The sequence below is a fragment of the Lactuca virosa genome, chromosome 6, assembly GCF_052849685.1.
Source record: "Lactuca virosa cultivar CGN04683 chromosome 6, Lactuca_virosa_CGN04683_v6, whole genome shotgun sequence".
Taxonomy (NCBI): Eukaryota; Viridiplantae; Streptophyta; class Magnoliopsida; order Asterales; family Asteraceae; genus Lactuca; species Lactuca virosa.
In genome coordinates, this window is record NC_136431.1 from 169,495,494 (window position 1) to 169,567,582 (window position 72,089).

General features: G+C 36.1%; 1 long non-coding RNA gene across 1 annotated transcript; it reads left to right on the forward strand.

Moving 5' to 3' along the window:
- The first annotated feature begins 28,196 nt into the window (after positions 1 to 28,196).
- Positions 28,197 to 31,938, forward strand: LOC145120876 (uncharacterized). Its single transcript, XR_013714407.1, has 2 exons — positions 28,197 to 28,265; positions 31,731 to 31,938. It is a non-coding gene; the product is annotated as an uncharacterized LOC145120876 (long non-coding RNA).
- The last annotated feature ends 40,151 nt before the right edge of the window (positions 31,939 to 72,089 follow it).

Here is a 72,089-nt window from a genome sequence, read left to right on the forward strand (position 1 = left end):
ATCACATCTGATAGAAATGGTAGATATCGGTTTGTGCCATAATGGAATTTCATAAATCAAATTCCTTAACCACTCAGCTTCTTTACCAGCAGCAGACAATGCAACAAACTCAGACTCCATGGTTCAGTTAGTAATACAAGTCTGTTTCTTAGATGCCTAAGAAATGGCACCTCCTCCAAGAAGAAACACCCAACCACTTGTAGAGTAGTGATCCTCTAAGTTGTTAATCCAGCTGGCATCTGAATAACCTTCCAAAACAGAAGGATATACACTATAAGTTAAACCATAATTCATGGTCCCTTTCAAGTACTTGAATACTCTACTCACAGCTTGCTAATGATGTGAACTAGGATTACTAGTATATCTACTAAGCCTTCCCACAGCATATGCTATATCAGGCCTAGCACTAATCATGGCATACATTAGACAACCAATAGCCCTTGAGTATTCAAGTTGAGACACTAGAGATCCTTTATTAGGTAGAAGCTTAACACTAGGATCTATAGGAGTGCTAACAGGAGAATAATTCTCAAAGTTAAACTTTTTCAGTATCTTCTCAATATAATGAGATTAAGAAATTGAAATCCCATTGTTTCGTTTTCTAATTCTTATACCAAGAATTACCTCATCCCCCCCCCCCTATGTCTTTCATATCAAAACTAGATGATAAGAATTTCTTGGTTTTATCAACTTCTTGTAAATCAGTACCAAAAATCAACATATCATCTACATATAAGCAAATCATGACTCCTTTACCAGAAGTATCAAATTTGCTATATACACACTTGGCAGCTTGGTTTAATGCAAAACCATTAGACAAAACAACATCATCAAATTTTTGATGCCATTATTTTGGTGCTTGTTTCAAACCATATAATGATTTCTTCAACTTGCACACTTTGTATTCATTTCCAGGCATCACAAACCCTTCAGGTTGTTTCATGTATATTTCCTCATCCAAGTCACCATTCAAGAATGCAGTTCTCACATCCATTTGGTGAATCACAAGATTATGTATAGCTGCAAGAGCTAATAATAATCTAATAGTAGAAATTCTGGCAACAGGAGCATAATTATCAAAGAAATCAATGTCTTCCTTTTGTCTAAAGCCTTGGATAACCAATCTGGCTTTATACTTATCAATTGTTCCATCCACCTTCATTTTTCTTTTGAGGATCCATTTACATCCGAATGCCTTGCAACCAGGAGGTAAATCAGCCAATACCCAAGTATTGTTATGCATGATAGAATCAATCTCATCATGAATTGCCTCTTTCCAGAAATGAACATCCCTAGAAGCCATAGCTTCACTGAAAATCTTTGGATCCTCTTCAATATTAAAACAATATTGATGTTGAGAAATAGTCTCATTCCTTGTTTCTTCAACTAAATATAGTTGAAAATCATATCCAAAAGACTTAGCTTTTCTAGCTCTGGTGATTTTCCTAGGTTCAGGTATAGAACGTGCACCACCAGAAACATCTTCAACGTGAGTAGTACTCTTGCTGGAAGATTGATGAATCATGTCCCTTGGTCTAGGTATAGATGTAAATCTTTCTTCATCAAAGATAGCATCTCTTGACTCTATCACTGTGTTTACAGACACAGAGTCATTAGATTCTAAAACATAGAATCTATATGCTTTGGAATGCTCAGCATATCCAACAAAGATACAATCTATACCTCTCTCACCCAATGTTTTCCTTTTGGGTTCAGTGAGCCTTACAACTGCTCTACAACCCCAAACTGTGAGATAACTCAAATTTGGTACCTTTTTACACCAAAGTTCATAAGGAGTATTCTTACTCCTTTTATTTGGAGTTCTATTCAAGATGTAACATGCAGTTAACATTTCCTCACCCCAAAACCTCACTTAAACCAGAATATGACAACATGGAATTAACCATTTCTTTCAAAGTCCTATTCTTCCTTTCAGCTACACCATTTTGTTGTGGTGTATATGGAGCTGTGGTTTGATGTATTATTCCAGTTGATTCAAAATAAATTGGATCATAATACTCACCACCTCTATCAGTACGCACTACTTTTATTAATTCATTTTTATGAAGCTCAACTTTTTGTTTATAAATTTTAAATTTATCAAGTGCTTCATCCTTAGAATGTAGCAAATAGATATAACAATATCTAGATGCATCATCAATAAAAGTAACAACATAATTCTTGTTTCCAAGGGAAGGTGTTGCATGGAAATCACATAAATCACTATGTATAAGATCCAACACCTTGCTTTCCCTAACAACATCTTTGAAAGGTTGTTTAGTGATTTTAGTTAGCATGCATGTTTTACATTTTTCATTGTTTTGCATATCAAAAACAAGAATTAAACTCATTTTAGACATGTATTTTAATCTCTTGTAATGAATGTGTCCTAGTCTAGCATGCCATAAATCAGATTTGTGAAAATTATTGCTAGTACTACTAGAAGCCATGCAAACAGAATTATCACTAAAAGGATAATTAATACTAAGCCTAATCATTCCATTACATATATAGCCAAATCCTATAAAAGAACCATGTCTTGACAAGATATACTTGTCACTTTCTAACACTTGTTTGTAACCACAATTATTTAATACAATTTCAGACACGAGATTCTTACGAATCCCTGGAACATATAAAACATTTGTCAAACACAAACATTTCCCAGAAGTAAAAGTAAGTAGAATAGATCCTATGCCCTTGATTGGTTCAGTTGCAACATTTCCCATCTTCACAACAAATCCATCTTCAATTGGTTGAAAGTCCTTGAACCAATATAGATCTTTGCAAACATGACTTGTTGCTCCTGAATCAACCCACCATGCAACTTTATCATCCTGCACATAAAATGCTTCAGAAATCACAGAAATATAATTCTGAATATATTTAGAATTTTGCATGAAAACAGAAATCTGACCTTATTGCTTTTCTGGATCCTTGGATCCACTTGGTCCAGCATCATCCTTGTTCACTTTGAGAAGACGACAATCTTTCTCGAAGTGACCCGGTTTGTTACAATTCCAACAAACCAACTTAGCCTTCTTGTTGGAAGACTTGTCTTCCTTTCCTTTAAACTTCCTTTTTCCATTAGACTTCTTGGGATTCTTTGAACTTTCTCCTTCCACCATGTTCACAGAAGAGGAACCAACTTGGTTCTTGCCTTTAGGATTGTTATCAAGTTCTTGAGTCCTTATGGACTCTTCAATCCTTAAATGGCTTCCAAGTTGAGTTAAAGTCAATTCCTCTTTGTTATGTTTCAGAATGTGTTTAAAATTCTTCCAGTAAAGGGGCAGTTTGTCAATTATCACAGCTACAGAAATGGCTTCATCCATTTTTAAATTGTGTTGAGCAAACTATCCCAAAATCCTTAGCATTTCATGGAATTATTCCATAACAGGCCTTGAGTCAATCATCTTGTAACCCATAAAGTTACTAACAAGAAACTTCTTACTAGAAGCATCTTTAGCCATGTACTTGGATTCAAAAGAATCCCACAGTTCTTTTGCAGATTCGAAATTTTGATAAATATCAAAAAGAGAGTTAGACATACCATTGAGAATATGACCACGACATATATAATCATCATTTTCCCACAGTAATCTTCTTCTTGTTGGCTCCAAAGTCTCATCTTCAACAGATTCTGGTAAGACTGGCATGGGTGGACTCAGAACATACACCACTTTCAGAGTGGTAAGGAGAAACTTCATATTCTTCTGTCATCTACGAAAATCTTGCCCTTCAAACTTCTTCAGTTTTTCAAACTTACTTGTAATTTCCTTCACAAAATCACCACTTTCCATGATCACAAAAGACTTTGATTTTTGTAAGAGAATCGGGATAAAATAGCCTTGGAAATTCTGAGAATTGTGATTTCACTATCAAATCAAAGTATTGGGTGGTACTCCCTAATCTTTGATTGGATAAGACTCAGAAGAGAAAAGAACAAAGAATGAGATATATGAATTTCGTAAGTACTAGAAAAAACTGACCAAAATTGGTTAAATATCTTCTTTGTCTGAAAACTGTCAGAACTGTCATAAAACAGTTTGGCAACAGTCAAAAAACTATCATAAACCTGGATTTTCTATAAGGATTAATACCAAGTCAAAAACAGGTTAAATATTATAAATTTGGATTTCTAATGTATTTTCAATACAGCTCGATCCCAGCCAGGGGCTCTGCCCCTTGGACCCCACCAGGGGCTGCCGCCTCTTGGACCCCGCTCCTAGGGGCGCTGCCCCCGGACCCCCGTTCGTTCAGGGGCTTCGCCCCTAAATGACAGTCTAATTTTAATCTTGAATAAACTTAAACAAGTGTGCAATACACACCTTCCTTACTTATTTAATATTTATCAAGATCACTTTTGGTCAACAAAGTAATCCCATTACACTTAAATCACATTAGTAAAACAAATCACCAACAGGGTCGTGAACGAAAATTTAGGGATTCAGATGATTGATTGAGAGGGAGAAGGAGGAGTCGACGATGGTACCAAATCAGAAAAAAAAAAGAACCTAAATCGAGGCGGTGCAATGTTATTCGAGTGAGACATACGGATGGATAGGAAAGAAGAGAAGAAAGTGTTGTTGTTCACTGTTGGCCGAGGATAGTGAAATGGTGGTGGAGGTAGTAGCCGGAGATGGTGGTGTATGTGATAGTCGATGATGGTGGTGTTTCATTTGTAGAATGAAAGACAGAGGTGGTGGGGCGATATTGAAATGGAGAAGAAGAATGGAGGTGGGGGAGGGTTATATAAATGGCAAAGAAGATCAACAGTGGTATAGTATTATAAGGCGGAAGAAAGTGCGGCATAGTGGGAAGGTTGTTAGGCAGGATTGGTGATGGGACCAAATCAGGAGCCATCGAGGTTCAAAATTGTAGGGGCTAAGTCAAACAGAGGATTACGTTCTTTGACTTTTTCAAGATCAAATAAGATTTTACTTGCATAAAATTATTGTATGCAATGCTTTAAGGGTTGCACCTCTTAAAATTCAGCAAAACATGCTAAATGCTTTTTAAGGTGTATATATATATATATATATATATATATATATATATATATATATATATATATATATAATATAAAAGTTAATTCAATCAGATTAATATTTCATTTATAACATGTCAAGCAAAGGGGATACTTTCATGAATATTACATATCAAACAGAAAACATATATAAATTATAATAGGTATAATTTATGGAACTCTTAAACTATTATCACAAACTAGTTATACAAAGTTTAACATATTACTCTTGTACAAATACTTTACATTCAAGAATACTAGAGAAAGATCATTATATCAGTTTATCATTTATTCAAAAATGACTTTTAATTATTTGTTATATATGTAATCATCAATATGCTTTTTGTGAGACAATTTTTAGTTGCTTATTCATTTAGGCAATACAGATAAAGTCCTGATATTATAAACAGAATCTCTGAATAGAGAGCGAGACAAATGTTTATAGATCTATACGAGATTGACAATCCTGCACTCAGACTGTTAGCTACATTCGGGCAGACATGCCTATCAGTGACAAATGTCGTTAACAATTCTAACGCCTACAAAATGTCATAGCACGCAGTTAGTCATAGTATGGTTATAATAACTCACTAAAAAGATATGAACAAATACGATTAGTATATAATTAATTAAACCAAAGAGTACGAATATAAAGTACTGGTTTTACAATAATACGATTTAAAATATTACTTTACAATTACGGCTGGTGGAGCCTGGTATATTCACTTTTACAAGATTTTCTTAGAGTACAATCACAAAACTTGGAAAAACATAAACAATACAGAAAACATTCTTTTTACGATTTATGGTATTAAAACTACATTTTAGTTGCATCAGAAAATATAGGATTTTCTAGAACAATGAACACAATCTCTCTTTCAAGAATCAGTTAGAAAACTTTTAAACATAAATACTTATGCATTCACTCAACTTAAATGTTGATACTCTCTTTTTCAAAATACTTGTATTCTCAGGGAAATAATAATCAGGTACCTTCCAAAGGTTTTGAAGACAGAGCAATTTAGAGTTGTGTCTTTTGTTTTATTATATGTAATTTGGTGTCAATATACAAAGATTGAACACACATGTAAAACTATTATTTCTTTAATACAATAGTTGTTGTACTTTTATTACTATGATGAATGTGTCGTGATACTTAAATATGAAGTCATCCACCTCCGGACGTTTCCGGCGCTCCGGTTTAGGGGTGTGACACAACGTACTTCCCGTACGCCCAGCATACACGACTAACCCAAAATCGTCATAACTTCAAATGGTCGTAACTTCTTATTCCAACTCCTTTTTCAATGCTCTTTATATCCACAGAAAGGTGTTGAAGAGCTCTACATTATTATCTAAATATCTTGGACTAAAAACTTCTCGAACAAAAATCCATATTACATGCAAGAAACCGGCCTATGACTTTTCCTTCTTTACCCTTGGACCTAAAACATAATTCAAGGGCTAAACTCTCAACCATCATTCCACCTCCCACAAGGTCTAATATTTACCTCCTTAAGGCCCAACGCTTTTACAAAATCGACTTCCGGCCCACGACCCTGAAATAAGAAATAACGAGAAACAGGATGTTACATTGTGGCTAAGCTTCCGTTTATTAATCTTGGGGTTCCGGTGGGTCAGAATATAATTCGGATTTCTGCTTGGTCTTCTGTGTTTGATCGGTTTCGGAGTAGACTATCGGGTTGGAAGGCTAAATTCCTTTTTTGTGTCACACCCCAGAACCAGACGGCAGAAATGTCCGGGGGTTGGGTGACTTCATCTTGTAATATCATCACAGTGTATATAATCGAATCAAATACAACATCATCATCACAAATAAAATATAACAACCATCATAGTTTACATTAGTGGGTTGGTTTACATTCCAAATGTCAAAGAATGATGATAACAAAATACACAAAAATCCACATGTTCTTGATGTCCAACCTGCTTAACGATTCCCTGAGAATACAGGTTATTTTGAAAACGATCAACATATATAATGTTGGTGAGTTCATAAGCATGTTTGTAAGAAAAGTTTTGTATCATTTGTAAAATTCCAGAAAATCCAATATTTTCTGTTGTTAGTAAAATGTAAGGTATCGTGTTTGTTCCCCAGAAAATCCGATATTTTATGTCCGTAAAAGAGTTGTAGTCTTTACACCATAAGACCCGAGTATTATAGGAATTAATAGTTCGTACGTGTATCAAAAGTATAGTATAGGTATTCCGGAAATTTATCGTGTTGCCAAACTCTATGTGAGTCGTTATAACCATGCTTGATATGACTGATCTGCCTATCATGACGTTCTTCAGGCGTCGACTTGTTTAGGTAAGACATTTGTCACCCTAGACTGGCCTAGTCTAGCTGTAGCGAACAGCTCAGGTGCGGGGCTGTCAACCCTGTATAGATCTATACACAAACTATCGCTCTCCCTCCAGGAGACTCTGGTTATAACTACAGGACTTAAGGTTGTACACTAGGTAGGTACGAATGGAAGAAAACGATTCACAAGAAGCTTAACTAAATTAACGCGAACATTGTATCACATTGTTTACCGTTTTAACATAATGTTTCGAGTATGCATTTGATTACAAAACATTGGTGATGAAAATACCATTTGTTTTTATCAAAGTGTCGACTATTGTTTATTATTGGCCCAAATTAACATAAAATGTGTTGTGGGGTCCAATAAGAAAATCAATGGGCCTATAAGGCCCAAATAACAAGTAATGAGAACACATGGCCCAATTAGAGTGAAAATGACATAATTAGCTCATTCGCTATTATTATGCATTGTTTTAGCTCAATTAATTTCAAAATGGCATAAAAGATCCACTTTTATTGAAATTGAGATTCTTGGCCCAATAAACCGAGAATTTACATCATGAGTCCATTTTTGATAAAAAAAAATGACACTTTAGGCCCATTAAGACCGAAAGCTTACATTTAAGGGCCCATTTTGAATAAAATGAAATTTTTAGCCCACTTTTGTTAGAAATAACGTTTCCCGCCCAAATATATTGGAAATGATATTTTTAGCCCAAATAAATTGGAAATGACATTTTCGGCCCAAATAAATTGGAAATGACATTTTCGCCCCAAATTTAATAAAAATGTCATTTTAGTCCATAAAGGCCAAAATTTATGTTTTAGGCCCATTTTTATGAAAATTGATCATCTTAGCCCATTAAAACCGTGAAGGCCCAAATAGAAGCCCATTTTGTGAAGATTAACACTTTTGGCCCCTTTAAAACCATGAAAATCATAACGATCCAGTTTTTATCTAAAAATGACTCTTTTGGTCCTCTCAAAACAGTGAGTTAACATCAAGACTTCACTTTTTGTTTATTTGTCAAATTTGGCCCCTTTTACGGTTTTATTTATTTCCTAGTATTCCTTAACATGTTTAATCCTTTCAACTTCATAGTAAGTTTCATAAAGTGATTTAGTTTCCAAACATCACCAAGTTTTAGTACATATTTCGATTTTGGTGAAGGTTTAACATGTTTTCATAGCATAATCACAACATATAACATGAAAACACAAACATACATGCATAAATACTTACATCTAACACAAAAGCAACTTGTATTCTCCCCCAAAAACATATTAAAACCGAAATAAGGGGGTATGAACTCACTTTGACTATGGATTCGGTTTTGATGAAGAAGTGAAAGAGGATGAAGGTGTTTTCGGTCTAGCAAGTTCCCTTAATGAGATTTTCGGACTTATGGAGTTCTAGGAAGCAAAAATCACGAAATGGGGTGATTATGAGTGATACGTTTATCATAAAATGAACTTACACACCTTGAGTAGAAAGTAACTTACCAAAAATGTATGAACTTTGATGAAGTGTTTCTTGAACAAACACATAAGCATATACGAATTTTTGAAGAGGAAGGATGAGTGAGTTCAAGAGAGAATTTAGAGATGAGATGAAGTGTGAAATGGAGTGTGGAAGGTTGGAGGTCTTGACCGAGATTTAGAAAGGGAAGAAAGTAAGAGAGTTAGAGGCTATTACATGGAGGAGTAGCTTCAAATTCATAGATGTTTGGTGGTTATTGCATGGATTTCCATCATGCAATTATGAGGTGTCATGAATTAATCCCTTCATTTGTTTTTCCCTTTTTTTACATATATATATAACCGATAATGGGAGGAAAGAAAAGAACATGGATATTGGGCTTGATATAGCATTGGCCGATTACGGATTTTTGTTCCATGTGGGCCCACATATGAGTTTACGGCCCAATTAGTGAAAGGATATGGGTTTTCGGCCCATTGTAATTAAATAAGTGGTTTTCGGCCCAATAAGGCCCATGAAGAGTCTTATGGCCCAAAATACTATAGTTTAATGAATGTGGGTCCAATTAGGGCCCAAATGAGGTTTCTTAACCCAACATTATCAAGTTGAGGGTTTATTTTCCCATTAGGCCCAACAAGAGGATCCTGGTCTAATAAGAGTTTAAACCGGGAAATTAGGGTTACAACCCAAAGTTGAGTGAATACAGTGCATTGAATTAGGTTTAGGGCTTCACGAGTGAGTTTTGATTCGAATAGTTGTTTTTGAATAAGTAATATGTGTAACATCAAACTTAGAGTTACGAGATACATCAAAAGTTTATTACATCTGGACAGAATTTCCTAGCCCAAAATGCAAGTTGTGACATCATCCCCCCGTTAGAGGGAATTTCGTCCCGAAATTCTTTTGGAGAGCTGGTTTTTAGAGCTAGAGAAAAGGTGAGGGTACTTTTGCATCATTTGGTCTTTGCATTCCCATATGAATTTCGGTCCACGTTTAGCATTCCATCGAATCTTCACAATCGAAATGCGGCTTTGTTTTGTATGCTTTACCTCTCTATCCATGATTTCAACCGGCTCTTCGACGAACAGGAGATTCTCGTTCACCTCGATCTCATCCACGGGAACAACGAGGGTTTCATTTGATAGGCACTTTTTCAAATTGGACACGTGGAATACGGGATGTACATTGCTAAGTTCTGAGGGTAGCTGTAGCTTATAAGCCACCGGACCAATCCGACAAGGGTCTCGAATGGTCCGATGTATCGTGGATTCAGTTTTCCCCACTTCCCAAATTGGATCATCCCTTTCCAGGGAGAGACTTTTAATATCACTCGATCTCCGACTTGAAATTCCAGAGGCTTTTGCCGTTTATCAACATAGCTCTTTTGTCGGTCTCGCGATGCTTGGAGTCGTGCCTTGATTTGAACTATTTTCTCCGTCATATCCCGAATGATCTTGGGGCCTGTAAGAGTGTTGTTCAGTGTGTGCCCTCTTTCCAGCTAAGTGTCTCCCACCTCAGCCCAGCAAAGAGGTGACCTGCATTTCCGGCCATACAAAGCTTCGAAAGGAGCAACCTTAATTCTTATGTGATAGTTGTTGTTGTACGAGAACTCGATTAAGGGAAAATGGGTGTCCCATGCCTTGCCAAAATTGATCACACAGGCTCGGAGCATGTCTTCAAGCGTTTGAATGGTTCGCTTGCTCTGGCCGTCGGTCTGAGGGTGATAAGCAGTGCTCATATCCAGTTGTGTTCCTAATGCCTTTTGGAGCGACTGCCAAAATTGAGAGGTAAATCTACTATCTCGATCGGAGATAATAGATATTGGTACCCCATGCAATCTCACCACGTCCTTTATATAGATGCGCATTAGCTTCTCCATTTTGTACGTCTCCTTTATTGGTAGGAAATGGGAGGATTTGGTTAGCCTATCGACAATCACCCAGATAGCATCCAATCTATCTGTTGTATTGGGTAATTTGGTTATGAAATACATGGTAATTCTTTCCCATTTCCACTCGTGGATTTCGGGTTGTTGCAGTAATCCCGAGGGCTTCTGATATTCCACTTTGACCTTAGCGCAAGTGAGGCACTTGTTCACGTAACTGGCAATTTCTGCTTTCATGTTTGGCCACCAATATTGTTGCTTCAGATCCAAGTACATTTTATCAGCACCGGGATGGACTGAATATCTTGTCTTGTGCGCTTCATTCATGACCACGTCTCTGAACCCTCCAAATTTTGGGATCCAGATTCGGTTCATGAGGTAATAAGCTCCATCCATTTTGATTTCGAGATTCTTGTCCATCCCACGTAGCGCTTCGATCGCAATGTTTTTTGACTTCCGGGCCTCCAATTGAGCATCCCTGATTTGCGTGGACAAGTGGGATTGGGTGGTCAATTTTAGGGTCTCGTTCATCGACTCGTGTACTCCTTCCTGCTCAGGGCATCGTCCACTACATTAGCCTTGCTTGGGTGGTACTTGATCTCGCATTCATAATCGTTGAGCAATTCTATCCACCTTCGCTGTCTCATGTTTAGCTCATTTTGATTTAGAATGTGCTGGAGGCTTTTGTGGTCCATGAAGATGGTGCACTTTGTACCACACTCCAAATTTTTAGGGCGAAAACCACGGCTCCCAGCTCGAGATCATGGGTGGTGAAATTCACTTCGTGTGTCTTCAATTGTCTGGACGCGTAAGCTATCACCTTTTTGCGCTGCATAAGAACACAACCTAACCCCTGATTTGAAGCGTTGCAATATACTACGAAATCTTCTGTTCCCTCTGGTAAAGATAACACCGGAGCACTACAGAGGGCTCGCTTCAGGGTTTGAAAGGCAGCTTCTTGTTTGTCAGTCCAGTTGAAGGGTATGCCTTTTTGTGTTAGATTCGTATGGGGTTTGGCAATCTTGGAGAAGTTCTGAATGAACCTTATATAGTAAACAGCAAGACCCAAGAATTGTCTTATTTATGTTGGTGTTTTCGGAATCGTCCAGCCTTCAATAGCTTTGATCTTGGAAGGATCCACATGAATTCCTTCCTCACTGACTACATGACCCAAGAAGTTCACACTGCGAATCCAGAACTCGTATTTGGAGAGTTTTGCATATAGATTTTCAGCTCTAAGAGTTTCCAACATCTGGCGTCGATGTTGACCGTGCTCCTCCTTACTTTGAGAGTATATGAGTATGTCATCAATGAAAACGATTACAAAATTGTCGAGGAATGGGCGGCATAATCGATTCATGAGGTCCATAAATGATGCGGGAGCATTCGTCAGACCAAAGGGCATAACAACGAATTCAAAATGGCCATATTTAGTTCGGAAAGCAGTTTTAGGAATATCTTCTTCCCAGACTCGTAGCTGATGATAACCGGACCTTAGATCTATTTTAGAAAAATAACTGGCTCCTTGAAGCTGGTCGAATAGATCGTCAATCCGAGGGAGTGGATATCGGTTCTTGATGGTGAGTTTGTTCAACTCCCGATAGTCGATGTACATTCTAAAGGATCAATCCTTCTTCTTGACAAACAAGACCGGAGCTCCCCAGGGTGAGAAGCTCGGCCTGATAAATCCTTTGTCTAAGAGTTCGCTTAATTAACTTGATAACTCCTGTATTTCGGCGGGAGCTAACCTGTAGGGTGATTTGGCAATTGATGTGGCTACTGGTATTAGGTCAATTCGAAATTCTACCTGTCTTTCTGGGGGTATTCCCGGAAGGTCTTCAGGAAATACATCCGGAAAGTCACATGCCACTGGGATATCTTTGATGTTTATTTCCTCTTTTGTTTTGTCCACAACATGGGCGAGGAAGGCATAATCTTTCTTGTGCAGGCATTTTTGTGCCTTGATGCACGAGATAAGATAGATATTTGCGCCACGTTTATCACCGTAGATTATTAGGGTTTCGTGGTTGGGGAGGTGAAGGCGAACGACCTTCTCGTGGCACACAATATCAGCATGGTGGGGTCTTAACCAATCCATTCCAATTATCACATCAAAACTCCTAATAATAATCGGAATCAAGTCTATTTGAAATGAGTGGTTGTTTAATGTTAATGTGCATCCTACGTAAACGTCTTTGGTTGTTTTAGTTTTCCCATTATCCATCTCCACCGTGAAGGCTTCGTTTAGCTTTTGGGGTTGTTGGTTTAGTAAGTGTTTGAATTTATTACTCACGAAACTACGCTCAGCCCCACTTTCAAATAGAATGCACGCGTAAGTGTTGTTGAGGGAAACGTACCAGTAACAACCGTCGGGTCTTAAACTGCCTCTCCTTGACCCAATGTCAGGACCCTTTCTGATCCTCCTGCTCCGTGGTTGTTGTCATAGGGGCGATTTCGCCTAAATGGCCAGTTCCTCCACATCCATAACAAGTATGACTGGCCCCGATGTTATTGTTGTTGTTGTTGTTGTTGTTGTTGTTGTTGTTGTTGTTGTTGTTGTTGTTGTTGTTGGGCTGTTGGTTCTGTTGGGGTTGAGATCTGCAGTACCGGGTGGTGTGCCCCTTGCGGTTGCAGTTGGTACACTGCATTTCTATGCACTCACCATTGTGGTGGTAGTTGCATTTGTTACATTTTGGTAAGGTTCCTGAGTATGGCCTAGTAGTGGTTTGCGAAGATGTGGGTGGGGCAGCTGGGGTTGGTGCAACTTGAGCGGTAGCAGCATGGACTGCTACAGTTTGCTGCTTGTTGGAGGATCCCTGGTTCTGTCACCCCTTTCGTTTGTTTTCCCCATTTTTCTTGTTATTCCCTTCCTTCTTAGTCTCAGTGTCAGCAGTTTTGGTACTCTTCTTGTTGCCATGATCGTAAAGCTTCTGAGCTAGCCTCTTTGCACTGTCAAAAGTCGCAGGGTTTGCTGCAATCACGTTTCCTTGAATTGGGGAAGTTAATCCCCAACTGAACCGCTCAATCTTCTTTCCCTCCGAAGTGATCATACCCGGGAACAGAAGGGCTAGTTCGCTGAATCTTGAGATGTACGCCTCGATGTCTGAGTTTTGCACTATGAGGTTCCATAATTCTTGTTCTAGTTTCTGTACTACCCCACGGGGACGGTATTCTGCCATCAACATCTCTTTAAGCTCTCCCCAAGGTATAGCGTTTGTGACTGGCAAAGTCATGGCCTTCACATGACCATTCCACCAGGAGAGGGCTTGTTCAACAAATGTGCAGGCTGCGAACTTCACCTTGCTTTCCTCCGAGCATTCACAGATTTCAAAGACAGACTCGGTCTTTTCCATCCAGCGCTTCAAGGCTATTGAAAGAACCCCTTTCTAAACTTTCATATTTCTGAAAGACCCAAACTTTCATACTTGACAATTGTTACTCCAAAACATGCTACATGCATATTTATAAAACAATATCTTACATTCATAAAGTGATCACAATAGATTGGATACAAACCGACTATGTTTTAATATTTTACATAACTACCCAGGATATTGTAAATTTATACAAACATAAACCAAAATACAAAAGTAATATTACAACTATTCTAAACCTTCCAACAGTATATGACTATACTGGTTACTTATTCCCTGCAAATTTGTTAAACATTGAGAGGGTAAGCGGTGACGCTTAGTGAGTTCAATAATAGATACAATATAACATTATGCCATATATATACTTCAATACGGCAGAAGCAAAGAGGAACAAGAAACAACAAAGGCATATGTGAATCATGTGACAAACTTTCCATATTAATCATTGATTTGATTCAAAAATATACAATCAATGAGACATAACAATTTCCATACTTGATATACATCAATAAAGCTTTGGCCCAAATGGCACAGAAGACATACACTTTCTGATTAAACATTTTGGTAGATTTCAGGCTTTCAGCCCTGTCTAACCTTCTGCCAATGCCACAGAATAGAAGTCATTCACTTACAGAGACATGCTCTACATGGCCAGAGGCTGCATACCAGTACCAATGTGAATCTAAGTCCTTTCACTGATCACATGGTCAAAGGTATAACTTTGCTACAAAAAATAGCGAATAAAAATAACACGGGAAAATAACTCGGAATAATAAAACTGAAAAGCACATAGCACATATAACACATAACATACAATTGTTCCTATATATTAAACTCACCTTGAAATAACCGGGGGTCAAAATAATAATTTGTGCAGCATTTCGGCTCTAAATATGACTTTATTCGTCGAAAACCGGGAGATTTATTGAAAACCCGGGCCTTGCGAAGGTAGAGCTTCAAACCGAAAAGATAAATTTCTCGGGCTTCACGGACACTTTGGGGCGTGTTTCGGGTGTTAAAAATGATATCGGGGATTCGGGGGATGTCAAAATACTAAAAATATTGGGGTCAAAATGGCAAAAGTCTAAAATTCCTGGCAAGGCTCACAAGCCTTGTATTTATAGGGCGAGGATGTGAGGTCGGCCGATCAGAAGGGCGAGTCAGCAGCAGCGAGGGAGAGACACGCGTCGGACACGTTGCAGGCCTCGGACGCGACACCTGTGCGAGCTCGGATGCGACACGGAGCGAGGAGGCGTCATCTTCTAACTCATGCAAACCATCATGCACATTTATTGGTTTCATTATCCTTTCATGACATCGTCATTCCTGTATATGAGTAAGTTTTCTTCTCATGGTTGTATTTTTTAAGTCTTCTTCATAGGATTCTATCCTAAGAAGTCTGTATTATAGCTACATCTCAACAAGCTCTACTAGCTTCAACTTGGTTTTCTGTCATTCCTAACTACAACATTTCTTCTCATACAATACTATGAGTGTATTGCTTCTTCAATTAAGCATTCTACCTTACTTAAACAAGTAAGTTACTTAACCTTTTATTACTAAATGACTTAATTCACCATCCTAATCATGTATGTTAAAGTCGGCTTAACACATAATGGAACTTTCATAAGGATGTGATAGAAGTGAATCATCACTTAGTATTATTAAATACTAAGTCTGAGCATCCTGTATAATGTTACTACTTGAACTACATACTACATCACAAAATCTTGGCCTATTGAGTCTGAAAACTTCATTACCCTTTCCTTTGATCTTCATTTAATTATTCTAAATCTTGTACCACATAAATTTCGATACTGTCGAAGTATTTATCACCAGCTTCGGTTCTTCCGACTCTATAAACAATCACTGCTTCGATTGGAACAGCGATGGAACAACTTCATGGATTTGTACCAATACATTTATCTTGCCCAAACGTGTTTCAAACGCACATCTTTCTTCCAAAGATGTTATTATATGTCAAACATACTTTAAATGTATATTACCACTCTATTGGTATTAATACACTATTTACGATAACACTTCATATTTATTATTGTACGATATCTCGCGGTCGTTTATTTATAAACTTATCGATGTCAACTATCATAAGTCTCTTTATCACTTCGAAAAGTTTCATGTGAATTCTATTACAAAAATTCTTAGAATTCTGAACATAAAATTTTCTAAACCAAGGTCGGCAACAGACCTTAAACTTTCTCAAATAATAGCAATATAGGTATGAAACCTAAAGCATGCTATATTTACTTATCATTTAGCACTTAATAGAATATAAGGCATATCTCCTCTTAATATTCTAGTGCTTGTCCCCATTAGGTATTCAACCTAAAGTATACTAGATACATATCGTATCATCTTTACTTAACAATCCATGTTTAAATCTAGAAATTCTCAAAATTCCTAGTTCACATAAACTAATTCTCTAAATTTTTTTTTTTGAAGTAACTTAATATCTTAGAATACTAGGGTTTATCACTACCCAATACCCCACTTAAGTATTTTCTATGGTTTGTATCCATATATTTACAACGATTCCAGTTCATACATTGAACTTCCAATAGTTTAAGTATAAATATCAATCCATGTAATTTAGTTCACTTAAACCACCGCTCTGATACCATGACTGAAAGAACCCCTTTCTAAACTTTCATATTTCTGAAAGACCCAAACTTTCATACTTGACAATTGTTACTCCAAAACATCCTACATGCATATTTATAAAACAATATCTTACATTGATAAAGTGATTACAAAAGATTGGATACAAACCGACTATGTTTTAATATTTTACATAACTACCCAGGATATTGTAAATTTATACAAACATAAACCGAAATACAAAAGTAATATTACAACTATTCTAAACCTTCCAACAGTATATGACTATACTGGTTACGTATTCCCTGCAAATTTGTTAAACATTGAGAGGGTAAGCGGTGACGCTTAGTGAGTTCAATAATAGATACAATATAACGTTATGCCATATATATACTTCAATATGGCAGATGCAAAGAGGAACAAGAAACAACAAAGGTATATGTGAATCATGTGACAAACTTTCCATATTAATCATTGATTTGATTCAAAAATATACAATCAATGAGACATAACAATTTCCATACTTGATATACATCAATAAAGCTTTGGCCCAAATGGCACAGAAGACATACACTTTCTGATTAAACATTTTGGTAGATTTCAGGCTTTCAGCCCTGTCTAACCTTCTGCCAATGCCATAGAATAGAATTCATTCTCTTACGGAGACATGCTCTACATGGCCAGAGGCTACATACCAGTACCAATGTGAATCTAAGTCCTTTCACTGATCACATGGTCAAAGGTATAACTTTGCTACTAAAAATAGAGAATAAAAATAACACGGGAAAATAACCCGGAATAATAAAACTGAAAAGCACATAGCACATATAACACATAACATACAATTGTTCCTATATATTAAACTCACCTTGAAATAACCGGGGGTCAAAATAATAATTTGTGCAGCATTTCGGCTCTAAATATGACTTTATTCGTCGAAAACCGGGAGATTTATTGAAAAACCGGGCCTTGCGAAGGTAGAGCTTCAAACCGAAAAGATAAATTTCTCGGGCTTCACGGGCACTTCGGGGCGTGTTTCGGGTGTTAAAAATGATATCGGGGATTCGGGGGATGTCAAAATACTAAAAATATTGATTTTGGGGTCAAAATGGCAAAAGTCTAAAATTCCTCGGCAAGGCTCGCAGGCCTTGTATTTATAGGGCGAGGATGCGAGGTCGGCCGATCAGAAGGGCGAGTCAGCAGCAGCGAGGGAGAGACACGCGTCAGACACGTTGCAGGCCTCGGACGCGACACCTGTGCGAGCTCGGATGCGACACGGAGCGAGGAGGCATTGGACACACATTGGACCGAAGCTCTGGGTGAACCGGACTGCGACACGGGGCTACTGTTCATGCGAGGTGACGTGGCCGGCACTATTCATGCGAAAATTCTCGAAAATTGTGCCCAATCTTGTAAAATCCATAACTTTCTCATACGGGCTCCATTTTTGACATTCTTTATATACATGCGTAGGGAAAATTATGCTCTACAACTTTCGTTTAGACTTCGTCGGAAAATTTTGACTTTATTTTAATATTATTATTTTTAACAGACCGGGACTGGTAAATCTGTTAAAAACTCATAACTTCTTCATCCGACGTCCGTTTTCGTCAGACCTTTTACCGTTGTACTGCTAATGACGAGACCTTCGATTCTCGTTTAGGTTGTGTCGCCTAAAAATCACTCGATCTAAAATTCGAGTTTTTAGCTGTCTATAACTAAGCTAAAACTTAGAAAAATCATAACTTCCTCATACGAAGTCAGATTTTGGCATTCTTTTTATGATAGTTCTCGGTTTAACAAATACTACGACTTTCATTTAGATCACCAAGGCTAAAAAGTAGTTTATCAAAAACTCACTTTTTACGTCATTCGGTGTCGTGTCGGTTTTGTCGCGGATATTCGATTGGTCATAACTTCTTCGTTATAACTCGGATTTCGACGAGGTTTTCGCCTAAATGTTTCTAACGAGATTATCCACAACTTTCAATAATAAAATTTTACTTATTTCAAATTTTATATTTTCGCTAAATTTCACTATTTGGCTTTTAATTGGAATCTCATAAGACTTCCAATATTTTTTGAGTGATTCTAAACATAGTTTTACTTCATTTCTAGTAAAAACTATCTGTTAGAACTCAACACTCAATTTCCCATAATATTTCATAATATTATTAACTTTTCAAATTACATAACACGATTTCAGAACGTGTATGTTACAGCTATCATGCCGCCAGTTCCATTGAATGTTCGAGGTTTGGTGTTTGCGAAATCTTTGTACGTGCGGAATTTTGTAGGCCCTTGGTTCATTCCTTGGTTTGAGCTTCTAGTTCCTTGACCTTTACCGCCACCATTATTTCCATTATGAATATGTGCCAATGTTACGGTGACCGCAACCGATACTGCTGCCTGGAATGCAGCTGAGTTTACCTCCGGTGGAGGCGGTGGTGGTGGTGCCGTGTTGTTGTTTTTACGAATGTATCTTCGAGGAATATTCTGTCTTGGAATAGAAAGATGGTGAGTACATAGAAGTTCATGGTTTCGAGTTCCTTTGGCATATAGCGGTTTTAGTGGTTCGGTTATGCATATAACTGAATTCATACAATATCATGAAAATAGAACACAGAACAGAGAACAACATCACAAATAAAACATAGAACCATTTCAGTAATGATAAATTTGTAGTACAAAGCGTGAAAATTCACCTTAGAAGGCGTACAGTACATAGCGAAAATAAATCCGTCAGCATAACGACTCTATGAGTAATGTAGTCACTTAACCATAGAGTTGGTCCTACATACAATAGTACATGAAAAGAGAGTGGGTCCTATCGATAAGGGTCATGATACTCAGATGCCGAAGTGACGCACCAAAAGGTCGGCCAATTCACTCATCTCGGGAGTGATCTCATCCTCCTTCTGCTCCGCTCGAACTGCTCTAGCTTCAACCGCGAAGAGTCGTTGCTCAGGTTGGCTACTTCTTCCTCTAGAGAGCGTATACGGTCAGTAGTGCTCCCCTGCACTGTGTGCTGGTCTGGTATGATTCCCGAAGGGTAGAGTTCACTAGGGGTTTCCTTAATGTCTTCTCCTTTATCTTACTCCTCGTCAGACTCGCTATCCTCATTGTCCAAATCCATATACTCTTCAGGTCTCGCTTTTGGATTTTCTTCTTAAACCATTTCTGGTTCTCCTTCAATCCATCCATTGGCCACTAAGGCCTGGTAGTAGAGGCCGCCTTGTGTAACTTCAGCCATGGTGCCTGTGCGAACATGGAGGTGTGAGAAGCGTGTAGAAAGTGCACGTGCGACGGTTATATGATATCCCAAAATGCTCCTATAGTATTTTAATTGTTTATGTTTGAGTTTCTTAATAACTTTTTGAATACGAGGCTGGTATGTTTCTAGATTCATTGCCCACCATTATCACTCCCAAACACATGTTGGTCGTATTTTGAACAAATATAGTGGATCAGGCTATATTTATCCCCAATATGACTACATAATTGTCTGGGTTTAACCACGGTGTTCAATTCCTCCAAAGACTTTTATTGTTATTGTAATAATGCACACATAGGTATGTATTTTATTTTTGTTCAGAGTAGTTTAGTCCCAACGTATTTATAGTTGCATATCTTGTATGATTAGATATGCTAGTTCACTATAAACATTGCTCTGATACCAATCTGTCACACCCCCGAACCAGACGGCGGAAACATCCGGGGGTTGGGTGACTTCATCTTGTAATATCATCACAGTGTATATAATCGAATCAAAGACAACATCATCATCACACATAAAATATAACAACCATCATAGTTTACATCAATGTGTTGGTTTACATTCCAAATTTCAAAGCATGATGATAACAAAATACACAAAAACCCACATGTTCTTGATGTCCAACCTGCTTAACGATTCCCTGAGAATACAAGTTATTTTGAAAACGGTCAACATATATAATGTTGGTGAGTTCATAAGCATGTTTGTAAGAAAAGTTTTGTATCATTTGTAAACTTCCAGAAAATCCGATATTTTCCGCAAAAATTGTTTGAGCGTTTTGTTTCAAATATTGTATTATAGCACATGTGTTCATATTTTGAAAGTGTATAAAGAGAGTATTCCAGAAACTTCTATATTTTCTGTTGTAAGTAAAATGTAAGGTATCGTGTTTGTTCCCCAGAAAATCTAATATTTTCTGTCTGTAAAAGATTTGTAGTCTTTACACCATAAGACCCGAGTATTATAGAAATGAATAGTTCGTACGTGTATCAAAACTATAGTATAGGTATTCCGCAAAGTTATCGTGTTCTTAAACTCTATGTGAGTCGTTATAACCATGCTTGATATGACTGATCTGTCTGTCATGACGTTATTCAGGCGTCGACTTGTTTAAGGTAAGACATTTGTCACCCTAGACTAGCCTAGTCTAGCTATAACGAACAGCTCAGGTGCGGGGCTGTCAACCCCGTATAGATCTATACACAAACTCTCGCTCTCCCTCCAGGAGACTCTGGTTATAACTACAGGACTTAAGGTTGTACACTAGGTAGGTACGAATGAAAGAAAACGTCTCACAAGAACCTTAACTAAATTTACGCGAATAGTGTATCACATTGTTTACCGTTTTAACATAATGTTTCGAGTATGCATTTGATTACAAAACATTGGTGATGAAAATACCATTTGTTTTTATCAAAGTGTCGACTATTGTTTATTATTGGCCCAAATTAACATAAAATGTGTCGTAGGGTCCAATAAGAAAATCAATGGGCCTATAAGGCCCAAATAATATGTAATGAGAACACAAGGCCCAATTAAAGTGAAAATGATGTAATTAGCCCATTCGTTATTATAATGCATTGTTTTAGCTTAATATCAAAATGGCATAAAAGATCCACTTTTATTGAAATTGACATTCTTGGCCCAATAAACCGAGAATTTACATTACGAGTCCATTTTTGATAAAAATGACACTTTAGGCCCATTAAGACCGAAATTTTGATTAAAATGACATTTTAGCCCACTTTTGTTAGAAATAACGTTTTCAGCCCAAATATATTGGAAATGACATTTTTAGCCCAAATAAATTGGAAATGACATTTTCGGCCCAAATAAATTGGAAATGACATTTTCGGCCCAAATTTAATAAAAATGACATTTTAGTCCATAGAGGCCAAAATTTATGTTTTAGGCCCATTTTTATGAAAATTGATCATCTTAGCCCATTAAAACCGTGAAGGCCCAAATAGAAGCCCATTTTGTGAAGATTAACACTTTTGGCCCCTTTAAAACCATGAATATCGTAAAGATCCATTTTTTTTATCTAAAAATGACTCTTTTGGTCCTCTCAAAACCGTGAGTTAATATCAAGACTTCACTTTTTGTTTATTTGTCAAACTTAGCCCCTTTTACGGTTTTATTTAGTTTCCTAGTATTCGTTAACATGTTTAATCCTTTCAACTTCATAGTAAGTTTCATAAAGTAATTTAGTTTCCAAACATCACCAAGTTTTAGTAGATATTTCGAGTTTGGTGAAGGTTTAACATGTTTTCATAGCATAATCACAACATATAACATGAAAACACACACATACATGCATAAATACTTAGATCTAACACAAAAAGCAACTTGTATTCTCCCCCAAAAACATATTAAAACCGAAAACAAGGGGGTATGAACTCACTTTGATGATGAATTCGGTTTTGATGAAGAAGTGAAAGAGGATGAAGGTGTTTTCGGTCTAGCAAGCTCCCTTGACGTGATTTTCGGATTTATGGAGTTCTAGGAAGCAAAAATCACGAAATGAGGTGATTATGAGTGATAAGTTTATCATAAAATGAAGTTACACACCTTGAATAGAAAGTAACTTACCAAAAATGTATGAACTTTGATGAAGTGTTTCTTGAACAAACACACAAGCACACACAAATTTTTGAAGAGGAAGGATGATTGAGTTCTAGAGAGAATTTAGAGATGAGATGAAGTGTGAAATGGAGTGTGGAAGGTTGGAGGTCTCGGCCGAGATTTAGAGAGGGAAGAGAGTAAGAGAGTTAGAGGTTATTACATGGAGGAGTAGCTTGAAATTCATAGATATTTGGTGGTTATTGCATGGATTTCCATCATGCAATTATGAGGTGTCATGAATTAATCCCTTCATTTGTTTTTCCATTTTTACACACACACACACATATATATATATATATATATATATATATATATATATATATATATATATATATATATATCTATATATATATATATATATATATATATATATATATATAACCGAGAATGGGAGGAAAGAAAAGAACATGGATCTTGGGGTTGATATATCATTGGCCTATTAGGGATTTTTGATCCATGTGGGCCAACATATGAGTTTACGGCCCAATTAGTGCAAGAATATGGGTCGTCGGCCCATTGTAATTAAATAAGTGGTTTTCGGCCCAATAAGGCCCATGAAGAGTCTTATGGCCCAAAATACTATAGTTTAATGAATGTGGGTCCAGCTATGGCCAAAATGAGGTTTCTTAACCCAACATTATCAAGTTGAGGGTTTATTGGCCCATTAGGCCCAACAAGAGGATCTTGGTCCATTAAGAGTTTAAACCGGTAAATTTGAGTTACAACCCAAAGCTGAGTGAATATAGTGAATTGAATTAGGTTTAGGGCTTCACGAGTGAGTTTTGATTCGGATAGTTGTTTTTGAATGAGTAATATGTGTAACATCAAACTTGGAGTTACAAGATAAATCAAAAGTTGATTACATCTGGACATAATTTCATAGCCTAAAATGCCAGTTGTAACATTTTGGAAGATGGCTTACTTTGATTAAGTCTGTTTTGTGCTCATTAGGTAGCTACTTTATGTCGATTTTTCTTATACCTCTTATAGTTTTGAGAGGTTAAAAGGCTTTGAGGGCTGGATTTTTTTGGGGTGTAGTTCTAGATGAGAGACGAATGCAATATGTTATATGGGACAGACTAGCAGCCAAGGAGGAGGGGGTTTGGGAGTAGGGAGCCTTTTTTTCATTTAATAGGACTATGATGTTACGTTGGTGATGGAGATTTTATCATTGCCTTGATATTTTATGGGTTTCTGTTATGAAAATTTTGTATGTTTTAGATGGTGGGTGCATTTCTTTGATCACGGGAAGGGCAAGAACATGTCCTTGGAATGGAGTTATTCGTATGCTTATTTAGCTTACAGACAGATGTTTTGATATTCAGTATGTATGTCCTATCAAGATTGGGGATAGGCGGCATATGCCTTTTTGATAGGATCTGTGGACAGGCGAAGAGCCGCTTGCATCAACTTTTCATAGACTTCATGCTCTGGACACCTTTAGACATCTTAGTGTCAGTGATCAGATGTCTAGGGGTTGGGAGTTAAATACACTTAGACGTGTTCCTAGAGGTTGAGTTGAGCAGGAGCAGTGGTAGGATTTACTCTCGGTTATACAAAATATCTAGTTGCAGTTGATTCCTGATAGATTGGGTTGGATTATTGATACTGATGATACCTTTTCTGTTTCTTCTGCTCGTGGATATATTGATGGTAGTATGCTTTTTGCAGGAGGTGAGGAGACTCGGTGGAATAATTGGGTTCCCGTTAAGATTAACATTCTGATATGGAGGATTCGGTTACTTAGCATTCCTACTAGAGAGCGACTTTCTCATTGGGAGATTTTGGTAGAGTCGATTCTATGTCCCATCTGTTCTAGTAGAGTGGAGAATATTGACAAACTTTTTGCAGGGTGCACTGATCTCAACTTTTTGTAGGGTGCACTGATCTAATTATGATTTGGTCGCGCATTGCTATTTGGTGGTGTATTCGGATTTCAGAGCAATTGCCATTCATTCTCTTTTGTCGTGGTCTTCTTCTATTTCTATGAGAAATGGTCAACGTCAAGCATTTGATGCAGTAGTCATAACTACCTTCTGGTGTATTTGGAATTTTCAAAATTCCTCAATTTTAGGAGCGGCTAACCCATCAAAATACATGAGTTTTTATGATGTAGGTTATAGGGTATTTTTTGGATTTCCAATAGATGTAGGAAATCCAAGATCTGTTGGAACTCGTGTCTTCATAATCGTATGTCAACTACAAATTTGACGTAATGTTTCTTCTCTAGCTTCTTGTTAGTTTTAATAATATTTCCGCCGCTCATAAAAAAAATATCATTTGAGACTTGAATTTCTATTGTTGGTGAAAGTCTAACATAATCAAAATAATAATATTGTTTTAAAACTTTAAAATATATCATTTTAGATGCTTGGTCATTTACATAGCATTTTAAAGCTTATAAAAATATAAAAAGTTGTGTAAAAAAAGTGTCTGAAGACATGTCTTGGAACTTGTCTTGGTGCGAGTGCAAAATTTGGAAAAACAAAATAAAATTATAATAGAAAGGATGTTACGCTCTAGCAATTGAAAAGCAACACGACCCTAGAAAGGGTGTTATTCGGTTTAGTTTTTCGGTTTTCGGTTAAAACGGTTCGTTTTTATCGGTTTTTAACATTTTAAATCTAACCATAACCAAACAAAATAAGGTTTGTTTAATCAGTTTCGGTTTATTCGGTTATGGTTTATTCGGTTCAGTTTAACGGTTAAACCGAATAAAATCCAGCATGTAAAAATAAATAGTAAACTAAAAGAAAAAAAAAACTTACCAAACTATTACCAAACAAAGAAACTACATTAATATATAAAATATTATATTCAAGTTGTAGAGATAGATTAATATAATTTTAATCGTAAATGAAAAATGAAAGAAACGACTAAAGGTTATTTGGTTAATTTGTTTTTGTTTTTTAATACAAAATATAAAACAATTATAACTTTATAATGGTTAATAACTAAAAAGTCATGGAAATCTTAGTTAATTCGGTTTAACCAAAACAATAAAATTTAACCAAAAACCAAACCAAATAAGGTATTCTTATTCGGTTAACCAAACCAAATTAACCGAAAACCAAATAACCCGAACCAAGTAAATCAAATGTCATTTGTTTCGGTTTGGTTATTCGTTGTTGGTTTTTTATAACCCCCCTACAATCAGTGGCGGATCCTCACACCTCATTTGTTTCGTCATTTGTTTCGGTTTGGTTATTCGGTTTACTTATTAATACTTGTATTATATAACATGATAGGTTCATCTTTTTCACTAATTTTATGGCCCCTCCGGTTTATGATATATGACATTGAATCGTCAGCTCCAAAATAACAACACAAAAAATCAAGCTTATTTGGTGATAAAAAGATTCTATATAATTAACAGATTATCCGTAAATCACTGAAAAAATCAAAACCAAATCCTAATTTTAAAAAGATAATATCATACTCTATAAATAAACCCCGAAAACTATTATAATTTACATTTTATTAACACAATGTTTCAGAAAATATGAAACCTAAAAACTAAAGAACACTGCTGCCAGAAAAATTGCTCACCGGAAAACAATCCCGGAGTCTTCGAATAGGCCGGTCTTCTCACCAGAAAATACGCCGCCCAATAGTGAGTGCTCAATCACTCACTATTTCCTTTTCGCCCTTCTTGCACTATGTGTGCTATGTCTCTCGTCTGTTGGCCGTGCCGCTCGTGAACTGCTAATACGAGTCTTCGGCGTCTCCTCTTCACCTGCAATGTGATGACCTCCGTGCGCTCGGTTTCTCCGCTCCAATCTCTGTAGGATTTGTAAGCTATTTTCTTTTTCTTACACTTTCTATCTTTCAGTTTCTTTGTTAAATGAGATTATAACGTTAGAATTTGAGAATGATAAGAGACATAAGAGGTAATTGAATGTCTAAAAGCTGTAAAAGTAATTTTAAAGGCCGTGCAACAAGTACTATACATGTATTGTCATTTACTATTTGTTAGTTTATGACTTTAAAAAAAAAATTTAAAGACTCTTACGATAATCATAGGAAATTAATTTGGAATTTAGTTTTGTTTAACTGAAAAAATATATATTAATTGTTAAATATTTTATAATTATGAGTTAATTTTGTAATTTGTTAAATGTTGGTTGACTATAATTATAAATTTTGTAAAAAATTCAAGTAAATAATCTTACAATATTAAAAAAATTAAAAGATAATTCTCCGATGTAACAATATTTCATATTGTTTTTTTCTAAAATTTTGATATGTCGTAACTTTGAATAATATTAAATTTGTTTACATGATTTTAGTTTGAAGTTTTAGATTCAGCCCCTTAGTCCGAACGTGCATGTTCCGCCCCTGCCTACCGCCATGGGATTTTATTATCCTCTTTATGAATACATATTTGGAAAAACATGCAAGTCCTTCATCCAGAAAGAATATAATATTTGAATGAATATGAAAAACTCAAAAGGTAGTATGATTAAATGTAAATTTGAAAACTAGCTATTAAATAAGAGCCTCTTTGAGATGAAATGTTCGTGTAATAATGTAGCAGAATCTTCACCTTGTTGGACCGGCCCAGTTACCAAAATTAAACGTCCACCTCGATTACAAAAAACAAAGGTACCTATTTGCCCAACAGAGTATCAACATCAAAACATGATGTATATTCATTATTCAAGGATCAGAACTCGTCTCCAAATAACTGTTTGATATCCTTGGAAGAGTGATAAACAATTTTTAGTCATAACAACTCAAGCGTTAAATACAAAAAATAACAATATACTACCTTTGATTTGTTATTCATAAATCTCATCACAACACAATAATACAAATATAAACACCAATATTATCTAATTTATCAACAAAAAGCTAATACGTGGAATCGAGCCAGTTGAGTTCAATGTCTTGCGAGCAATAAACAAGTGAGTAGATAGAATTTAAGACTTATTTATTAAATATCTTAGCTTCGAGCACTTTTATTTTTCATATTGCTTTTAATGATATAGTAGATTTTAAAGTCTTAAACTTTATGTCGTTGGATGTAATTACACTCGAAAAAAGAATTTAAAAATATTCTATCATATTGAGATATACACATTTTATGATCTGAAATACTTGTTTTTAAAAGTTATTGTTTTATTTACATGTCATTTTTCCAAATTTACATGCTTCTTGAAAAAAGCATATCGGTTGTGTGTATATCATATCTTAAATTCTTAATGTTTTCATTTGGTTACTATGTGAATAGGTGTCGAATTGCCATAGGCTTTGCTTCTTTTTTTTTTTTTTTTTTTGTTACTAAAAGAAGAAAGTTATAGACATTGATGTCACGAGTAGTGTTCTTCATTTTAGACCAAGACAAATGAAGACAGTTGTACGGATTATGTTTACCCTTTTTATCTGTACTTTCATTATCATTTCGTTCAAACCTATTCCTACTTTAGTCATTGCTAGTCCCCACCCCAATGTACACCTTATCACTTTACAGCAACACCTTTATCTGTAGATTTTACGTATTTTACGTATTGCAGACAGATACGGTGGTCCTAAAGCCTATTTATTTCACCTATAGCTCTCTTTGTATTCGCTACATTGCAATAGAGCTCCGAAAATCTCCCTTCATATCAAAATGCTCATATGGAATATAATCAGAGATCTGCTCCAGGTTAGATTTTTTTTTCTTAATTAATCTGTTTTCATTTTCATAATTTGTAATTTCAGAGTCTTGTAAACGTAATGTTGCCCTGGTACTTACCAAGACAGCTATGATCACCATCTCTGCTTTATCTTGTTTTTTCGTACATTGTTGATACTTCTAAGGTTTCTTAGTTATACACTTTTCTTTTTCTTAGTTGACAACGTGAACGCTATGACCACCGTATCTAAGTGTTATATATTGGTCATTTACATATATGCAATAATCCTTGAGACTAATTTAAAGACTCTAGAGTTTTTGACGCGGTCATATGCATGGGTGTACAATTTCTTGTCCAAAATTTGTGGTTTTCGACAGCAAGTTTATGGGTTTCCCGTAACAAAGGAATATTAGACTCCTAATTGTGAATGTTGTAACGCTTTTTCATCCCTGGCCTCTCGCTAGTTTTATTATAAATTTTTTCTGTTCAACAAAAAAAAAAAAGATTCGTACTTGTGAGAGTAACACAAGAATGGGAGTCCAAGATGAGCAGGATATGACAATAACACGAGATCTTTAACTATGAAGGCCTACGACTATTCCCAAAAGGTGGAAGGAGTGTGTCTGGGGTGACAAATTTAATTTCACTTGTAACACGTAATTTCAGAGATTAAGAGGTGATATAGAGGACCAAATTATCCAAAAATCTCAAATATTTAATATCCTATATATTGCAGTGGTACTTAATATATTTGTAGTTTTCCTCTCCTATCATCTTTTTGACGTTGATATAGCATAATAATTTGGTCATCAAAATAGATTTAAATACTCGCAATTTAGGAAGATAACCAAAGCTTGTTTATATGGCATTTAAGATTTAATGTGCTAAAGACAAACTTGGGCACGGGATGCATCTTGCATCTATCGCAGTTAGTAACCAAGTGAGAAGCAGACGATATTATGGTTTGGTAGAAGGAATAGATGGGGGGGGGGGGGGGGGGTGGGGGGGGGGGTTCTTTTTGCAAGACCCGTTGCTTATAAAGTTTGTAACATTTTATGGTTACCCAGATATAATATCCACTTTTGACGATGCAAGATCTGCGAGGGTTGACATAACGATTATTTCACTAGCCACTATGAGCTGGGACACACTTATAATATATCCCTATAGTCTTGCCCACGCGAAATGAATATTATCTTAGTTATGTCGGTTATTTCTTTGTTAAAAGACGTAAATATACCTCTATAGTTGATGAATACATCAGAAACATTAAAAGTAGCAAGTCTAGCAAAAGGAACACCCCGTCTAGCAATCCTTTGTGCCAAACCATAATAGTTTGCGTCTCTATAGCTTGTTTACCTACTACGATTGACGCAACATGAGTCCCGTGACCATGTTTGTCTCTAACAGAATATTTGAAGCCATGGAAACGAGCTCAATTATCTTTATAAGGGTTGATTGTGAGCATTTAAATTTGTTTTAAATACACATTATTATGCTAGTGTAACATACACGTTCAGTTATCGTGTTTTGTTAGTTTAAAAATGAATATTATTAAATATTATATGTTTTTGAGCATTGAGTTCTAACAAGATAGTTTTATGAGACTTGAAGTAAAACTATGTTTAGAATCATTCGGAAAGTGATGGGAAGTCTTATGAGATTCCAATCAAAAGTCAAATATTGAAAATTAACGAAAATGTAAAATTTAAGTTGGAAATAAGTAAAACTAATGTTATTGAAAGCTGTAAATTATCTCGTTAGAAACATTTAGGCGAAAACCTCACTGAAATCCGAGTTATAACGAAGAAGTTATGATTTATCAAAGTTTCGCAACAAAACCGGCACGACGTCATATGACGTAAAAAGTGAATTTTACGATAAACTACTTTTTAGCCTTTGTGATCTAAATGAAAGTCGTAGTATTTGTTAAATCGAGAACTTTCATAAAAAGAACATCAAAATCTGACTTCGTATGATAAAGTTATGATTTTTCTAAGAATCGGCATAACAGTGTGCAGCTCGAAATTCGAATTATAGATCGAACAATTTTTAGCTGACACAATCTAAACGAGAATTGAAGATCTCATCAATAGTAATTCAACGGTAAAAAGACAGATGAAAACGGACGTCGGATGAAGAAGTTATGAATTTTTAACGGACTTTTCCTGTCCCGACCTGTTAAAAATTTAACTTTAAAAATAAATTCAAAATTAGCCAGCGGAGTCTAAACGAAAGTTATAGAGTATAATCTCACCTACGCGTGGATATAAAGAACATCAAAAACGGAGTCCGTATGCAAAAGATATGAATTTTTTAAGTTTTAAACATAAAATTCGAGACTTATCTGAAGCCATACGCCCAGCGTACTCGGACTAGGTCAGAAGTTTGCCATGTCGCCTTTTTCTTCGGACGGAGGACACATATCTCGCACAATTGACACGTCAATGACATGAAGCTTCTACGCCCAGCGCACGAGAATACGCTCAGCATAGAGCATCAGAAGCCAGTACGCCCCGCGTACCTAAAGATTACGCCCAGCGTAATGCTGGACTTCGGTTACTATAAATAGAAAATGAGACTCTCTGGATTTTGTTTACAAATTTCACACATTTACACCCTCTACTTTCTTCTAAGCTATCCTAACACCCACGAAGCCTAGGGAACTACCCTAACACCCGAAGCAAGCCCCGGAGCACCGAAGACCCCGAGAAAATAATATTTTCGGTCGAAACTCTACCCGCACAAAGCCCAGTTTTCAACAAAAACTCCCGGTTTCGTCAAAGAAAGTCATTTTTAGAAACGAAGTGCTGCCCAAATTATCATTTTATCATTCGGTTATTTCACGGTAATTTCAATATAGGGACAATTTTATGTTATGTGTTATATGTGCAATGTGCTTTCCTGTGTTATTCAAGTAATAGTTTTAATACCTTTGGCCATGTAGAGCATGTCTCGTATCACTTTGGTATTGGCTTGGTGCCTTTGGCCATGTAGAGAATGATTCGTATCACTTCGGTATTGGTATTATGCCTTTGGTCATGTAGAGCATGTCTCGTATCACTTTGGTAATGGATTTGTGCCTTTGGCCATGTAGAGAATGACTCGTATCACTTTGGTATTGACATAGGGCTAGGTAGGGCTGAAAGCCTGTATATGCTAGCAAAATGATAAGAAGAAATGGTATTTTCTGTGTCTTTTGAGTTGGAGTTTTTATGATGTATATCATGTTGAAATCATTGTGTCTCATTGACCGTAAATCTTTGAATCAAATCATTAGTTGATATGGAAATCCTGTCATATGATACACATATGGCTTTGTTGTTCTTTGTTCCTCTTTGCTTCTGTTATATATATATATATTATATATATATATATATATATATATATATATATATATATATATATATATATATAGCATAACGTTATATTGTAACTGTTATTGAACTCACTAAGCGTCACCGCTTATCCCTCTCAGTGTTTAACTATTGCAGGTAATAAGCATCCAGTATAGACATGTACTATTGGAAGATTTAGAATAGTTAATACTATTACTTTTGTACTTATTGCTTATGTATGTTTACGAATTATAAATTCCTGGGTAGTTATGTATTATATATATAAAACTTTGTAAAAATATCGTTAGTCGGTTTGTGTCCAGTCTTTTGTAATAAGACCATATATGTAAAATATGTTTATGAATATGCATGTAGCATGTTTGGAGTAATAATATTAAGTATGAAAGGGGTCTTTCAATCGTGGTATCAGAGCAGTAGTTTAAGTGAACTAAATACCACGGATTGGTATTTAGACTTAAACAGTTGGAAGTTCAATATATGAACGGATTCATTATAAGTATATGGATACAAACCATAGGAAAGAATTAAGTGGGGTATTGGGTAATGATAAGTCTTAATATTCTAAAGTACTAAGTTACTTCAAAATTAAGAGCATTAGTTTAAACGAGTTAGGAATTTTGAGGATTTCTAGACTTAAACTTGGATTGCTAAGTGATGATGGTACGATGTGTGTCTAGTATACTTTAGGTTGAATAACTAAATTAATATTAAATAGACACAATCACTAGAATATTTTAGGAGATATGCCTTATATTCTAATATGTGCTAAATGATAAATAATATAGCATGCCTTAGGTAGCTTACCTATATTGCTATTACTTGAGGAAGTTTAAGGTCTGTTGTCGAACTTGGTTTGTAAGAGGAAATTTTATGTGTTTGAAGTACATTTGGACGAGATGAATGTTTTGGTGTAATCCATGAAGTTGTTCCACCGCTGACCAGATTGAAGCAGTGATTGCTTACGGAGTTAGAAGAACTGAAAATGGTGATAAATACTTCGATGATATCGAAATTGATATTGTGCAAGATTAAGAAGAATTCAATGGAGATCAAAGGAAAGGCTAACAAAGTTTTCAGACTCAATAGGCCAAGACCTTGGCAAACATTGTAATGTAGTATGCAGTGCGAGTGGTATGGTAAGAGCTGATATGTAACCATGTACAAGATGCTTAGATTTAGTATTTAATAATACTGAGTGACAATTGACTTCTATCACATCCTTATGAAAGTTCCATAGTGTGCTAAGCCGACTTTAACATACTTGATTAGGATGGTGAAATGAGTCATTTAGTTAGGCTGAATGACTTACTAGTCAGAGTGAGGTATAGTACATAGTTGAAGAAGATATACACTCATAGTGTTGTATGAGAAGAGATATTGTTGTTAGGAATGACAGAGAACCAAGTCAAAGCTAGTAGAACATGCTGAGATGCAGTTAAAATGTAGACTTCCTAGGATAGATTCCTATGAAGTAGACTTAAAAGATACACCCATGAGAAGAAAATTTTCTCATATAAAGGAATGATGATGTCATGAAAGGATAATGAAATGAATAAATGTGCATGGTGACTTGCATGAGTTAGAAGATGATGCGGATAGTTGGAGACCGTTTGTCTCCACACTACTAGAATAAATTCTGGTGTAGTGTGTCTTGCAGAGTATACACTACCCGAGAAAGAATTTATATGAAGAATTTGGAAGTAAAATTCCTATCGACCTAGGAAAAGTATTAGGATATGCTAGATCGAGCATATGCGTAAAAAGGATTCTAGAAGGTGAGTATAAGAAATTCAAGATATGTTTGATAGAAATGCGAAATCCCTAGTTGAGTCTAGGAGAAATTGTTGTATGTACTTGTTTGAACACATTCATGTGTGATAAGTTGCCTTGTGAAAACTTTTGTATGGTGACTTGGGAACTGCGATACAATACTTGGGACGAGTATGAGTAGGTGTGAATCGTAGTAGAGGCCTATACTACTGGAAGCACAGGACTCACACTTGGATCAGGGGAAGTCACAAGGTTACCAAGAAGCTAGTAATCGATTCCGTTTTTGTTCAAGTATGTCATTACCTTCGTTTCGGTGATGACTAAGAAAATGATTTTCGTTCAGACCTTAGTGGTCATAAAGAACCGAGTCCGACTAATATAGATCTGCGAAGTGATATAATTGGTTCAGAGAACCATGTCTTGTGTAGCGACGAAACTTCAGTCGGAAGATTGAATAAGGAGATGGTTGAGGTGGTCGATAAAAGTATAACAGCCTTCATTAAAGGATTAAGCAACCATTAGCTATAAATGCTACTAGTTATGAAGATATTATATCACATTAGAACATGAAGGAAGGTTTCTTCTATGATAATGTTTGACTAATAGAAATAAGAGTATGGTTCGTTGTGTGTCTTTTGTGTTATGAAATCAAAGGTCATTAGAATATGACCATTTGAATTGTTGTTGTAGCAAAAGTGAAGACCTTATCTTGGGTTGAGTCTATAAATCAAATTTAAGAAGGACCAAGAGTCCGCAATGAGAATTGAGTTTTTAACTCGGAGATTAGGAGAGAAAGCCCAATAGAGAATGAAGAGCGAGTGCAGGTTTGAGCACCGCCATCAATTAAGAAGTTTGAAAAGTTTGACAATCATTTAGGTAAAGGTCGTACATTTCATATTACCATAGAGGAGGCACACGAGGACCCGAATGTTGTGATTGGTTCATTTCTCGTCAACTCTAGACCTGCTCACATCTTATTTGATTCTGATACCTCAAATTATTTGTGTCTCATGAATTAGTGCATTCTTTTCAAATTGCTTGTTATACATTCGCCCAATCATTTCATGTAGATACCACGAGAAGTGTATCATTACTTGCTGATAAAGTCTATAGAGATTGTGTCATAGAAATTGAAGGTTATAATTTTCTTGCTAACCTGATTTCTATCTCGTTGCCCAACTTTGATATTATTCTCGGCATGGATTGGTTTTCAAAGAACCGCACATAACTCTTGTGTTACGAAAAGATGGTACGCATCCCTATCGAAGGGAAGGATTCTATTTTATGTCTACGGTAAACAAAGACTTAAAATCTTAAAAATAATCTCTTTCCCAAAAACTCGTAACCTTATATCGAAGGGGTATTCTACTTATCTAGCCTATACAGTTGATATCTCAAAAGAGAGGAAGAAAACTGTAAGTGATATTCATGTTGTTAATGAATATTCTGATGTTTTTCCACGATGATTTGCCTGGACTACCCCCGGATAGGCAAGTAGAATTAAGAACTTACTTTATGTCTAGTGCTGCTCCAATTGTCAAAGACTGCTATTCAGAATAATAGCATTTGGATAATTGTCAACCGACTGACCAAGAGTGCACATTTTCTTGCCACGCGCGAAACATCTCCAATGCAGAAATACGCACAAGTATACTTGGATGAAATTGTTGCAAGACATGATGTGCCACTAAAGATTATATCTGATCGTGATACTCGCTTCACTTCTCATTTTGGGAGAGTATGCAACATGAATTGGGATCTCGGGTTGCTCTCAGCACAACTTATCATCCCCAGACAGATGGTCAGACGGAGAGAACAATCGAAACAGTAGAAGATATGTTGCGTGCATGTGTCTTGGATTTCGGTGGTAACTGGAATAAGTACTTACCTCTTTTCGAATTTTCATATAATAACAGTTACCACACTTCAATCAAAATGCCACCGTATGAAGCATTATATGGTCGTAAATGTCGTACTCCATTATGTTGGCGTGATGTAGGACATAAAATCCTTAGAGCCCCTGAAATGATTCAAGACACCACTGACAAGATTCAAATTGTACAAGAAAGAATGAAAGTGGCCCAGGATCGACAGAAGTCCTATGTAGAAAAGAGGAGACGGCCCATAGAATTCCAGTTGGGTGATTTCGTAATGCTGAAGGTATCTCCATGGAAAGGCATTATGCGATTTGAGAAGAAAGGAAAATTGCCCAAAAATTTGGCAGATATTCATGATGTGTTTCATGTGAGTTATCTGCGTAAATGTTTGATGCATATATGACGAAACAGCTCCGTTATCCGAGGTGAAATTGGATAATAAATTAAGATATGTAGAAGAGCGCGAAGAGATTATAAACGAGAGAACGGTTAATCTACGTAATAAAGAAGTAGAGTTAGTGCTTATTAAGTGGAAACATCATCGATGCCCAAATTATACTTGGGAAAATAAGAATGAGATAAGAGCGAAATATCCCCATTTGTTTAAATCGTTGTGATTTCGGGGACGAAATCCTCAAAAGGAGGAGGTATTTGTAACATACACGTTCAGTTATCGTGTTATGTTAGTTTAAAACTTAATATTATTAAATATTATATAGTTTTGAGCATTGATTTCTAACAAGATAGTTTTATGAGACTTGAAGTAAAACTATGTTTAGAATCATTCGGAAAGTGATGGGAAGTCTTATGAGCTTCCAATCAAAAGTCAAATACTGAAAATTAACGAAAATGTAAAATTTAATTTGGAAATAAATAAAACTAATGTTATTGAAAGTTGTAAATTATCTCTTTAGAAACATTTAGGCGAAAACCTCACTGAAATCCGAGTTATAACGAAGAAGTTATGACTTATCAAAGTTTCGCGACAGAACCGACACGATGTCATATGACGTAAAAAGTGAATTTTACGATAAACTACTTTTTAGCCTTTGTGATCTAAATGAAAGTCGTAGTATTCGTTAAACCGAGAACTTTCATAAAAAGAACGTCCAAATCTGACTTCGTATGAGGAAGTTATGATTTTTCTAAGAATCGGCATAGTAGTGTGCAACTCGAAATTCGAATTATAGATCGAACAATTTTTAGCTGACACAACCTCAACGAGAATTGAAGATCTCGTCAATAGTAGTTCAACGGTAAAAAGACAGAAAAAAACGGACATCGGATGAAGAAGTTATGAATTTTTAACGGACTTTTCCTGTCTGACCTGTTAAAATTTTAACTTAAAAAATAAATTCAAAATTAGCTGACGGAGTCTAAACGAAAGTTATAGAGTATAATCTCACCTACGCGTGGATATTAAGAACGTCAAAAACGGAGTCCGTATGCAAAAGATAAGAATTTTTGAAGTTTTAAACATAAAATTCAAGACTTATCCGAAGCCGTACGCCCATCGTACTCGGACTAGGTCAGAAGTTTGCCACGTCGCCTCTTTCTTCGGACAGAGGACACCTATCTCGCATAATTGACATGTCAATGACACGAAGCTTCTACGCCCAGCGCACGAGAATACGCTCAGCGTAGAGCATCAGAAGCCAGTACGCCCCGCGTACCTAAAGATTACGCCCAACGTAATGTTGGACTTCGGTTACTATAAATAGAAAGCGAGACTCTCCGAATTTTGTTTACAAATTTCACACCTCTACACCCTCCACTTTCTTCTAAGCTATCCTAACACCCCCCGAAGCCTAGGGAACTACCCTAACACCCGAAGCAAGCCCCGGAGCACCGAAGACCCCGAGAAAATAATATTTTCAGTCGAATTTTTGAATCAAATCATTGGTTGATATGGAAAGCATGTATATATATATATATATATATATATATATATATATATATATATATATATATATATATATGACATAACGTTATATTGTAACTGTTATTGAACCCACTAAGCGTCACCGTTTATCCCTCTCAGTGTTTAACTATTGTAGGTGATAAGCATTCAGTATAGACATGTACTGTTGGAAGATTTAGAATACTTAATACTATTACTTTTGTACTTATTGCTTATGTATGTTTACGAACTATAAATCCCTGGGTAGTTATGTATTATATATATAAAACTTTGTAAAAACCTCGTTAGTCGGTTTGTATCCAGTCTTTTTTAATAAGACCATATATGTAAAATATGTTTATGAATATGCATATAGAATGTTTGGAGTAATAATGTTAAGTATGAAAGGCGTCTTTCGGCTATAATAACATTAAAGATAATAATTAATGAATAGACCTAGTTCTGCAAAATATATGATATTTGATATTTGAGACTTCCCTTTTGACTTAACGGGAATATATCCAAGGCCTTTCATCACTTAAACTATGCACTCTAGTTATATCCCACTATCAATATTGACTATGTTTATTGTGTTGCTCATAACTCGTAGGATTCCATTCAACTGTTAATAGCAACCCCCGTATAGTCTCATATGACCTTGTTATCTGGAGCCTAAGCTTTTGACGAAGAGATGCTAAACATGTTAGCGTTATAACCAAGTCTTTGAAATGCATATATGCATATTCCAACTGACACAACCTTAGAAAATTATAGTTCAAAGCTGCCTCACTTGTTACAAACATAAAATTTTCCAACAAGAGAAATTTCAGTCGGGACCGATCATCAATCCACCTGTTGTGTCTTATTTGTAATATATTATCTATAAACGAACATCTGCACGTTAGGTAAAGTAGTTGATAATTCTAAACCAATTGTTATATAAAAGTAGCTTTATATAAGCCGTACTTCAAATTTACTCAAATAAGTGAGTAAGAATGTAAGTGATTTCTTTGAGTTTACAGATTTAATAAATTTATTGTTGTTTGAGTTTTTGGTTGCATTTCACCGGTACACCACTTTATTCATATATATTTAAAATGTTAGGGAACTTTGACTTTTGGATATCAAAATCGATTTAAATACTCACAATTTAGGAAGATAACTAAAGCTTGTTTCAATGGCATTCAAGATGTAGTTTGCTAAAGAAAAAGATGGGCACGGGATGCATGTTGCATCAATCGTAGTTAGGAACCAAGTGAGAAACAAAAGCTATTATAGTTTGGCAGAAGGAATCGTTGGAGGGGCGTTCTTTCTGCAAGATCCCTTGCTTATAAAGTTTCACATTTTATGACTACTGATATATAATGAACAATTTTGACGATGCAAGATCCGTGAGGGTTGACATAACGATTATCTCACTAGTCTGTATGACTGAGTGGGGATATACTTATAATATATCCCTATAGTCTTGCCCACACGAAATTAATATTATCTTAGTTATGTTGGCTATTGCATTGTCAAAAGCCGTCAATATACCTCTATAGTTGATGAATACATCACAAACTTTAAAAGTAACAAGTCTTGCAGAAGGAACACCTCCTCTAGCAATGCTTTGTGCTAAACCATAATAGTTTGCGTCTTTATCGCTTGTTGACCTACTGCGATTGACGCTACATGAGTCCCGTGACCATGTTTTTCTCTGGCAGAATCTTTGAAGCCATGGAAACGAGCGCAATTATCTTCATAAGGGTTGATTGTCAGCATTTAAAATTATTTTAAATCGAAATTATTAGGTTAGAATAACAGTATAGATGATAATTAATGAATACACGTAGTTATGCAAAATATATGATATTCGATATTTGAGACTAAAAGGATACTTTGGATTTTGTCGATCACTAAAAATGTTACCCACACCTAGTTTATGTGTGAAATTACCTCTTGGAAGTGAAATTTCAAATAAGATGACACTTTCCTTTTAACTTATCGGGAATATGTCAAAGGCCTTTCATCACTTAAACTACTCTATTATATCCCACTATCAATATTGACTATGTTTATTTTTTATTCATACCTCGTAGGACTCCATTAAACTGTTAATAACAACCCCCGTAAAGTCTCATATGACCTTATTGTCTGGAGCCTAAGCCTTTGACAAAGTGATGCGAAACATGTTAGTGTTATAATCAAGTCTTTGAAATGCGTATATCAACCCGCTTGTTACAAAAATAAAATTTTCCAACAAGAACAATTTTAGTTGGGATCGATCATCAACCCGCTTGTTGTGTCTTATTTATAATTTATTATTATATACGAACATCTGCACGTTAAGTAAAGTAGTTGATGATTCTAAACCAATTGTTACATAAAAGTAGATTTATATAAGTCGTACTTCAAATTTACTAAAATCATTAAGTAAGATTGTAAGTGATTTCTTTGAGTTTATAGATTTAATAAATTCGTTGTTGTTTGAGTTTTTGGTTGCATTTCACTGGTAAACTATTTTATTCATGTATTTTTAAAATGTTGTGGAACTTTGACTATTAGATATCAAAATCGATTTAAATACTCACAATTTAGTAATATAACTAAAGCTTGTTTCTATGGCATTCGAGATTTAATTTGCAAAAGAAAAAGATGGGCACGGGATGCATGTTGCATCAATCGCAGTTAGGAACCAAGTGAGAAACAAAAGCTATTATAGTTTGGCAAGAGGAATCGTCGGAGGGGGTGTTCTTTCTGCAAGACCCCATTCTTATAAAGTTTGCCACATTTTATGACTACCGATATATAATGAAAACTTTTGACAATGCAAGATCCGTGAGGGTTGACATAATGATTATTTCACTAGTCTGTATGAATGAGCAAGGATATACTTATAATATATCCCTATAGTCTTGCCCACGGAAAATGAATATTATCTTAGTTATGTCTGCAATTGCAAAATCAAAAGCCGTCAATATACCTCTATAGTTGATGAATACATCACAAACTTTAAAAGTAGCAAGTCTTGCAGAAGGAACACCTCCTCTAGCAATGCTTTGTGCTTAACCATAATAGTTTGCGTCTCTATCGCTTGTTTACCTACTGCGATTGACGCAACATGAGTCCCGTGACCATGTTTTTCTCTAGCAGAATCTTTGAATCCATGGAATCGAGCGCAATTATCTTCATAAAGGTTGATTATGAGCATTTAAAATTGTTTTAAATCCAAATGATTATGCTAGAATAACATTAAAGATGATTATTACTGAATAGACCTGGTTCTGCAAAATATATGATAATCGATATTTGAGACTAAAAGGATACTTTGATTTTTTCGATCACTAAAAATGTTATCCACACCTAGTTTATGTGTGAAATTACCTCTTGGAAGTGAAATTTATAATAAGATGACACTTTCCTTTTGACTTATCGGGAATATGTCTATGGCCTTTTATCACTTAAACTCTGTACTCTAGTTATATCCCACTATCAATATTGACTACGTTTATTGTGTTGCTCATACCTCGTAGAACTCCATTCAACTGTTAATAGCAACCCCATAAAGTCTCATATGACATTGTTGTCTGGAGCCTAAGCCTTTGACAAAGTGTTGCAAAACATGTTAGGGTTGTCAAGCCTTTGAAATGCATATATGCGTATGCGCAACTCACACAATCGTAGAAAATTAGAGTTCAAAGCTGACTCACTTGTTACAAACATTATATTTTCCAACAAGAACAATTTCATTTGGGACCGTTCATCTGCCCGCCCGTTGTGTCTTATTTAAAGTTTATATTCTATATACGAACATCTACACGTTAGGTACAGTAGTTGATGATTCTGAACCAATTGTTATATAAAAGTAGCATTATATAAGCCGTACTTCAAATTTACTCAAATCAGTGAGTAAGAATGTAAGTGATTTCTTTGAGTTTACAGATTTAATAAATTCGTTGTTGTTTGAGTTTTTGGTTACATTTCACTGGTAAACCATTTTATTCATGTATTTTTAAAATGTTATGGAACTTTGACTATTGGATATCAAAATCAATTAAAATACTCACAATTTAGTAAGATAACTAAAGCTTGTTTCTATGGTATTCGAGATTTAATTTGCTAAACAAAAAGATGGGCACGGGATGCATGTTGCATCAATCGCAGTTAGGAACCAAGTGAGAAACAAAAGCTATTATAGTTTGGCAGGAGGAATCGGTGGAGGGGGTGTTCTTTCTGCAAGACCCCATTGTTACAAAGTTTGTCACATTTTATGAGTACGTATATATAATGACAAATTTTGACAATGCAAGATCTGTGAGGTTTGACATAACGATTATTTCACTAGTTTGTATGACTGAGCAGGGATATACTTATAATATATCCCTATAGTCGTGCCCACGCGAAATGAATATTATCTTAGTTATGTCTGCAATTGGATTGTCAAAAGCCGTCAATATACTCTATAGTTGATGAATACATCACAATCTTTAAAAGTAGCAAGTATTGAAGAAGGAACACCTCCTCTAGCAAAGCTTTGTGCTAAACCATAACAGTTTGCGTCTTTATCGCTTGTTTACCTACTACGATTGACGCTACATGAATCCCGTGACCATGTTTTTCTCTAGCAGAATCTTTGAAGCCATGGAAACGAGCGCAATTATCTTCATAAAGGTTAATTGTGAGCATTTAAAATTGTTTTAAATCCAAATTATTATGCTAGAATAAGATTAAAGATGATAACTAATGAATAGACCTAGTTCTGCAAAATATATGATGCTCGATATTTGAAACTAAAAGGATACTTTGGTTTTGTCGATCACTAAAAATGTTATCTACACCTAGTTTATGTGTGAAAGTACCTCTTGGAAGTGAAATTTATAATAAGATGACACTTTCCTTTTGACTTATCGGGAATATGTCTAAGGCCTTTCATCACTTAAACTATGCACTCTAGTTATATCCCACTATCAATATTGACTACGTTTATTGTGTTGTTCATACCTCTTAGAACTCCATTCAACAGTTAATAGCAACCCCATAAAGTCTCAAATAACCTTGTTGTATGGAACCTAAGCCTTTGACAAAGTGATGCAAAACATGTTAGGGTTATAATCAAGTCTTTGAAATGCGTATATCCGTATGCCCAACTGACACAGTCATTGAAAATTAGAGTTCAAAGCTGCCTCACTTGTTACAAACATTAAATTTTACAACAAGAACGATTTCACTTGGGACTGGTCATCAACCCGCCTATTGTGTCTTATTTATAGTTTATTATCTATATACGAACATCTGCACGTTAGGTACAGTAGTTGATGATTCTGAACCAACTGTTATATAAAAGTAGCTTTATATAAGCCATACTTTAAATTTACTCAAATCAGCGAGTAAGAATGTAAGTGATTTCTTTGAGTTTATAGATTTAATAAATTCGTTATTGTTTGAGGTTTTGGTTGCATTTCACCGGTAAACCATTTTATTCATGTATTTTTAAAATATTATGGAACTTTGACTATTGGATATCAAAATTAATTAAAATACTCACAATTTAGTAAGATAACTAAAGCTTGTTTCTATGGCATTCGAGATTTAATTTGCTGAAGAAAAAGATGGGCACGGGATGCATGTTGCATCAATCACAGTTAGGAACCAAGTGAGAAATAAAAGTTATTATAGTTTGGCAGAAGGAACCGCTGGAGGGGGCGTTCTTTCTGCAAGACCCCATGCTTATAAAGTTTGTCACATTTTATGACTACCAATATATAATGACAAATTTTCACGATGCAAGATCCGTGAGGGTTGACAAAACGATTATTTCACTAGTCTGTATGACTGAGCAGTGATATACTTATAATATATCCTTATAGTTTTGCCCACACGAAATGAATAATATCTTAGTTATGTCGGCAATTGCATTGTTAAAAGCCGTCAATATACCTCTATAGTTTATGAATACATCAGAAACTTTAAAAGTAGCAAGTCTTGCAGAAGGAACACCTCCTCTAGCAATGCTTTGTGCTAAACCATAATAGTTTGCGTCTCTATCGCTTGTTTACCTACTGCGATTGACGCTACATGAGTCTGTGACCATGTTTTTCTCTAGCAGAATCTTTGAAGCCATGGAAACGAGCGCATTTATCTTCATAAGGGTTGATTGTGAGCATTTAAAATTGTTTTATATCCAAATTATTATGCTAGAATTACATTAAAGATGATAACTAATGAATAGACCTAGTTCTGCAAAGTATATGATATTCGATATTTGAGACTAAAAGGATACTTTGGTTTTGTCGATCAGTAAAAATGTTACCCACGCCTAGTTTATGTGTGATATTACCTCTTGGAAGTGAAATTTCTAATAAGATGACACTTTCCTTTTGACTTATCGGGAATATGTCCAAGGCCTTTCATCACTTAAACTCTGCACTCTAGTTATATCCCCTATCTGTATTGACTATTGTCACACCCTCGAACCAGGACGGCGGAAACGTCCGGGGGCGGATGACGTCGTTGTATTGTATCATAACATTTGAATATAAATGAAACATAACAACCCAAGCAACATACATTATAGCAACCCAAGAAACATACATTGAGAATACAAACTTACATTGTTTACATATTGTACTTGTTCATAAGTTACACAAATGTGTCAAAAAGTAAAATTTCATAGTGCTGCATCGCTTGAGCTCAAAACAGAGATGACTACCTGTTACTGGTTCCCTGAGAATACAAGTCATTTTGAAAAGCGTCAACTATAAAGTTGGTGAGTTCATAAGCACTTTTGTATGAAAAGTTTTGTAATTGCTTTTTTAAAAAATGGTTTGTATATCTCCAGAAAATTCGATATTTTCTATAAAAATGAGTGGTAAGTCTTACATCAAAAACTAACATGTATGTATGCATGTCCTTTGAGTACTTAAAACCCTAAGACCAGAATGTAACCAATAGAGCACTGAAAAGTAGTATGTAGTTTTATATTTTAATAAAACTGGTGAAGTGTAAGCTTCCCGTAAACCAAGATAGTATTGTTAAGCCCTAACTGTTTAATAACCCGATGTTTCAAGTTAATTTAATAGTCTAGGTCAACCATTGTAACTAGTTTTAAAGTAATAAAGAGAAATTATTTGAATATTATGTGCATTATATTTTTATAAATTAAGATGAAATAAGCGTCAAAAACAAAATTTTAGATAAACCCGATATCTATGATGAAACTTGTAGTGGTCGTGATAAGGATTCCGGAGATATAAAGAACGCCGAAATCCGAGTTATAACGAAAAAGTTATGACCTATCGAAGTTTCGCGACGGAACCGACATGACGTCGTGTGACGTAAAAAGTGAATTTACGATAAATTGCTTTTTAGCCTTAACACTCTAAATAAAAGTTGTAGCATACGTTAAACCGAGAACGTGCATAAAAAGAAACGTCCAAATCTGACTTCGTATAAGGAAGTTATGAATTTTCTAAAATTTGGAATAGCACTGTACAGCCCGGAATTCGAATTATAGATCGAGAGATTTTTAGCCGATACAACCTAAACGAGAATCGAAGATCTCATCAATAGTTCAACTGTAAAAAGACAGACGAAAACGGACTTCGTATGGAGAAGTTATGAATTTTTAACGAACTTTTCCTGTCCCGGCCTGTTAAAAATATAACTTTAAAAATAAAGTCAAAATTTGCCAATGGAGTCTAAACAAAAGTTGTAGAGTATGGTCACACCTACGAGTGGATATAAAGAACGTAAAAAACGAAGCTCGTATGCGAAAGTTATGAATTTTTTAAGTTCGAGGCACAAATTCCGAGGGAGTCCGAAGGAGTACGCCCCGCGTACTCGGAAGCTTGGTCCGGAGTCGACCACATCACCCTATTCCTTCGCATGGTGGACGCATGTTCGTAGCAGTGACACATCCGAAGCTTGGAAACCAAACAAAGGCCACGTAGCTCCTACGTACCACGTACGAGGGTACGCCCTACGTACCGAGGTACGCCCCGCGTACCGAAGTTACGCCCAGCGTAATGCGAGACCTCGGCCAGCTATAAAAAGGATGCGAGACCTCCCGGTTTTGGTTGCTACTTTACCATCTTTTTCACTCTCTATACCCTCTCACGCCATCCTAAAACCCCCGAAGCTTAGGCAACCTCCCTAACACCCGAAGAAAGCCCCGGAGCACCTGAAGTCCCCGAGAAATGAGTCTTTTCGGTTCGAAGCTCTCCCCGCGTAGAACCCGATTTTCAACAGAAACTCGTAATTTCAAGTAACAAAGTGTTGTCGGATTTACCACCTTTTCAAGTTAGTTCATACCCCTACTTTTTCACTATTTTCCATATTTTAAGGAGGAAAATACAAATAAAACATAAGGAAATCTTATGTTAATATCAAAACTATTCAAATAGTTTTCAATTGTCGTTTTTACTAAAATAAACATACTACTTTACTGGTTCAGAATTTCATACAAAAACGAGTGTATAAATTATAATAGGTATAGTTTATGAGTCATACATACGATTTTATCAATACAAAAAATCAAATACACATACTTTCAAATACATATACCACATATAAAAACTTTCACATATATACATAATGTCACACCCCCAAACCAAGGATGGCGGAAACGTCCGGGGGTGGAGGACTTCATGTATAGTATCACAACAACGAGTATAATAGTGTTCAAAGTAATTACAACCATCATAGATCTATACCAATTATCACGCTCTCCCTACAAGAGACTCTGGTTATAACTAATTCAGGATTTTCTGTGGTACTTAGAGTACCCCGAAGGAGAATGTCTCACAACTTACGTTAACTAGTTTACATATAGTTTTGAGTATAAAACCTCTTCCGTGGAGGAAGTGAAATCACCTTTTATGAAAATACATTTGTGATATAAATCCATAAACTATTACTATTATAGTTTATCAAGTAGTATATAAAAAACTCATTTGTTTTGAGAGTAAAACCTTTTCCATGTAGTATGTTTTTATCGAAAATTCATAAACTATACTTAATGTAGTTTATTATATGTGTTCGAAATGAATGGAGGAAAAACCTTAACATGAATGACTAATTTCTGTTTATGATGATAAACTAACAAGAATGCATCCAAACATTGAGAAACTTATTGTTATGCACTTTGCTCAACATACTACAAAGTGTTGTTAATATGGTAAACTATGTAACTAGTTTTTGTCCTTTCTACAATGTTTTGAAATCATCATAGAAAAATCATACGAAGTCGAAAACTAACTCCGTAAACTCTGAGAGTTTATAAAATGTGTCTAGTTTATTGATAATTTTTATTATGATTTTTAGAAGTCTCTAACTTATGTGAAAGTGTTCATAATCACAGACTGGTCCGAATTCGTTTCTGAATGATAGGCAGTTTTGTAAAAATCACCATAAATCGTAGAAAAATCATATGGAGATGTGCAAGTAGTCATTTTAAAGGTATAAACCTGAACTACTTTCATATTAAACAGTTTTGAAAGATATTAAGTTTAGGTTGGGTAAAACAGTTCGTGAGTAGGTCACAACTTTTCTATTGTAAGTTGTCAAGAATATGTTTTGGTGTTTTAACTTGTATTCCCCCCCCCCCCCCTGAAAACTGAAGAAAACTAGAAAATGTAGGGGTATGAACTCACCTTGAGTGATTTCTTGAAGAGTGGAAGGTTGAAGATGATGAGTTTCAAGTCTAGATCACTTGATGAACACACGAAGTTTTTGGATGATCCTAAGAACGATTTTTGGTGTTAAGATATGAGTCGATGATCCAAGTGTGTTATGAAAACATGTAATAGCACTTGAGTTAGAAGGAAATACTTACCAATAAGTGAATAAATGACTCAATAACACATCAAAAGTGTGGCTGAAAGTTGAGAGAAAATAGGCCTTCTTGATCGTTTAAGAAGTGTATAATGTTTGATGGTGAAACAAATGATCAAGGAAATCCCAGGCATTTCCTTATATGGAGGGTTGCTGGAGCAAGTGGTTAGGGTGAAGGGATGTTTGCCTTGGTTTGTGTGATGTGGATAAGGTTGGACCAATGAGAAAGTGACGCATAGGAGGCAAGTGGGCACACTTGACCCACTTGTGGTATATGATACTCTTCTTAATGTAAAATAATGATTTATAATTAATAAATCCTTGAAAAATAATTAAAATAAGAGTTCTGGGGTTAAAAATGATAAAAATATGAATTTGGTGAAAAAATCCCGTCAAAAACGTCTAAAACGGGCTTAGGAGGCGAAAGTAGTCGAAAACCGGCATTAGGGACCGAACCTGCGAGGTTCGGCTCTTAGGAGTGTGAAGAGAGAAGACCGAAGGTCCGAAGGGAGGGTGCGAGGGTCTCGGATGGGGGGCCGAAGTTCGGTCCTTGCTGTTGGCTTCGGTCCGAGATGGCTTCTGACACTTTCGCTTCTGACAATTTCGCTTCTGACATGTTCGGCTCCTAAGAGGTTCGGCTCCTAAGAGGGGTTTCGGTCCTATATAGCTGTTTTTCGAGAAATCTTTCCGTTTTGCGTGATTTTTGACCAAGTTAAGGGTCGGGATGACCCAAATGACTATAAAAAGTTTGAGAGAGATTTTGGGAGAGATTTGGGAGAGATTTCACATACTTGGAGAGATTTGGGAGAGATTTCACATACTTGGAGAGATTTCACATTCTTGGAGAGATTTGGGAGAGATTTAACATACTTGGAGAGATTTCACATACTTGGAGAGATTTGGGATAGATTTCACGTACTTGGAGAGATTTCACATTCTTGGAGAGATTTGGGAGAGATTTAACATACTTAGAGAGATTTCACATACTTAGAGAGATTTGTGAGAGATTTCACATACTTAGAGAGATTTGGGAGAGATTTCACATACTTGGAGAGATTTGGGAGAGATTTCACATACTTGGAGAGATTTCACATTCTTGGAGAGATTTGGGAGAGATTTAACATACTTGGAGAGATTTGGGAGAGATTTAACCTTAACCATTATTATCGCATAATCTCGCAAATGCAAGGTTCGTGAACCCCATTATGCTTCGTTAATGATCGTTTTAAGTCCCCGAAAGGGTCCTTAGTCGTGTTTTGATGCGTTTAACTCCCTTTTTAGGGTTTTTACATTGTTTAACACATAGATTCTTCGAGACACTTGAATTTTTGACATACAAATGCGCATTTTTATACATAGAATAACTTTTTAACATACAAGTACTAGTTAAGTTTGACCGGTTTGACTTGTTGACTTTGACTTTGACTTTGACTTGAATTTGACGGTTGTCACACATAATAGCATTCTACTTACACAAAATACACAAGCTTTCATATACATATTATACACACATAGATACACAAAATACACATATTTTCACATACATACACCAAATACACAAAAAAAACACTTGATCATGAAAAAATACACTATTTTTACGCACATATGCCAAATTCCACATAAATATATATAAGAACATGTATTTTGCAATAAAATCTCGAAATTCAAAGTATAAAGAACCTGTGGTGGCCGGAATTGAAGAGATGGTGTAGTGATTGGTGGTGGTCCTCGGTAGTCACAGTAAACCCACGACGGTCACCAAGATAAAATGACCAAAAAAATTGAAATTGAAAAGTATTTTGCAATTAATCATCAAATGGAGCTGGAAATCGATGTTATAAGAGAAAGACAAAGAGAAATCAGAAATTGAAGCTACCTTTTACCCGAGACACACTGTTTTCGTTCGAGTTTAACCCGTTTTCGCCGGAGTAATTGAAGCCCTAAACCCCTTTGATCGGTAATCTCATAATGTTGGGGAGTCTCTTTGTCGGAATCGATGATAACGCACAGAAAACGGGGGAAGAAAAATAAACAAGACAAGAAGATGAACACAGGAAGAAAGCAGAAAGTGAAGTATGCGTCTTTTTTTCGTTTTATCTGCATAGCGTTTAACAGGAACACTTTTAGCGGCGACACTTAAGGCTTTAGTGCTGACACCCAGCAACAGCCGCGACTTTTTGGAGTGAAAGGTACCGTGTGTTTTTTTATTCCACACTTAGCGGCGACAATTTCGACCTTTAGCGGCGACAAATTATCACCGGTATTGACTTTTTGCGATAATGAACCCCAATCGTTGGATAGATCGTCGATCGAACGGTTTAGATTTCTCGTAAGGTGTTAGTTCGGATCCGGCCTCAAGACCATTACCGGTGACATTATTAGCGACGACTATGGCTTGAGTCGCCGCTAAAAACCTGTGTCGCCGCTAATAATGTTGCCGATAATAATATTGTTTTTCGTAGTATATGGTCACAAATCTTGAGAACCTGTCATGTCAAGGATGACAATAACGACGTTAACATGGACACTTAAAGAATTTGACACATCCGTTAGCCTTATCCGCTACATCTACAGGTCTTACGCGCCACGTAGCTGCATCATGTATAAATGGGTCTCTCATTATATCTATTCTAAATAACAAAGTCGGTGTCCACTTCTTCGTTTTGACTCCCTTCAACTTTTGCTTATTTTTCATTTTAACTCTTTAATCATTTTTTTTGGCAATTTAGGTCCCCCTATTAAGTTTTTTTTGTTTTTACTCCTTTCAACTTTTCATATTTTTCATTTTCACTCTTTAATGATTTTTAGCTTTTGGCAATTTAAGTCCTCCTACTAAATTTCTATTGCTATTATCCTCATACTTTAGTAAATAACATTTTCAACCCTTCACCTTTTAAAATATTATATTCACCCATGTATTTGAACTTTAGAAAATATCAATTTCACCCATTTTATTTTCTAAACTTTTGTTTTATCTCCCATAATATGTATAATCTGATTTTCCTATAGTTATCACCCCTCTGATTTTTCTAACATTTCATATGTGTCGGTATAAATTAAAGGTGGTCAATGTTTCAGCGTAAATTGTTTCGACGTAAATTTAGAACTTTAGTTCGTTTATTTAAAAATAAAATTAATGTACATGTTGGGATATAAATTCGAGTTCGTCTACATTTAAACTTATTTTTTTTATATTTTTGTGCTTATTTTTATACGTGTAAGTTGGATCACATATGATACGTTTTTAATTATTTGTACTTCCATTCGTTAACTTAAAAAAATATTACTTACTTATGCATGTCATATATAATACGGTTTTATTATCTTTGTTTGGCATGGTTTTGGCCTCATACTATTGTGGTTTGTCGGATTAAGTCTTTCTAACAAGTAGCAACTTACTTTCTACTACTTCTCAAATACATTACTACCGCTGCAACGCGTGACGTGTAAAATCCTAGTTAATCCTAAAAAGCATGCGACAAGTCCTAAACTTGTATAACAAGTCAGAAGTCAGTACCCACGATTCATAAGTAGATTTGGAGCTGAATAAAATATTTGAAAGAAGATTTTGAAGATCGAAGAGCCGAAACAAGAGATTATCACTTTGGTTTACATTTACTTCCATGTTTTGCAATTTCAGTATGACTTTTAACTGTTTTTTGTACTTTAATTAAGAGCTAATCCCATATACTCTTTTTTTTATTATATGTACTTAAACATTCATCTTTAATCCAAATTTAGTTTTCCGTTGTTTAGTCTAAAGTATGCTTCATTGAATTTACATAAACCCCAATTTTATTATCTCTTTGATAGTATAATTAAGTTTTAATTTTCTAAACATAAATCATATTTGTTTTCCGAGTGTTTCATATCTAGTCTTACCATAGTCATAATATTATATGAGTAGGTACACTACTTATTATCTAATAGTCTAGTTGTGATAATCCAAATTATAAATAAACCAATTTATAAATTTAAAACATGATGACAAATCACACATCAATAGCTACTTATTTATCCCCAACTTCTACTTTGGTCACTTCTTTAGTAGTTCAACAGTATATACTTGGAACCAAACCTTTAATCGTTTATTAGTGTAATTTTGGAGATAATAAAATGATTAATGTTATAAATAAATTGTATTTTACTGTGCAGAAAAATTAAATTTATTACTTGATTTAAGAAAAATCAAGAATAAAAAAGATCAACTGTTTAAGTTTATATAAGTTGATCTAAAAATCAAGAATTTAAGTTGATGTAAATACTCAACAGTAAGTTCATGTAAAAATCAATAAAAATGATGTATTTTATCATTTATAAACTAAACATGGTATACTTTATTATAATTGGTTATATATTTTATTATCAATATGAAGGATGCCAATAGAAACATTGTATATCAATATAATTTTTAATACTTTTAGGTGGACTTATTATGAATATCGATATCATGTTTAATATTTTTATGTTACTTGATTATAAACGACAAATGATGACAATCACCTTTACATTAAGAAAATTATACTATGTATTATTTTATACCAGTATGAATTTTTAATACTTCCACGTGGACTTATCATAAATGACATATACGATTGACAATCATGTTTACAATAATATATATATATATATATATATATATATATATATATATATATATATATATATATATATATATATATATATATATATATTTCCGAGAACCCGAGAACTAAAGGTGGAGTGTTAGATCAAAATTAACTCATTAAGGTCATAATCGTCATCTTACCAATCTCATTTAATCTTTAAATTTTTGTGTTATTGGAACTATTAATAAAAATGTCTAAATATTAACATAACAAATCAAAATTTCAGATTATTTTTATAAAAATAATAATTTTTTATTTAAAAAAAATACAGATTTTTTAAATTTTTTTGAAAACATGAATATATTTAAAATTAATTGAAAAAAAAATTATTTTTTTAAACTGCAATTTGTTTAAAAACAGTAATTTAAAAAAAAGTAATTTAAAAAAAACATAAATATTAAAAAAAAACTATAATTTTTTTAACCAAACAAATCAACATTTTAGGTGCGTATATGCATATTTCGTATACTATAATTTTCATACGGAAATTATTACAAAAAACTCATTTTTATTACAAATCTATAAACACAATAATACAAGTATTTTATTCAATATAAAATAAAATATAAAAAACAAAAACTGCTACAAAATTTCAAAGCATTTTCATATCTTCGTGTCTAGATTTCCATATTTTCTTCAATTTATCACTTATCACTTCTTCAATATTTTCCACAAATTCTTCCAAATCTACAAGAATAAGAAAATCATTAATGCAAGAAAACTCACAAAAATGCATATATATATATATATATATATATATATATATATATATATATATATATATATATATATATATATATATATATCATGTAAGATTCACATATGATTATATAATTTGATTGTATCTTTTAATATTCAAATGTGAAATACATAAGAAAGATTAAAAAAAATAATGAAGAACACTCACACAAAATGCATGTGTGCATATAGACGTAATTCATGATTTACTTGTGATTTATATGTGAATCGTATGTAATTCACTTGTGGTTTACATGTGAATCACATGTAATTTATATGTGATTTACATGTGAATCACATATAATTCATGTGTGGTTCACTTGTGATTTACATGTGAATTACATGTGATTCACATGTGAATTAAATGTGATTCACATGTAATTAATATGTGATTCATTTGTGATTTACATGTGAATCACATGTAATTCATATGCGATTTACATGTGAATCACATATTATTCGTGTGTGATTCACTTATGATTTACATGTGATTCATATGTGAATTAAATGTGATTCACATGTAATTCATTTGTGATTTACATGTGAATCACATGTAATTCATATGTGATTTACATGTAAATCACATAAAATTTATGTGTGATTCACTTTCGATTTACATGTGAATTACATGTGATTCATATGTCAATTACATGTGATTCACATGTAATTCATATGTGATTCACATGTGAATCATATATAATGCATATGTGATTCACTTGTGACTTACATGTGAATTACATGTGATTCACACGTAATTCATATATGATTCATTTGTGATTTACATGTGAATCATATGTAATTCATATGTGATTTACATGTGAATCACATATAATTCATGTGTGATTCACTTGTGATTTACATGTGAATCATATGTGAAGTACATGTGATTCACATGTAATTTACATGTGAATCACGTGTAATTCATATGTGAATTACATGATTTTATGATTATTCAAGGGATTTAATTGTGAAAAATAGTTTGGTTAATACATCACTATTTGGCATCATTTATATCATAAAATCTCTTTATTCATCATCATTTTTCTATATAAACTTTTTGATATTATGTGAGAATTACCTGAAATCCAAGAAATCTGCAATTGTAGAAAGCTCTCACAACTACAAGTTGATAGGAACCTGAATGGAAAAGTTGGTAAGAACAATTAAAAAAACAAATTAAGACATGTTTGATATTGTCATTGAAGTTATGGAAGAAGAAGAATAAATAACACCTCTCTAGCATTGTTTTCGAATAAGGTATGCATTAGCCATACATTTTACCATTTATTTTGATAATCTGATAATCTACTAGGGCACTCGTGAAGATGATCTTTTGAACTTAACTGTAAACAAGGTTTCTTCCTGGCTGAATGCAGGTTTCCCTTGGTCTGTTATTCAAAGATACATGTGTTAGCTATAGGTAGTTAATTATTAGAAAAAAGGTAAAACAGATAAAAAAAATCATACTTTGATTTCATTAGTAGCAAAAGTATAATAGAAACACTTTCTTTCAATATTTGATTATTTGTCATCAAATTATATAAATATCTCATCTTCCCACAATGTTGAACATCACTTAGACCCATAAAACTCTCATTTTTAAAATACCCTCCCACCAGATCAATATCTTTACCAAAAACAGTCGAAGCAAATTCCTTGTCTTTCTTTATTTTATCTGAGTCATCCCTTCGATTAGGTTTAATAAGCTCCAAATGATTTCCTATCTATACCATAAATGGAACTCTTATGTGAATTCTCAACAAGGAAAACAGGTAAAATAATTAAGTTTAGCTAAAAGAATGGTTCAAAAAGATTTCACCACCTACTGGAGCTTGGTGAGGCAAGGAATAACAAGACAAAAAAGGGCATGAGTCACAACCATCAAGATTATCCTTATTCTCTAGTTTGTGATTAACAAGAGGTATATGTATGGATTCATGAATATGTGTAGATTGGTTTGAGGTGGGAGTGATTTAAAGACTGTTGCTCCAGAAAGTTCTACCTTGGAAAACCCCGAATGGGAGTATAACCCCGAATGGGAGTATAATAAGCAAAACCAGAAGAAAGCACAAAGAAAACCAAATACACACATTATACTAGATTATTGGAACACATGGCTACTCCCCTTCACCATTGATGCTATTGCTGGGCTGTGAATGGCGTCTTGTTAGATTTCAGAGAAAACAAATCATTGAAAATTTCCAGGTGATGAATGTCAATCCGACTGTTAACTAGTTTCATCCAATCAAGAAACTATTGATATACAACCAGAGTAAAACTGGATCGATTAACGTTGCAAATTCAGTTATGATTCGAACTTGACTAAATTATCGATAGAAACATAAAATCTGGTTAATCAAAGGCTCATCGTTGCCAATTTAAAGAAGAATACATACATTGTGATACTCAATTTTCGTGGCAGCACTGTGTATCCTAGCTCGTTCTTCAAATTAACATCCGCAAGATTCAAATCGAGAATCTACTTCGCAACTTCTTGATTACAATACGCGATTGCGTAATGTAAAGTGAACGCTTCGTTTAACGTGATGTTTGACTCGGTCAAAATTAGTTTAACGAGTTTGACATCGTCGCAATCGAGGGCTTTGTGAATGCTTTTAATTCGTTTTTCATGTAATCGAGGGATTTGTGTATGCTTTTAATTCATTTTTCATGTAATCAAGTTGGACATCATCAGAATTGTCACAATCGAGGGCTTTGTTCCGACTTCAACTTCTCAGGTTCAACTGAGGAGGCGGATCCGGTAATCGATGAATCAACGACCACAGTAAAGGACAGAGTCCGATGGCGGAGAGTGAAGAATGAAGATGTGTGTGTGAGAGAGAAAGATGGATGATCAGACGATTGAAGAATTAAGGAGAAAGGCGACACTGATTGATTCGGTGGAGATGATGAATTGATTTGATGTGACATCCCCAAATTCAAGGTCATTTTTAAAATTTTATTTATGCTTATTTGAAAATCAGAGCATCCGTTTTAAGGAATAATATTGCGGAATTTATTCCCATAAAAACATGATAAACATATTATCAAAGCATTTCCGAGGAAATGTATTTTGTTTATATTAAATCTTTGGGATGCCATCGTCGATACATAGACATATGCATAAACAAACCTTACTTTCATTTACACTAGTGATCTACATCTCTTTTAATCTTTGAGTGTAATATAGTTTTGTATCGACACCTGTGATACAAATAAACTGAGTCGGTTAGGTTGGGAAACCTGGTGAGTACATAGGGTTTTCAACCCACAATAATATAATTATTATGTTTAATCATCAAAAAATTAAACCAATTACCCATCCCCATTATCTTCATTTAATCTTCCCTAAAGATTTATCCTAAGGGTCATCTCATATATCGTATTTACCTCTCATCTCCTTACATCGCATTTCCTTATATGTTTGTTCCTAAGGATCATCGCCTACATCGCATAGACAGTATGATTCGGGGATTACTCCCTCAATACGTGTCTGGTAAGGGTTAGGGTATCATCACATGAATACGTAGTTACAACATCGCATGAACTCGTAATTCATAGTAGAGGTTAGAGTATCATCACATGAATACGTAGTTAAAACATCGCCTGAACTCGCCATTCATCACCTACAGGTTATGAGCCTGTTGGTCTTTCCACATGACTGTCTAGAATAGTCCATGGTCGCCATTTATACTCTGGTAGATGACTACATCGCCACATCGCCGGTCAAGGTTATGGTGTAACACCCATAAAAATCAAGCCAATTTAAAACTTTTTCAACCATTCAAAACCATTAAGTTTATACATAGTGTTTTAAAAATAGTTTAGACATCAGAGTATCCCAGAAATCAGGATCATAAAAATGAGAGGAGGTGCACGATCACGCCTTCGCCTTCTGCGATCATCTGAAGTACCTGAAACAAAATCCAAAACTATAAGCCCGAAGCTTAGTGAGTTCCCCCAAAATACTCATACACACAACAATATACACATAATCACAAACAACATACTATGGGTCCAATTAACCATCGGTTTGGAATTACAACATACTATGGGTCCAGTCATCCTTGGGATGGAATACCCTCAGCCCACAACCATCGGGTTGGAATGCCCACATACTACGAGTCCAATCATCCTCGGGATGGAATACTCACGGCCCACAACCATCGGGTTGTAATACCCAGGTCTGTTGGCTCTCGCACAAAGCAGATAAGTCTCAACCACTAATCAAACATGTGCACATATATCAGATAATCACATAACAGTCTATAGACAGACAAACCGATCTAACAAATCATAACAACGTAATATATCCTATCTACCAGGATACCGATCTAACAAATCATAATAGCATAATAACATCCTATATACCAGGATACCAATCTAATAGATCATACGATACTCGAGCATATAACATATCAAGATAACAATCCAAAAAGGGCCGACCTTGTTGCCTTAGACCCTTGAGTATAGTGAGGAAAACTCACCTCACAAATGCCGAACTGTAGTGATAAGATCAAACCCTCGAATCACAGCCACGAACTCCACCACCTATATTCACCATAGGACCACTTCCATAAATTCCCAATTTACTAAAATACCCCCAGAAGTTAAACTGGTCAACCCTTGGTCAAAGTCAAAGTCAACGGTCAAGGTCAACAGTCCATGTTGACCCAACTCGTCGAGTGCAGCTCATTGACTCGTCGAGTCCTTCCAGAACTCGAGAAATCGTGAAAACCCTAGTTGACTCGCCAACTCGTCGAGTCCATGCGTGTCCAAAAGTCGGGAAAACCCTAACTGACTCGTCGAGCCGTCTCACTGACTTGCCGAGTCCATGCAGAAACCTACAACAGTCAATCTTCATCAGACTCGTCGAGTTGACCATGCAACTCGTCGAGTCCCTTGAGTCCATTTCTCATTCAGACGTTTTTAAGCTACCCCAAAGCTCCAAATTATAGATCTAACCTCCTAGAGCATGGTTTCAACGAAAAGTTGCAAACTTTACATACATGCATGGTCCTAAATGCCAACACCAAGCTAATGGAAAGGTTTAACCCAAAGAGAAGGGCCAATGCTTGCTAAATCTGCTAACTTTATAACTATAACGACCTAGAGGAGTCCAGATCTAAAGTTACAACTTCAGATCATGACCAATACCCGAAATAACCCATAACCAACTAGAAAATAGCCCTAAACCTTTGCATGAAGAGATGTAGCTAAAGATAAGCCAAGGTAACGACTTGTTACCTTCAAGATGATGCCAAGATGATGTAGAGTCAGATCCACAAGCTTCTCTTTGCTCCAAGCTCCTTAAACTTCAAGCCTTCTTCACAAAATCCACCTTCCAAGCTTCTTAACACACAAAAATGGGGAGTAGGCGAGATTAGGGTTTTCTGAGCTCAAGAGGGACGGTAAAGTAGGCTGAGGGAGGCTAATGACCCTTTAAATAGGGTGCAAAACCCAGGAAATTAGGGTTTCATTTTCCAGCTCCTACTCGTCGAGTTAGCGTCCTCCAACTCGTCGAGTAGACCTCATCAAGTCACGCGACCTGAATCGTTTCTACACGACGAGTTGGGGCATCCAACTCGTCGAGTAGGTCTAAGAACATGACTATAAACTTTAAATTTTTATACCTCGGAGTCGGGATGTTACAATTCTCCCCCATTTGAACTGAAATTTGTCCTCAAAGTTTGCTGCGGTAAATAACTCGGGGTAATGCTCCCTCATCTCAGCCTCCGGCTCCCACGTCCACTCGGATCCCCTCCGGTGCTGCCACTGTACCTTTACCAAAGGTACTTCCTTGTTTCATAGAACCTTTACCTTCCTCTCAAGAACGGCCACTGGCCTCTCCACGTAATTCAGGTGCTCATCGACCTGAATATCATCTAGCGACACTGCTGCCTCCTCATCCAATATGCATTTTCGCAACTAGGACACATGGAAAATGCTGTGGACCTGAGTAAGCTGCTCCGGGAGATCCAATCTATACGCCACCTTGCCAACCCTGGCAACGATCTTGAATGACCCAATGTATCGTGGACCCAATTTCCCCCTCTTCCTAAAGCGAATCACACCCTTCCAGGGTGAGACCTTCAGTAATACCCTATGCAATTATCGCGGTCGGAAATCAAATAGCGGTCAAGGTCCGCTATTTGAAATAGCGGTTTTCACGGTGGTATAACGGTGATAAAGCGTTTATATATATATATATATATATATATATATATATATATATATATATATATATATATATATATATATATATAAAGTTTTTCGTTAATCTTTAATTAATCTTTATTCTTTAGTTAATCTTTAATCGGTTCCAAAGAACATAGTAATATAGTTATTAACTTTAATCTTTAAGTTTAAGCTTTAATCCTTAATTAGTTTACTAGTAGTATTACTGAACAATAGCATAAAGGATGAAAAATCAAACGAAAAGTAAAAGATAAGTCATATTAGGGGAGGGCGTGTTTACCTACGGGAGATCGTCATGAAAAAAGAAAAAAAGAAATGGGGAAAATTTTATGATACATTAAATTAACTTTTGATCAAAACACAACATTGGGCTTACTTTGGGCCATATTGTGACGGAAATAGCACATTAAGAAAATAGCGGCGCTAAGCTGATATAGCGTTATTAAAAAAAGGGTAAAATAGAGGCCAATATCGGCGCTAAAAGCGGAGCCGCGATTTTATACCGCTAAATTTTATACCGCTAAATTGAAATTGCGTTTGTCTTTGGTCCGCATACCGCTTTAGCGCCGCTATAGCGTGCTATTAACTGCATAGGTAATACCATGTCTCCCACCTAGAACTCCAGCTCAGACCGGTGCCTGTCAGCTGCCGATACTGAGCGGTCTGCAGCCACTATCTGATCTGCTGAATCCTCTAGGTAGTCTGCAGAACTATCTCTGTCCGTCCCATCACCCTATGACCGATCTCACCCCAACAGACTGGGGTGCGACATCTCCGTCCATACAACAACTTATATGGTGGAGAACCAATACTGGAATAAAATCTGTTGTTGTAGGAGAACTCTTCTAGGGATAGGTAGGAGTCCCAGCTCCCACCGAAGTCAATAACGCAGGCTCTCAGCATATCCTCGAGAGTCTGTATGGTCCGCTCACTCTGGTTGTCTGTCTGCAGATGATAGGCTGTACTGAAGTGCAGCCGCATGCCCAGTTCCTCATGGAACTTCTGCCAGAAAGGGGAGGTGAACCAAACATCGCGGTCTGAGACAATAGAGACCGGAACCCCATGACGTGCAACGATCTCGTGAATATACAAGTCGGCCAGCTTCTCAGCCGATGAACTCTCCCGTATCGCTAGAAAGTGGGCGCTCTTGGTCAATCGATCCACGATGACCCAAATAGCGTCGAAGCCCTTCGCCGTCCTCGGCAGCTTGGTAATAAAATTCATCGTGATCTATTCCCACTTCCACATGGGAATCTCCAGGGGCTGCAGCTGGCCATGCGGCCTTTGGTGCTCGGCATTGACCATCCTGCAGGTTAAGCACCTCTCCACGTACCAAGCGATTTCTCGCTTCATGCACGACCACCAATAACTCAATCGCAAATCCCTGTACATCTTGGTGGCCCCTGGGTGAATAGAGAAGCGAGACTGATGAGCCTCCTCCAGAACCATCTGTATGACCCCACCAGACATCGGGACCTAGAAGCGACCGCAACGATTCAATAATCCCCGGCTATCCTACACAAACCGGGTGTTCCCACCCCTAATCCTCTCAAGCTTACAATTCTCCCGTCGCATACCTTCAGCCTGAGCTTCCCTGATCAAACTCACTAGTGTATAATCCACTGATATCCTCATACATATCGTTGGAGTAGAAGATCCAGCTAACTTGCGGTTTAGGGCGTCCGCAACCACGTTCGCTTTACATGAGGGGTAAAGGATCTCACAGTCGTAGTCCTTGACTACATCCAACCACCTACGCTGTCTCATGTTCAGTTTCGGCTGATTCATGATGTGTCTCAGGCTCTTGTGGTCTGTGTATATGGTACAACGGACCCCATAGAGGTAATGTCTCCAAATATTGAGAGCGAATACCACCGCTCCCAACTCCAGATCATGAGTAGGGTATCTCGTCTCGTGCGGCTTCAACTACCGCGACGCGTAGGCTATCACCCATCCTCTCTGCATGAGGACCGCTCCCAGTCCCGTGATGGATGCATCAAAGAACACTACAATATCCTCAACTCCCTCCGGGAGAGTCAAGAATGGAGCCTTGCAAAGTCGCTGTCTGAGGGTCTCAAATACTCTCTGCTGCTCAGGGCCCCACTAGAAATCCACACCCTTCCTCGTCAGACGAGTGAGGGGTACTGCAATCTTGGAGAAATCATGTATGAATCTCCAGTAGTACCCTGCCAATCCCAAAAAGCTCCTGATATCCGAGGGAGATTTCGGAACCTCCCACTGCATAACCACCTCGATTTTGGCCGGATCGACCAAAATCCCCTCCTGGTTAACGAGATGTCCAAGGAACTGAACCTCTGGTAACCAAAACTCGCACTTTGAGAACTTGGCATAAAGTCGTTCTCATCTCAAAACTCCCAATAGCTCCCATAGATGCTCCTCATGCTGCTCTCGGGTCTTGGAATACACCAAGATATCATCTATGAACACGATGACCGAGTGATCGAGCATCTGTCTGCAGACCCGATTCATCAGGTCCATAAACACCGCCGGCGCGTTGGTGAGCCCAAACAGAAACACCACGAACTCGTAATGTCCATAATGAGTCCGGAACGCGGTCTTCTCTACGTCCTCCTCCCTAACCCTGACCTGATGGTACCCGGACCTTAGGTCTATCTTGGAGAACCAAGATGCTCCCTACAACTGATCGAAAGATCATCTATCCTCGAGAGTGGATAACGGTTCTTCACCGTCAACTTGTTCAACTCCCGGTAGTCAATGCATATCCAGTGTGAACCATCATTCTTCCTGACGAAGAGAATCGGTGCTCCCCACGGAGAAGTGCTCGGATGAATGAACTACTTGACCTGCAGTTCCTGCAGCTGTGATGATAGCTCTTGCATCTCTAGTGGTGCCAACCAGTACGTTGCCTTGGCGATAGGGGCTGCACCTGGCACTAGGTCGATCCTAAACTCGACCTGCCTCTCCGAAGGCACTCCAGGTAACTCCTCCGAAAACACGTCAGCGAACTCCCTAACCACTGGAACCTCTGAAACCGAGACCTGATCCCTGACCCGCATATCCACCACATACGCTAGATAACCCGCACACCCGTGCTGAATGTACTATCGAGCCCTAGCAGCTGAACAAAACCATGATCCCAATCTAGTGCCCTTTCCGTAGACAGTCAGTTCTCCGCCACTTGGGGTTCGAACTACCACTTGCTGACCCTCGCAATCGATCATCACACCGAAGCGACTAAGCCAGTCCATACCCACAATCACACACACATCCCCCATGGGAATCATAATCAAGTCTATCGGGAAAGATACCCCTAATATCTCCGACAAGCAACCCCGATAGACAGAAGAAGAAATCTCGTGCTCGTTGGCAATAGAGACTCGCAACGGACACTCTAGCTCTCCTACTGGCAAACCGAACTCCATACTGAATGACTGAGAGACAAACGACCGACTCGCCCCCGAGTTGAATAATACCAAAGCAGGTGAGGAGCTCTTTAAAAACGTACCTAATAAAGTTTTGAGATTGAGCAAGTTTGGGCCTTTCCCTTTGAGTTAACCTTTCCCTTAGTCTAGTTTTGGCATTTAGGACCATGCATGTACGTAAAGTTTGCAACTTTACGTGGAAACCATGTCGTAGGAGGTTGGATATGCAATATGGAACTTTAGGGTGGCTTAAAAACATCTGTATCAATGATGGACTGCATGAACTCGACGAGTCACTTAGCCGACTCGGCGAGTCGGACAAAGGTTTCCCGTATTTGATTCTGCATGAACTCGGCGAGTCGCTAAGAGGACTCGACGAGGCAGGTAGGGTTTTCCCTGACATCTGGACACGCATGGACTCGACGAGTTAGTTGGAAACTCGGCGAGTCAATTAGGGTTTTGGGTGCTTCTGAGTTCTTAAGAAACTCGACAAGTTGCTAGCTGCACTCGACGAGTCGGGTCAACATGGACCGTTGACTTTGACCGTTGACATTGACTTTGACCAAGGGTTGACCGGTTTGACTTCTAGGGGTATTTTGGTAATTGGGAATTTATGGAAGTGAACCATTGGCGAATGTAGATGTTGGAATTGGAGTTTCATTTGGTGGAGTTTGACTTTATCACTTCGAGCTACTTGTGAGGTGAGTTTTCCTCACCATACTCAAGGTTCTAAGGCACCAAGGCCGGCCCTTTTGGATTGCTATCCTGATATGTTATACTAGTATGATCTGTTAGATCAGTATCCTAGTAGATAGGATGTTATTATGCTGTTATGATCCGTTAGATCGGTTTCTCTGTCTATAGACTGTTATGTGATTATCTGTTATATGTGCACATGTTTGATTGGTGGTTGAGGCTTATCTGCTTTGTGCGAGAGCCAACAGACCTGGGCATTCCAACCCAATGGTTGTGGTCCGTGAGTATTCCATCCCAAGGATGATTGGACTCATAGTATGTGGCATTCCAACCCGATGGTTGTGGGCCTGGGGTATTCTATTCCGAGGATGACTGGACCCATAATATGTTGGCATTCCAACCTGATGGTTGAGGGCCTAGGGTATTCCAACCCGATGGTTGACTGGACACATAGTATACTGTTTGTGATTATATGTATATTGTTGTGTGTATAGGTATTTTGGGGGAACTCACTAAGCTTCGGGTTTACAGTTTCAGTTTTGGTTTCAGGTACATCAGATGATCGCGGAAAGGCGAAGGCGTGATCGTACAGCTCCTCACATTTTATGATTTGGATTTCTAAGATACTCTGACATGAAAATATTTTGAAAGCACTTTGTAATAATTAATAGTTTTTAATTGGTGGAAAAGTTCAAAATTGGCTTGATTTTTATGGGTGTTACAATTTGGTATCAGAGCCGTAGTTTGAGTGAATTGGAGGGACACTCGTGTGAATCTAGTATCAAACTAAGGAAATATTTTCTAAAATGGTTTTCAAAATAATTAAAAGAGGATGCAGAGCGTACGATCAGTCGGAGCCAGTAAGTAGACCCCAAAATACCATACAGTTATTTGATTTTGTGATATGTTAGAACAACATGCTAGTACTAGGCTAGGGATCTTCAGGAATTGCATGATAGAATTGCCTGATTATATTATGCCTGATAGCCTATGGTTTTCCTTATATGAAATTGACATCATTACTGTAGTTGCTCAGTGTATGCATCATAGATTGTACATAATTAAGATCTTATAGCCTGAGAATGTTGGGTTCAGCTTTATTTCCTGTTCCTTGTTTGGTTGTGGGCTTAGAGTAGGACCGAGCATTCGGATGTCTATGGGGTCCAGCATTATGTATGGCTAGCATACACTAGTGCTGCAGGGTTGGTGGAAGTTTCATGGATGAGTGGGTTGTGCGAGGTCGGTAGGCCAGTATGAGATATTTAGCATTCCTCTAGGAGTGAGGATTGAGCGATCACCATGCATATATATATTGTTAGGGTGTTTTGATGATACTTGAGACAAATATGGGTAGGTGTGGAAGGTAGTATGTGTTGGATTAGGTGTCTAAGCCCATAACTATAATTGGTATATAGTTGACGCGATAGTAGCATAGTCCATTTCGGGTTGCCTTCACCAGTACAATTTGATAAATGAATATTTGAGTAAGAGGTTATTTATGATTTATTAATATATTATAAGTATAATATATTAATTGAGGAATCATATTATTTAATTAGTACTGATCAAGAATTAATTAAGAATTAATTTAGTGATCAAAAGAGACTAATTAAATTGATACATATGAGTTGGGCTAATGATCCATGGTTTGATTTGTGATGGGCTTATGGGTCAATCCATGAAGTATTTATCCAAATCAAATGGATGGATCATGGGCTAATGTGTATGGATTAGGGTTACACATGACCCTTGATATTCTACACACACACACACAGATATATATATATATATATATATATATATATATATATATATATATATGTGCTAAGCCCTAAAATCGACCACTACTTGCATTCCAAAAAGAGAAATCGGTTTTTAGTCTCCTTAGCCTCTCTGATATCCATCTAGTTGTTTATTTGGTGTTTGTGGCTTGTTTGAGGCACAACACTTGGGGTGCTAAGCTCTTGAAAGGCCAAGTTCTACAAGCTACAACAAAGAGGTAATCTTCTAACTAGTTTTATTATGTTGTCTATGTAAAATTGTATGCTAGTTAGGCTTCATGCTTTGGAAACCAATATTGTATGTATAATTAGAGAAAACTTTGATCCAAAGCACTAGGGTTGTATGTGCACCATAGGAATGCTAAAGTACATAAAACCCAACAGTGGTATCAGAGCCATGAGTAGTTTTCTATTATATTGATGCAATTGTGTTATTTTCAAAGTTGAAAAAATAAGAAAAATGTTGTCTGACTGCTGGAATCGACGAGTCCATGAAAGAACTCGTCGAGTTGGCTCATAAGTTCATGAACTCGACGAGTCCATTATCAGACTCGACGAGTTGGGCATCCTGTTGGTAGATTTTTCGAGTTTTTGGCCTGTTTTGGATTAGGATCATTACCACAAATTATTTTGGTTCATAAAATATGATTTTACTGATATAGTAGTGTTTATCCCCATCCAATAACATGATGATTGTAAAATTTTAAGATAATTACTTGATTTTGTGAAAAAACTAATTATTTGTAAAATTTGGATCATTTTGATATATGAGTTGAATTAGGTCAAATTAGTTAAAGATAAAATTACTTGATTATTTTATTAGTTTAAAAGTTTGATCTAAAGAGTTTATGAAATCTCCATAAGTTATGGATATGAAAAGTCTCACTCATAAAACAAGTTAACTTCTTTAAGTTATGGAATTCAAGAGTCATGAATGGTTACAAGTCTAGCCATTAAATTTTGAAGTCCAAAGGTCTATAAGAGTTTCATAACTTGTCCTCAAGTTATGAAACTTGGAAAGTCTCATTTATGTAATAAAAATTTTAAGTTATAAAACTCAAAGGTTTTTGAAGAGTTTCAAAACTTGCCCTCAAGTTTTGGAATTTAAAATTTGATTAAAAAAAGGGTTTTAATTGTCAAATATTAAATACTAAGCCTTTTGACTTCATAACTTAAGTTTAGAATTAAAAGTTTTAATTATGGCTTTGTTAATAATTAATTAAAAGAGTATTAATAAGTCCATAATTATATGGTTTGAGTTTAATTAAAATAAAAGTCTAGTTTAATTAATAGATTAAACCACCTTGTATTTTAAATGTTTAAAATACAACCTTATACTATATAAAATTAAATGTCTAATATATTATATATGTATAAGTTAAAAGTCAGTCTTACCGTTAGTAGGCCTCATTCACGAAGCTGGTCTATAAGGGGTGTTTAAGGAAACAGCCTATAAAATGACCGCCATTGGGTATACACTTTTACCCACCGCACCATTGACCAGTGGTGGGTCGTTAGTCGAACGGGTTTGACAGGTTATTTAAATCCTCATTAAAAGTATAATGAAAAACTAAGTAACTAAATACTTATAAATTCACAATCTTAGTTACTTAGGAAAAATGTGAATTTATTCTAACCCATGAAATTGCACTTTGCACCTTGTTAAGTCGTTAGTGGAGCGTGTGTGGTTAACTAGCACACTAATTTGGGACTGACAATGTGTGGCAGAGGGTAGCTTGATGTTAATCATGGATCAATGGAGCATGTGTGGTTAACCGGCACATTGATTGGATGATTTGTAACATTAAGTGTACCAAGCTAATTTGCATGGTTATTCACACCTTGTTTGTGATCCTCGGTTTCCCAGTCACAAACTTGAGAGGGCATAATCGAGATTAAACATGCCATTGAAAAGTTCAATGAATCTCAAAAGATCTAGGAATTTCAATTCATTTAAAACCTAATGTTCATTTTTGTTTTTCATGGTGGAAATTGGTAAATCGTCATTTACCTACCTTCAAATATTTTGCAATTGGATTACAGGATCCCTCTTCCGAATTGTAAAATATTGTGTTGGGTCCTAGCCTTAATATTTCATTTTGGGTGTTATATTAAGGACTTAAATCAACTAACTTGAATTTCTCCCTTATAGATGTCTAGTTCTGACAATTATGGTCTTCCCGCATCTTTTGGAAAAAGCTTTCCTCATGAAGATGATGTTCCCAGAAATCATACTTCACTTCCTCCACCTCCTCCAATAGTTCTCCCTAACCCACATGTTCGAAGAGTTGAAAAGTTCAAGATCACTCAAGCCCTATTGGCAAACAGACATGAAGATGGAAAGTATGTATGTGCTCACATCTTGGACATGAAGCTGCATATTGACAGGCTGGGTTTGTTGGGTGTCGTGTTCCCATGGAAGTTGGCTATTGACTTGGTTCTTCAGTCACTTCCCGAGTCGTATAGTCAGTTTGTTAAAGACTACTATATGACAAACCACGACGTGACCCTTATCGATCTTACCTATTTGCTTATTGTTGCTGAATCAACAATGATTTGGCGTACTGGCAAAAGCAAACCTGATTGGAAGATCTACTTCCCAAACTTCAATGGAAACTGACAATCATCACACCCCAAACCTGAACGGCGGAAACGTTCGGGGGCGGAGGACGTCATGTTCAATATCCTAACAATTGAATAGTAAAGAAAGTACACACGACCATCATATACATAATTGAAAAGTTTACATGATTGTAGTATTACATGTTTTCAAAAGTGAATTACAATATGATGTCCAAAAGATTAAACTAACGCCTGAGCGTGAGTCTTCAAAAGCAGTTGTTAACCTGATTTAGCGATTTCCTGAGAATACAAGTTATTTCAAAGAAAAAGTGTCAACATTTAAGTTGGTGAGTTCATAAGTAGTGTTTTGATAAAATGTATGCCATTCGAAAGTTCGTGTATATTTTCCAGAAAATCCGATATTTTCTTAATAAAGTGGGTTGTGAACCATTGTTGTATAAAGTGAATGTTTGAACCAGGAAAATCCTATATTTTCCTAAATGAGATGCAGTCTTAAATGACCAAGACTGTAACCTGTAAGCAAATATACCATGCTTAGAAATGAAGATGTATAGTTTTATTATTAAGTAAAACTAGTTGTGGAAGTGTTTATCCTGAATTCTGAACATGCTGATAATACCCTATAATATAGTTATTACCCCCGGAGCATGATTGAGTTATGTATTACTACGTGCATGAGTCATTGTTTCCGCGTGTTGTGAGTTCCTCATAACCATACTAGACGCAGTACCTAATGTTGACATTTGTCACCCCGGGGACTGTAGCTAACAGTCAGGGTGCGGAGTCGTCAGCCCCGTATAGATCTATACACACTTGTCACGCTCTCCCTCCAAGAGACTCTGGTTATAGGTGGGGACTTTCGTTTGGTACAAACAAAGCCATATGACATCACATGATTGCTAACAACAAGTTCACGAGTAATATGATGAAAAATCGTTTGTATGAAATGATTTCCTTTTCTACCGTGTTACAAAGGCGTAATGATGAGTTGAGTTTTCTTGTAAAAGCATCATGTTATAGTTGAAATGGTTACCCTTGATATGATGTAGTATGCAAACGTATAAATAAAACATATTTCTATTTATAAAACATATTGTATCCCAAGAGGGTAAAGTTGTGCTGTGAGGTGTTTTGCATGATAACAACTTCATATGATAGTTAAAATAACAGTACGAAAAGTATAGCAAAAGATTGGTGTTTCACACGATTTTAACCGTGTGTTTACTTGTATTCCCCCTCTTAAAAGTGTTTCAAAAGCATTTCAAAAGCATTTATAGTGTGGTTGTAGGGGTATGAACTCACTTGTTAGAAGTGGTGAATTGAAGAAGACGAGACTCAACTCGGGCAGTACTTCGACTGAAAAGAAGCAAGTTTCTCGGGATCTTCGAGACTTCGTGACTTGCGTCGTGTGTTAGAGGTGCTATCGGGGCTTCAGGGTGGTCTCGGGAGGCTTAACATAGAGTAGAAGTAGGAGAAAGGATGGAAATGAACAACCAAAGCCGGCTGCCCTCAATCGTTATTTATAGGGTGAATTTTCTGAGTTCACCTTGTGAGTTTCTAATCTTCACCTCGTGAACTGGCTCACCTCGTGAGTTTCTAATATTCACCTCGTGAGCTCGATACGTCATTGCGTTCGTCACAACCACTTGCCCTGGAAGACGTCCATCATCTGTTCACCTCGTGAGTCACTAATGCTCACCTCGTGAGCCACATATGCTCACCTCGTGAGCTCTAACACAGCCTTGGGGTTCACGCCCCGAACTTCAGAAATTCATAACTTTCGCATACAAACTCCATTTTTGACATTCTTTATATCCACACGTAGGTGAGATTATGCTCTACAACTCTCGTTTAGACTCTGTTGGCTAATTTTGACTTTATTTTTAATATATTATTAATATATTATTTTTAGTAGGCAGGGACAGGAAAACTCTGTTAGAAATCCATAACTTCTTCATCCGATGTCCGTTTTCGTCAGACTTTTTACCGTTGAAATACCATTGATGAGATCTTCGATTCTCGTTTAGGTAATGTTGGCAAAAAGTCGCTCGATCTCTATTTCGAGTTTTTAGCTGTCTACTGCTATGTCCGAAACTTTGAAAAATCATAACTTCCTCATATGAAGTCAGATTTGGGCGTTCTTTTTATGTAAGTTCATGGTTTAATGATATCTACGGCTTTCATTTAGATAATTAAGGCCAAAAAGTATTTTATTGGAATTTCCCATTTTACGCTTTAAAGTGTTTTACCGGTATTGCCGCGGATCTTCTATTGGTTCATAACTTCTTCGTTATAACTCGGATTTTAGTGTTTTTTATATTTTTGGAAACCTCGTTACGATAAATACCACTTGGTACATCCCAATTATGGTTTTATAAAAGTTAAATTTTTGACCTAAATTTGACGGTTGTTACATTATCCCCCCGTTAGAGAGAATTTCCTCCCGAAATTTACATTTTGAAATGAGAGTGGATTTGGGAGTTGGAGTTGGGTTTGTCATTACAGATAGAAAGGGTTTCGATAGTTGTCGGTTACTACGAAGGGTCTTCCCTTAGTACATGGAGCTGGTATGGTGAGGACCAAGCCAATCCATGTCGAATGGCGATGTCGGAACTTCTCATTGTAACAGGTGTTAAGTCGATTAGGAAAAATGTTCGTTAGCGCAACAGTGGGTTCTATGTGTATGGTTTTGGTGCCTTCAGTTTATTCGTGTTATTATTTATTGTGAACATTGTACTTCGCTTAGCGATTACTAGCAGGCGGGTGTTTTGATAATTATAAACGATGACTTGTATGCAAAATAAAAATATTTTATCAAAGTTTGTAGGTTTGTATTATGTGTTAAAAATGTATGTTTAGTGAGTGATTTAAAAAAAATTATCTTAGCTTTGTATGTATCATGATCCGAAAGTGTTTTGTAAACAATTCATAACAGAGGTTTATAAACTTATGAATTTTTGAATATCCTCACTTGAAATTTTGTGATTTGTTTTACTGTTACTTGTCACGTCGGAAAAAGCATTAAGCCTAACACGTAGTGTGAATAGTGTAATCACTAACTCACTACGTTATATCAATTTATTAGTTATTAGAATGACGCATCAGGTCCTTGATGATTTCTCTATTTCTTTGATCCTCGTCTGCTCCCTTCTCGGGATTCTCTTTATGAGTCACTTTTTGATCTTCCTTGACTCCTCTGTTGACTGTTGTAGTGGAGTGGTTATATCTAACTATGTTGTCATTCGAGAATGGGGATGTCTAAAGAATATTAATAGTTTTTTTATGGTGATCCTCATTGGGTCCTCCTATAATTATGCAGCGTACACCAGTTGTATATAATTGAGATTAAATAGACTTTCGATTAAGTGATCCTACTCTAAAACCACAACCAAACAAGGAACATGTAGTAGAGCGAAGATCACTACTTCTAAGTCTATGAAATCTTAATTATATATAACCTTGGAGCATACACTCCGCAATTATAGACCTGCTAGCAAGGGTCTTTTAGTTCTCACATAAGGTATCTTATTGTACTTAAAATACTCCTATAGTATTCTAAATGTTATGTTTGATTCTAAGGTTTATAAGTTTGGTAAGTTTTAGACTTGTTGTCCATTGTAGCTATCCCCTGGCATATGCTGGTCGGCTCTTGGATAAATATAGTTGATCAGGCTATATTTGTCCCAGTCCCGATTACATGTCTCAAGGCATACCTATAGTGCACAACTCATCTATAATACTTCTATATTGTTTTCATTATGATACTGACCCTGTTATATAATATATGCATGTATACTTTATAAAAATTTCATTTTAAAAGTATAACTCTCGCTCAGAGTGTTTTTGCCCAGTTGTATTTATAGTTGTATGTCATAGGTGGTTTGACATACTTAGTTCACTATAAACAATGCTCTGATACCAATCTGTCACACCCCCAAACCTGAACGGCGGAAACGTTCGGGGGCGGAGGACGTCATGTTCAGTATCATAACAATTGAATAGTAAAGAAAGTACACACGACCATCATATGCATAATTGAAAAGTGTACATGATTGTAGTATTACATGTTTTCAAAAGTGAATTACAATATGATGTCCAAAAGATTAAACTAACGCCTGAGCGTGAGTCTTCAAAAGCAGTTGTTAACCTGATTTAGCGATTTCCTGAGAATACAAGTTATTTCAAAGAAAAAGTGTCAACATTTAAGTTGGTGAGTTCATAAGTAGTGTTTTGATAAAATGTATGCCATTCGAAAGTTCGTGTATATTTTCCAGAAAATCCGATATTTTCTTAATAAAGTGGGTTGTGAATCATTGTTGTATAAAGTGAATGTTTGAACCAGGAAAATCCTATATTTTCCTAAATGAGCTGCAGTCTTAAATGACCAAGACTGTAACCTGTAAGCAAATATACCATGCTTAGAAATGAAGATGTATAGTTTTATTATTAAGTAAAACTAGTTGTGGAAGTGTTTATCCTGAATTCTGAACATGATTATAATACCCTATAATATAGTTATTACCCCCCGAGCATGATTGAGTTATGTATTACTACGTGCATGAGTCATTGTTTCCGTGTGTTGTGAGTTCCTCATAACCATACTAGAGGCAGTACCTAATGTTGACATTTGTCACCCCGAGGACTGTAGCTAACAGTCAGGGTGCGGAGTCGTCAGCCCCGTATAGATCTATACACACTTGTCACGCTCTCCCTCCAAGAGACTCTGGTTATAAGTGGGGACTTTCGTTTGGTACAAACAAAGCCATATGACATCACATGATTGCTAACAACAAGTTCACGAGTAATATGATGAAAAATCGTTTGTATGAAATGATTTCCTTTTCTACCGTGTTACAAAGGCGTAATGATGAGTTGAGTTTTCTTGTAAAAGCATCATGTTATAGTTGAAATGGTTACCCTTGATATGATGTAGTATGCAAACGTATAAATAAAACATATTTCTATTTATAAAACATATTGTATCCCAAGAGGGTAAAGTTGTGCTGTGAGGTGTTTTGCATGATAACAACTTCATATGATAGTTAAAATAACAGTACGAAAAGTATAGCAAAAGCTTGGTGTTTCACACGATTTTAACCGTGTGTT